Source organism: Mercenaria mercenaria, chromosome 12 (genome assembly GCF_021730395.1).
Source record: "Mercenaria mercenaria strain notata chromosome 12, MADL_Memer_1, whole genome shotgun sequence".
In the NCBI taxonomy this organism is placed as follows: Eukaryota; Metazoa; Mollusca; class Bivalvia; order Venerida; family Veneridae; genus Mercenaria; species Mercenaria mercenaria.
In genome coordinates, this window is record NC_069372.1 from 37,646,139 (window position 1) to 37,718,227 (window position 72,089).

The window sequence follows — 72,089 nt, forward strand, 5'->3', positions numbered from 1 at the left end:
ATATATAGAACCTGACTTAAAAACTTATTACAAGTGCCTAAGCCATAGTTATTATGTCCCCTTTCCAAGGAGTAGGTTATATTGCTAAAATTTGAACCTAGTGGTCTTATTCAAAATTGTTCATGATCTGTGTCCAGAACTTACGAAACCAAGGATGACATGTGAAACTTGAAATAATTTGACTAAAGGTTTTTAAATGTCATGCTAAGAATTTTTATTTTGGTTTTATAAGTAATGTTAAGCATAAGAGAGCCAACTGACTTGCATCTTGTTTTCTGTAGGATGTTGTCCATACAGGCCTCGGTTTATCAAAGTGATGAAATGTTTGTAAGTGCTGGAAAGCAGTGTACTGCAAATAGCATTGGCAGCTGAAAAACACCGTCTTGCTGGAAGGCAAGTGACCTTGATCAACTTGTACCAATTTATAGTAAATGACAAGTACTTGTACCGGATTGTTTGTTAACTTCCTAGTTCAAATGAAGCTGACACAGTCTTTCATTGGTACTGTAACTGATGTACCGTTTTGCACATTGCATGATTCTATACAAATCATGAATCAGTTCTGTTTTTTTTTACTATAGAGTGTTACACTATGGCTGTAATTAAAGCCAAAGATGAGCATAACTTTTTGTTTGATTCACACAGCCGAAATGACTGCGGGATGCTCTGTGGAAGTGGAAAAGCTGTTTTAACTGGGCATTCTTCTTTGAGATACCAGGCCACTTTTGTGAACATTAGACTTCACTTTTTAGTAGGAGAGAAATATGCTTTGAGATTTACCATGTATTGTTGGTAGAAAACAATGATAGCTTTATAGCTGCACCGTTTTTTCATGATTTAAGCACTGATTTTTCAGGCTTTTCAACTATGAGTGAAGGTGATTATACGTGTAAGCTTAAATTGATAGAAAGAAAGAAAAAGCAAGCTTTATCTCAGATAAATTTGTCAGATATTTAAGAATTTGATGAACATTTGTCAGAGAGAGTGTTCTGGGAAAGAAAATGTAGTACTGGAGAGCAGCAAATGTCGGGGTTGCCAGACATGTACTCTTACTAGTATAAGTAGAACTTCAAGTGGTGAGACTTGAATGGGTAAAAGCATGAACAGTTGGACTGTGTCAGGTGAGGAAGTATGTAACTCAGAAAGTGATGGTGTAGTAAGTGATAATGTGGATGCTTGTGGGGATGATGATATGGGCAATTAGATTAGTTATGGAAGTGTAGGGCCAGAACAGAAAGAATGATGATGTCACTGTACCCACAATTGCTGCCATTTGAGTACAAAGATGGTATTAAAATGGCTATATCGTTTTTGTTTGTAGTCCGATTTTGATATCTTTTCGTTAGTGTTAATGTTTCACCTAGTTCTTTCTAATAAGAAATGTTGCCAAATATTGCATATTCCCCTCTAAAAAGAAACATTAGCACCACTAACATGATTAAAATCAATTCTAATAAAATTAAAATTTTGATGGGCAAAATATATTTTTGTGTAGCATATATATGCACCATATATATATATGCTTCATGCGTCTTTCCCAACATTTCTTTTGTCATATAAATGTGTTTACTTGTAGCAGTGAGCACAATGCTCAACTTTATAGGGCAATATCGGCAGGTTTCCTCCACCATTAAACCGGAAAGCCGCCATATGACCTATGATTGTGTCGGTGCGTTAAACCCAACATAAATACTGTCTTTTGAATTCAATCTGCGTGTTGCTGGAGCTGTTCAAATGACAATGAGGGTCATATATATTACAAGTTTAGTATGAGTATCAAGAAGACTGTGTTGGCACCAATTTCTTTGAGGAAAACGTGACTCATACCGAAAGAATGTGGAAAAGTCTGTGTTTACACGACAACTCCAGTTTAAACTAGTCAGTTGGTTTCATCATTTTATAGAATTTAATCGTTAAAAGTTTTTTCTTTTGACAAGAAATATATATCCAGTGTCAACGCTTCGAGTAAGTGGGCACGGTAAACATCCCCACGGATTGACATATTCTCATGTCAGTGTAAAGTACCTGTTTCAAAAAAAGTTTACTGACTTCAAATGGTTACTGACTTCAAATCACCTGCCACTGACTGGTGTGAGTTCGAGCCTCACTTAGGACAAGGCGTAGAATTCTTCATGTGAGGAAGCCATCTAACTGGCTTATTAAAGGATGGTTGCTCTAGCCATGTACCGCACCCGTGGCGAAATAATGCTGGACATATACATATACTTGTGTCGGCATGACGTCAATCTCAACAAAAACAAAACCTAAAATCTGATTCAGATGCGCTCCCAGCTCACAAACCTGTAAAATTGCAAGCATACACTTTTGAAGACCTAGCATTCAGACCTCAGGCCTGCGCTCTCGAATCTGTTATCAATAGTATCATTTATGCGGAAGTCCAGAAGAGACCAGACACCACTCATGCTAAACAATGCGGACAAGATGTTGGCGTTCTCTCATTTAAACATTTAACATGTCTGAAACTAGGCGAATTGTTGCTGTTTTACCTAAGTTGTCACTTACACTGCACTCGGACAATTTCATAAATTCCCAATTTAAAGTCTCACATTTTGAAATAAAACCAAATTTTTAATCAATATGATATTTGATTAAAACTATATACCGTATAAGTACTTATTTCTGCGGGCTTAATATTCTGCGATTTTTTCTAAAATGAGGTGGTATTAATTCCTGCGTACCTTATTTCTGCGGTGTCTTCCCTCTCACGTTGATGGGATTTATTTCTGCGGTTCTGTATTCACCGGATGTTTAATTAATTTCCAATAGACAGATAATTATTTTGTTGTTATTTTGACAGTTATGTCGGCTTCCGGTTTGAAAGTAATAAAAGTTGACGGATACTTATGTAACATTGTCATTATCACATAATGTTGAGTGTTAAACGCAAGGAGAAAGTCATTTTATAACTACGGTCATGCCAAACAGACACGAAAAATGCCCGAATCTATATTTTGCAAACATTTTCATATGTGCATTTTAGCGGTATGATACTTTTTGTTAATCATGTCCTTTTCAAGTCCCGTACAAATAATATAAACGCCAGACGGATCGGTTAACAATCGGCACAAAGGATATGGATTGTGTTTGTCACATAATTTAAGAAAATTGAAAATAACAGCTGACTGCTCAATAGTGAACGAAAATCAAAACAAATTCGATGTTTCTAGTATGTTTTATTCAACAGCAAAACAATAATAAAACGGTTCTATTATATTACCGTTACCATCTTCGCCTACATGTGGGACAAAAGCCGATAACGTTACCGAACATTGTCTTATGCTTAACCGGATTATAATGGTGGCTTGTATCGTCTTATAACGGCATGTCAGTACAAAATTTTCTGCGGATTTTAAATCTGCGGTCTTATTGTCTTCCGCAGAAAACGCAGAAATAAAGTTCCCGCAGAAAAAAGTACTTATACGGTAGTATTGTAACATCCTCCAGGATGTGTGGTTAGAAAAGTGAATCTAATGTCTTCATAACTGTGATATTTACTTCTGAAAGTGAAAATTCCTTATTTAACTTCAGTTGAAAATAGAAGGTACTTGAAAATGCAGTGCTCTGATTCCTGATGTCATATTAAGATATGAATTTCGCTTTGAAGACACAACAGCCATTGCAATATCATGATAAGCCGGTAAGTAAAGGTTTCACTTTAAATGCTGCCACGAAGGTGATTCATTAAACTCTGTCATTGGTTTTCGTATGCCTAAATTATCAATAAAATAAATACAATTTCCACATCATCAATTCAAAGCATTCTCCCTGCATAGAAACAGTCTTGCTATTCGTGACCAAAATGCTGCCAAGTAGTCTCCCTTTGGTATATACTGTTGAGACACTGAAAAAAAAAAGAATAACCAAAGGCACTTTTAGCGGCGCAGCCTGTTCTTGCAAACACTTCTAGGAAGGAAAATTGAAAAGAAAGCCAAAGGGACTTAGGTCAGGATAATAAGGTGTGTTTTCCACCGGAATAGCATTTTCTTGTTCTAAGGAAGTATTACAATTTGACTTTTGTTGGCGAACGCACGCATTGTCATGAATACGCTGTATGCCTTTTAAACCTTTACTTGGGCGTTTGTTTGACAGAATGTTTGTGACAGCTGTAAGTACTTAATTTTTCAGCACTCACCTGTAATGGTTTTACCTTCTTCACAAGGAATTTATAGATCCAGACCACTAGCATAAAATAAATGTACAATAGCATGTTATGCCTTTTGGTACATTTTGTTCTTTCTGCGGTGACTGGCCTTGCTTGACCTTTACTCCATCATTGTTTTATTTTAACACGTCTCTGGGCTCAAAACAATAAAAAGATCATCCTCAGAAAGCAACTCAGCAGTTGTTTAGGGATTACAATTTTAATATTTTTCAGCAGATTCTTGGACTTTGAGTCTGGTGTCAACATATGGACGATCCATCTAGCACGAACATTTAATTTCAAACAGTCAGTCAGAATATGACGGTTGCTCTCTTCTGAAATGCCTATGGTGAGCTATTTGAGAAAAAGAATTTCGACCATTTTCTTCTACCATACTCCTTACGGCAGCAATGTTGTTTTTCTTTGCTGTTGCAACAACAGATCTGCCTGAAAGGTTACTGTCTTGAAGACTTTCTTAACCCGTTGTAATTGTTTATCCAAACAAAAAACTGTTCTCGTTGTAAATTGTATAAAATAACCAGGTGTGTGTAGGGAACGATTGTTGTACATTATAGAGACTGTAAGGTATATGCAGTAAACTATTTTAAAACAAGCATTGGTCAGATTCTACACTGTATAACAATTGTTCCCTTATTATAATGTACAACAAGCATTCCATACACACAGTCAGTTTCTACAATGGAAACCAATAATCCCTTACACAAACCTGGTCAGTTTCTGTAATGGAAAACAATCACTCCCTACATATACCTGGTCAGTTTCTAAAATACCAATAAAACTGGCTGGTGTATGATATGTTTGCTTTATACCATTACGAGTTAAGATTTTGAATTTAATGAATACATCTTTAATTTTGATATTCGATATTCTTATCAGGGACGATAATTTAATCACTGTAAATATCCAAATAAAGCTTACCCGAATATGAGTTTCATGTGCGATAGTCACGAATCGCTTAGTACAGGCAAAATACCACCTTAATGCCCACATTTATTATTCACACTCACAAAAATATACATTACGAAAATCTTCTTGTGTCAGATTTTGATTTTTTTTAGATGAGGCTTATGTTTAGTGATTTTATATAGTTACCCGTAGTGTTAATATGCGCTTTTGGAGAAGATAAGTTTTCATTGTTTGTTGGGTCAAAACAAACGGCGTTTGAAAAATCTTGGACATGTTGAACATATTTAAAACATTTTTAAAGACTTGAGACTTTTTTTTATTTAATTCAACAATATTTTCTTTCTTCAGCATATTTATCTATAAATCAAATGAAAAGATATTACATTAAAACGCACGTCTTAACTAAAAGCTGGAATATTGTCTGTACTAAAATGAATATTAACTGATACGACATTATAAATTATAAAGGATATTGATAGAGTTATATTCTTTTAGAAATGTTAAATGTAAACGTGACCATGTATGAGTGTAAAATATATTTCAGAATCGACTACCAAGACTTTGAAAGAAGGGATCAAATATACTCGCGAGGCGAAACCTATTTTCTGAACAGACGTTAAATGAATATGTTAAAAGGCGAATACTGACCACTCCTTCAACATTTCGAGTAGTGTGTTAACAGTATCCTTGTAAGCTCTTGTGTACGGTGAGCAAGGTTGTTTTAATAAGAATGGTGTAACTCCAGAGCTTTAAGTCATGTAAAATTGAGGTAAACAAAGTCCATGCAGCAGGTGCGCGTTACATATGTACCTACTCATTTAAATGTGAAGGATCAATTCGTTAGAATATACACGAGATTGAGAATTAATAGACACACATACACGATAATGCTCGCGACTACTATAGAAAGTAATCTGTCGAGTACTGAAATAAAATATTCCGACGATTCCTTATCGACCTTACCACATTGCTTCTTCAAAACTCTTCAATAAGTAAAACATTAACATAACAAAGCCTTTATACATAGGTGTGTCTGTATTCTACACTTTACACAAGAGGCTTTTGAAAATGTACAAAGCAGAGCAAAATGTAAATATCTTCACAAAGTCGTCTGTTTAACATAATACATCTGTTAACATGTTAATCACATTCTCAGGATGAAGTAAGTCAAGTCTAAATATAAATTCAAGTTTGTCATATATTGTGCTCACTTGTGGACCTTTCAAATTTTCAATTTTACCCCGTCAGCTTATATATGATGTTCCAGTGAATCAGTTTATTGTGACTTCTTAACTTAGTTCATCTATAAGGTTTCTCAGTTTGTCCCAATCAACGTGCACATGCGTATATCGTTGCAGGGTTTGAACAAGTACACTTAGTGTTGCTTTATCTACATCTTCCTGACACCACCTTTGAAGCATGGCATATATCCTCATGACAGCGCTTCGTGGATGGTCTTCAATAATATGATCTATCTGAACTTGCGTCAACCCAAGTTCGAGCCCAAGCAATTGCCAGTTTTCACCAATGCACTGCGACAAGCGACTAAGTAATTTGTCTGTCAACTGAATGTCTGGAATGACTGTCATTTTTTTGTTCTCTTGAAACCACTCTTCCTTTGCCATTTCCATGTCGATGTCATGGGGCATCAAGTCTGGACATGGTACTACATTTCCTCTCCTCATGTCATCCAAGGAAATTAGGTTTTCGCTTCCACTTGAACCATGACTGTCATGATTGCATCGGAACATAATGGTGTATGGTTTGTCACTGGTCTCTTCTGTACTCCGTAGCTTCTGAAATTCATGTACTGTTACAGATTCCAAAAATCGTCGAAAACTGTCAGCTTGCTCACTGTTAACATTTGTCGCGTGACACAGACTAACAACTGTCATCTCAATGCTGTCATGCCTAATCTCTAATATTCCGGCGTGGTCGACGTTCAGTCTGACTATACACATATCTTTAAATAGTAATGTTTTCTTACCAGCTTTTGCTACTGGCCACTTTCCTATTGCAGCTGATACTAAACGATGGTAGACTGTAGGTACTATTGGCGAGGTATTGAAAACTAACACATAGTGAAGTTTCGTCAATTTCTTTCCGTTAAGAAATTCTGTCTTTTCTGTTTGCGATGAATGGTTGCTCAACAGACTTGGGACCACAAACCAACCTAGTCCTGACGATAGTTTGGAGTTTTCATCGAATGCCTTTGCTTCTGATATAATGTGATGCTTCACAAGAAATGAAAGAAGGATTTCTTTGTTTTGCATAAACATGTCGAGTTCATTATCAGGTTTTCCCCACTGACGGTCAATCAGCTGTTTCTCAAGTCTTCCCTCTGACAGTAACATCTTCCAAAGTGGACGGATTTCTGGTTCATTTGTGCAGAATCTTTCGGCTGTGATTATACACTTGAATGCATCGATGAGATATTGAGGATCAAGCACAACATATTCGGATATTGGTTCTTCATCAAAATAAATAAGTGTGCCTTTGGCATGATGATAACGAAGGAATAGTTTGATCTGTTCCATATCACCTAAAGGAAACTCATTTTCTGAATCTATCGCCATGACGAACTTAACTGAAATAAGTTTGAGGTGTTTTCTTTCCAGCAGAGACTTCTCCAATTGAATCCACTTCAGGGGTATTTCAACTGTTTCTGATAGTTTATCTCCAGTTCTAATGATCGCTTCACGCAGTGAATTTAGTGAGGGATCTTTAGAATCAGTATTGTCAACTGCAAAGTCATCAGAATGAATATGGTTAGACAAATTCGTTCCATCAAATATCTGTCTTATTTCTTCAAAGTATGTTTTGATATATCTTTCTTTTTCGTCTTTCTTTCCCCTCAGTTTGTCTTTGTGAGTTCCAACAAGAATAACCTTTGGAACTGATCCATCTGCTGACCCAACAAACGAATGGATAGAACTCATCCAAAACTGTATAAAGTATTTCATGTTTCTATGTTCTGAATCAGTTGGATGTTTTTCATCAGAAATACATTGGTTCAGATCTAAAGTCAAGTCAAACACCAACAGATAAATTGCCCTTTTGCTGTGAAAGATTGTATGAGTTGCATAGAAAATATACTGACCACCAAAATCCCAAATATCAAATACGGTTTGCCTTTCTTGCTGCGGAGATGCCGGATTGGTTTTCAGAGCTTCTGCAAACACCCCCTTTTCCTCTTGAGATAAAATCGAAATTTTATTCAAAACATCAGCAGTTTTGTTTCCATCTGATGACACATTCTTTGTTTCTGCATTCAAGTCCCTTCGTAAATCTCTGTTATCTTCATTAACAGAAGATTCTAAGACCTTTGGTTTTGTATCGTGCAAAACGTTTGATTCTGTCAATGATTGTACTTGCATCTCTGTGTTTTTTTTCTTTTCACTTACAGCGACAAAGACCAAGCGTTTGACATATTCCGATTTATCAATGTCGTCTGCTTTGGTATAGCGTAATTTCCCATTTCTGTCTTTTTCACATTTGTAATGTTCTACAACTATTCCATCAGTACTTTTAATAACCTTGATCTTTTGTCCCAACAATCTCCTCATTAGTGTCGTTTTACCTTGTCTAAAGTTTCCAACTATATTTACACGAATTGACTTATCTTTCTCTTTTCCTGATTGCAACGCTTTTTCATACAAGAGTAATGCAAATGGATCCTGTCCGATTTCTTCAGGAACTATATCCTAAATAAAAAGTGAATGATAGATTGATTGCAAATGTAACGAAAATGAATTAATTCCAAAACAACCATAAAATTTTAGACTGTTCTAAAATGTAATTAAAATGCTTATGTTTCAATTATTAGTTTTGAAGTGCTGTGGAGTTGAACCACTTTATATAACATGGTTGCTTGGTAATCAGAAAATACCGTTCGTTTTTATGCGATTGTTATTTATATGAACTGAACATGACTGCAAATTTTATGCCATTACTTATGACACTATTGATTGCCAAGGGGCTAACTTGATTTCTCTTTCAATATAGGACAGCATCATTAAATCATACTTATTCTAAAGAGCGCCGAATCTGATATTTGCACTTGTTTTGTAATTATCATCAGAGGGTATTTTTCACTGTAAATTTCTGCCTTTTTTTGTAAACAAAAGTACTTTTAAATTTTAATTTTTTCTATTATTCATTCACTTGTACAGTAGTGCGTAAGAACAATATGTGACTTATAATGAATAAATGAATGATTAAAACAACCCAAGAGATCAAATGCAAACTGTACGTTTAGAAAGCAAACAGAAAAGGTACGATTAATACCGTTTTTGCTCTTCTTACAACATGAGTTATTACCTTCTTTCTATCTTTCCTTGCTAATGCAGATCTTAGTAGTGTGCTCAATGCATGCTGGACATTAACGTTGGTTTTGGCACTTACTTCAAAGAATTTTGCACTATATTCGTTGGCAAGCTAAATCATGTAAAAGAAATAAAAAGACAAAATGTTCATTGGCAACAATGTTTCATAGATGTTACCTTTCATAAATAGTGATATCGATTTGTTTTTTATTCCGGTTTATTTGCTGTAACTTTAATACGTTATAGGAAAAACCTAATGGCTGTTTTATTTTCATACTAAATCGTTGTCACTGCGCTCCTTTGATGGATGAATACATCATTAGTTACAGCTGTGTGGTAAGATTTTGTGTCACATTTGATAAATAAATGGATCATGGCTCCTGAAAGGTAAATAGTTATTATCTCTAGCATCAGACTGGTTACTAGCTGCGCAGTCTTTAAAACTCCTTTAGAAGGTTATTGTAACATCACAAAGTTTTATGTAATAGGTGCCTCATTACAGAGAGAAAACGAACGCAAAATGAATCTCATGCCTTGCCAAATTATCCCTGTAGATGAAAAATGAAATCAAATGGAGTTGAAAATTTTGTTTATTTGGTCATAAAATCTGTTGAGTTATCAAGCTTGCTAGTTTAAATAAATACCTCATAGCCCTTGAACGTGCTTACTTCTCTTCTATGTTCTAAGTCACACTTATTCCCTACCACAATCACTTCACATTCAGCTAGTATCTAAAATAAACTAGTACATGTCGGTCACAGGTGAAATAATAGTGTTTCTTGTTTGACAATGAAATATTTAAACAAGACTACCTTCTACCCTGAATGTCAAATATTAGTAACTGGCTTTTATTATAGTATCAAGAAAGTGCCTACATATAACAGTCTGGCGAATAATTTGCAAAGTAAATCTGTATCGGTCTTTCTTTCAAAAATCAGTCAAATTAAGAAATAATCCAAATGAGAAAGAAATGTAAAACAAAAGACAAGTTTCTTAGACAATTATCCAAAATGTATACACACGAAAAACGTCTATATTGACTAAAATTCCAAAGAAACATGTCATTTCTGACCATAAGTGTAGACATCTCATTTTAGAAAAGAACCACAAAAAAATAAAATAAAAATAAAGACAGTACCCATCCTGAAATATTGATATGCATCATGAAAACATACAAGAAAAATGAAGACAAAATAAAGATTTAAGAGACATGTCTTTTTTGACTTAACGCTAAAAAACTAAACTTTTAGAATTATTTGAATGTGAAATATACATAAGAGAAACGTTATATTTGACCTCAACACCTTTTTGTACATTTAAGATATTTCGCTCGAAAAAAGCCGGTAAAAATTGAGACAACAGTTTTTAAAATTGTGTTTTATGAACTTATCTCATTTGTATATTTCTGATGAGTTGTTGCGATTTCACCTGCAGCCTCAAATGCTAAATATATATAGTAACACACAAGACAGGTAATTCTCTTTTCTGAAGATATTATCTGTCAGACAGAACAAGGGAAATCACAGACACATGGGCCCAAACGTGGTAAAAGGTATGCTCAGTATGGTGAACAAAAGGCAAGCAATGTAGATCCGTTTCTTGTAATAAGCAATTTTATTATAATTGTTGCTTAGTTAACATTATCATACCCATTTCTGCTTTTCCATCAATTCCTTTGCTTGAACAAAATTCTTTTCGACTGTTATGTCATACACAAACACAATACCCTAAAATATAAATTTTCTACTTTGATTAACTAATCGACTTAATAGCTGATAACAGTTTAATTATTCTCATATACAATCCATTTTCGTTTCGTGTTTGTACGACTAATCAAGTCAAGTTTTATTGCGCGTTCTATTTAACACAAAGATTCATACAACTGCTAAAGCATTTTCTTTGCCTTTTATAATAATATGATAATTGGTAAAATATATATGTGTTAAGGTATTAGGCCCCTAATAGCAATGTTTAAGAAATTGCATTTTCTTGATATATTCCTACAGTTGACCGTGCTTTACATTGTGTTGCAAATTTTTAAAAACTTTTACCGTGCCGTTTTTTATTAATTTTGTATAATTAATGGTATTTCCTCAAGCTCAAGTGGGGACACATTTCAATGTGATGGCCTTTATCTAAAACGTTTACAGATAATTCATTTTACCATTATTTTTATGAAAGAAACATCAAACTATTGGTAAACATATATAAAACTTAAAATAAAACTGTCAATATCTTTTAAGGTGCCTCAAGTAAACGGGTTTGATGTGACAGAATTCTAACTCCAACATTGAAAAATTAAGTTCGAATGCTGTGGGTCTGTTTTGAATTTTGCTCGCTTCATTTAAAAATAATCTTGGGGCAGAAGTAAAACATATCTACATTTCTTCAACAATATGTAACCTAAAGAATGAAGGCAAAATAAAGAACTTTTACTGTATGTACAACATGTAACTCAGTATTTTTAAAGATGTCTAACTCTACCCCTTCTGTTTCAGAGGTAAATTCACTTTGAACAGCAAGAAATCGCTTATCAAATGATATTTCCCATTTTTATGCAATCAATCGTTAAACAAGTCTTGAAAAGAGTGAAAACTTACTAGAAAAACATGGAAAATAAGGGAAAAAACTTTGGTCACAGTGGGGTTTGAACCAATGCTCCCCCCACCCGCCTGAAAATTGCAGTCAAAGTAGGTTTATGGTAGGAATAGAATACTCTTCAAAAAGAAGGTACTCTATTATGGGCCTAATACCTTAAAACCAAGACAACTAAACAGCAATATCCAGCAAAGCATGTAGACAGAGGGATGCTAAAATATGCAAGGTTTCCAATTTAAAACAAGAAATGTAGGTAAAAGCAAAGGATACTCCCTGAAATTTGTTCATCTAAAGTGGAACTAACTAGGTGCATATATTAACTGGTGTTGAATAATCAAAGGGCAATATCTCATTGAAAACTTAGATCAACGATTTAAGAAGAAAATATGCCCCCACCCCTACTTTTGAGAGTTAATTATATAAGCGTCCTATAATTTTTTGCTGAATTTCAGGAAAATTGAGAAATACTCTTGCCTAGTACGATGGCGCTATAGTTCACAAATGTTGACTAATCAAAGAGCTATAAAATCAGTGAGACAATCATGAAACCGGAACAAGATGATAATATGCGTATTTTCTCTTAATAGTTAAACTTTCCATTTAGTATGACTAAATTCCAACACGTGGTTGTTGATAAATACAAAAATTGTATTAAAATACACTATTGTTAAACATGAACTGTTTGAAAAACACGTATACCACACTGAAAGTCTTCGATATAAAATGACATTGACCTTTGACCCAGGTTCAAGGGTGATAGGGGCCATCTACTAAAGGCTACCAACCATTCTATAAAATTTGAGGTATGTTGGTCAAACAGACCTTAAAGTGTTAAATTAAAATGGATATCACCCTAAGTGACCTTGACATTTGACTCCATGACACTGATATTATTAAGGGTCATCTCCTTAATGAGACTAGGTAAATAAGTTTTGCTGATATTGATTTATAAAGGATTTGATGCTAAGTGACCTTATCCTATGACCCAACGATCCGGAATTGATAAAGTTCATCTAATAAAAGAGACCAATCAACATATGAAATTTGAAATATGTTTTCCAAACAGATCGAAACATATTGAATTGCTTTGACCCTAACTGACATTGACCTCCGACATCATGACCCGGAAATTATCAGGAAACTAAATATCTAACAAAATATGGAGGCAAGGCTCAAGGTCAAATAGTTCTCAAAATAATAATCAGAAATGGATTTAACCAAATTGAATCTTTGACCTTTGACTCAGTGACCCTGAAAATCAATCAGGGGTCATCTACATATGAAAACCTATCACACTGTAAACTAGACCGAAGCGTTCTCAAGTTATCGTCTAGAAACAGTTTAATTGTTCCTTGTCACTGTGACCTTGACCTTGACCCTGGGTTTATTTGCTGGTCATGACCACCTCTCTATTAAGTTTCGTGATCCTAGGGTCAAGAGTTCGGAAATTGTTTAACTATTCCTGGTTGTGACCTTTACTTTTGGCTTACTGACCTCAAAATCAATATTAGTCATCTGTTGATCATGAACAATCCCCCTTTTAGTTTCGTGATCCTAAGCCTAAACATTCTCACGCGATCGTCCGGAAACTGTTTATATGTTTCGGGTCACTGTGACCTTAATATTTGACTTGCTGATCTCAAAATCAACAGTCATCATTTGCCTGTCCTAATCAACTTCCCTGTGAAGTTTTGTGAATCTCAAGCTCAAGCATTCTCAAGATACCGTTAGGAAACCGTTTAAATGTTCTAAGTCACTGTGACCTTGACAGTTGCGTAATCAATCTCAAAATCAATAGGAATAATCTACTGGTCATATTTAATTTCCCTATTAAGTTTCTTATCCTAGGCCCAAGAGATTTTTTAGTTATGAAACTGTTTAACTGTTCCGGATCACTGTGACCTTGACCTTTGGCTAACTGATATCAAAATCAACCAGGGTCATCTGTTGGTCATATCCAACCTTCCTATAAAATTTCACGGGAAACCGACTGGTCTACGGACCGACTGATCGACCGAAATCTACAAAACAATATACCCCTCCTTTTTCGAAGATGGAGCATAATAATCGAAGGAATATTCTTGGATGAAAATTCTTTCAACCAGAACATAAAGGTATATGCGCATCTCATTTTAAAAGTGAAGCTTCGAATGATTTTTCACTAAATTCTGAAGCTGTGGCTGCTTAGAAGTACTCCGGAGAAGAATTGGACTCTAGTATACTTCTGTTGAATAATAAAAGGGCAACAACTAGGTGAAAAAGCATCCAACCAGAGCACAATATTCGCATCTTTCATTGATTGTGATGCTTTGTATGAAATTACTCAATAAAAACTCATCCGGTCAAAAATTATGCGCATCTCCTTTGAATAGTGAAGCTTTCTTTGAAGTTTCCCACAATCTAAATTTCAACCAGATCTTGCCGCCGAGAAATACTCCGGACAGGTTGAATAATCAAAGGGCAATAACTAGGTGAATAATCATCCGATAGGAACATAAAGGTAATAAGCGCATCTCCTCTTGATACTAAAGCTTCTTACGATGTTTGGCTAAATTCCAACCAATTTTTGCTGAGAAATGAAGCCTACAAAAAGTGTACAACAGTATATACTATTGTTGAATAATTAAGTGGCAATAACTCTGTAAAACCATCAGAGAAAAATTCGAAGACAATAATATGCACGTCTCCTTTTGATAGTGAAGCTTCCTGTAAAGTTTCGCTAAATTCGAAACTGTGGTTGCTGAGAAATACTTCAAACAAGAAATGCGGGACGGACGGACGAAGCGTTGACTATATGCTTCCCCTTCGGAAAGCATAAAAATTCTGTCTTGGTGGACACATATATCTGAAATAATGCTCACAGGTGCTATTGTGGTTTTCTTAGGTAGCTTAAAGCTGAAACGTCGCACACAATGTGACACTGTGTCCGTATGACTCGCAACCAAAGCTGCCAACCAATCAATGATACTCATATGAGACATTGCATTACATTATCAGTTGAGCATTCCTTTACTTGCCTTCTATATAAAGCAGCAGCCATTCACTGAACTTCAGAAATTGCCATTTTGTTCCTATTTCAACTTTTGCAAGCAGGTAACTGCCTAACGCAGGCTCCCTTGAATGGCATTTTATACAGGATTGACTCTAAACAAGAATCAGTTCTGAATGATTTAATGAAAAGTCATCCCACTTTTACATCGTTTTCTTTCTTAAAAATGTACTTCAAATATCACTTACATGTACATGTGTTCGTCTCAGAAACATTTCGTTTACCCCGAAATATCTTTCGTGACCGGGTGTATCCCTGAAAAATAATTTTAAAAAATAAACATTACATTAATTAACAAAGAAATATTCTGTACCATTTAAGTTATACTAGACCAAAACTCCATATTTGAAAATATGAGCTATTTCTATGTATAGGTTGTGTAATCATAAGTGTAACATGTTTATGTGTATTAACAATATGCTTATGCATATGTTTACACATTATAATTGTGTACTGCGTCTATAACCTGGATTATTTTCAAATAATCGACCGTTACTGCATGACATTTATCACAATTGCAGCTCAAGATACACGATAAAATTTTATATTTTAAATAGCAAAATTGATTTTCTTTAAAGTGGAATTTCTACATGTTAAGTAACTGTCTCATGATAGAATGTATTTGTGAAAGATGGGTAATTGAATATCATTAAAAAGTACAGATATTTATCTTGTCAGCTAAAATGTGAACAGTATTTACTTTGTAATTTTCTCTGATGTCTTTAAAGGTTTCTTTCCTAAGTCAGTTAAAAGTACAATTAATCTCTTATAGTCTATTATTTTATTCAGATGATTTTTCTAAAATAAACTGACAATTATTGTTTGGCCATATAAAGGTATTAGATCACTAATAGAGAACCTCCTTTTTGAAGAGTATTCCTACCATAAACCTACTTTTACTGCCATTCTTAGGGGTGCGTAGGTTCAAGCCCTACTGGGACGAAATTTTTTTCCCTTATTTTCCTTTTTTTTCTAGTAAGTTTTTACTTCTTTCAAGACTTATTATTGATTTCTTGTACAAAAATGGAAAATCTTATAAGCGATTTCTTGGTGTTCAAAGTGAATTTACTACTTAAACAGAAGGGGTAGAGTTACACATCTTTAAAAATATTGAGTTACACGCGGTGAAAGTTCTCTATTTTGCTTTCACTCTTAGATTATATATTGTGGAAGAAATTTAGGTAGGTTTTACGTCTGCCGTAAGGCTATTTTTAAATGGAGTAAGCAAAATTCAAAACAGAAACACAGCATCCGACCTTATTTTTTCAATGTTGAAGTACGAATTCTGTCTCATTAAATCCATTTACTTGAGGCACCATAGAAAAAATGATATTGGCATTTTTATTTTGTGTTTTATAATTGTTTACCAATAGTTTTATGTTTCTTTTATTAAAATTAATGGTTAAATGAGTTCTCTGCAAACATTTTGGATAGTGGCTATCACTTTGAAATTTGTCTCTATTTGAGCTTGAGGAGATACCATAAGTTATACAAAATTTATAAAAAAACGGTACGGTAAAAGTTGTTTAAAAATTGCAATATAGTGCAAAATACGGTTACCTTTCAGAATATACCAAGCAAAGGCCGTTTTGTAAACATTACTATTAGTGATCTAATACCTTAAAATAAGGACAAAATACCAGTAGGAATAGCCACAATCTTAGAAGGCTGTCGTGTCAGACAAAAATAATACAGCAGTGTATTTCACAACAGTATATAGACACAGTTAAACGCAAAGACAACGGGGATAAAGCAATAAATAAAGAACAACATGGGGACACCGCCGCGGAACACTCAGTTGTAAGAAACATAGCACTGGGGAGCTCAATGATGCGCACCAAACCTCTAACTTAACCTCCATCTTGTTCCAAATATACATGACAGCTTTAGAATATCCCTGCCAGATGCATCCTATTACACGTAATGGTAACAAATAGTGCGAAATGTAATCCATAGACATCCTCGTGTAAATAAATATAAAATTAAGCTAAAGAAATGTATTCAATGAGATTGCAGAATGAAGAACAGAAAGAAATAAACCATTAAGAACCCGGCAAAACTTGACAGACATGAAAACAGTTCAGCCCTAGTGGATTCTACGTCGGAACATAACATTACATGTCAGCTTCAACTGGAACTTCTTTAGATCTAGTTAGATAGTATCGACAATACACTGCAAAGAATACGGCTTGATAATTTAGATTATATTAAACAAGAGATCACAGAGTGATCTTGGCGCCCACCAATGTGCCATTTTTAAGTGTTCCAAATTTTAAAACTTACTGACTAGCTCAAGGTCAAATTTCATTTCCGTACACAATACTGTGTATGTGGTTCAAATTCGAAGGCTGTACCTTGAGAAATGTGAAAGTAGGTCACTAGTCAATCTTAATGTCAAAGTGTAATTCGATACAAAAAATTATGCAAGTGGTCCATATTTGTGTAAGTAGGTCACTAGGTCAAAATCAAGGTCAAATTTTACTTCAGAACACAAATCTATGCATGTGGTCTAAATTTGAAGCCTGTACCTTCAAAGATGTAAATGTAGGTCACTAGGTCAATGTCAAGGTCAAAGTTTGTTTTGGTACACAATCCTATGCATGTGGTCTAAATTTGAAGCCTGTAGCTACAGAAATGTGAAAGTAGATCACTAGGTCAATCTTAAGGTCAAAGTTCATTTCGGGACACACAACTATGCAGGTGGTCCAAAATTTGAAGGCTGTAGCTTAAGAAATGTAACAATAGGTCACTAGGTCAAAATCAAGGTCAAATTTTATTTCGGAATATAACATTTTGGATGTGGTCCAATTTTGAAGCCTGTACCTTCAAAAATGTGAAAGTAGGTCAATGTAAAGGTCAAAGTTTCGGTACACAAAACTATGCATTTGGTCCAAATTTGAACTCTGTATCTTGAGAAATGTGAAAGGATGTCACAAGGTCAAATTCAAGGTCAAATTTTATTTTGGAATACAGAATTATGAATGTGGTCCAAATTTGAAGCTTGTACATTCAAAATGTGAAAGTAGGTCACTAGGTTAATGTAAAGGTCAAAGTTTGTTTCGGTACATAAAACCATGCATGTGGTCCATATTTGAAGGCTGTAGCTTGAGAAATGTGAAACTAAGTCACTGGGACAAAATCAAGGTCAAATTTCATTTCGGAACACAAAACTATGCATGTGGTCCAAATATGAAGCCTGTACCTTCAAAAATGGGAAAGTAGGTAACTATGTTAATGTCAAAGTCAAAGTTTTCTCGATACACAAAACTATGCATGTGGTCACAATTTGAGGGCTGTAGCTTGAGAAATGTGAAAGTAGGTCACTAGGTCAAATTCAAGGTCAAATTTTTTTCTGGTGCACAAAACTATGCATATGGTCAAAATTTGTAGAATGTACCTTCAAAAATGCGAAAGTAAGTCACTAGGTCAATGTCAAGGTCAAAGATGTTTTGGTACAAAACTTTATGCATGTGGTCCAAAATTTGAAGGCTGTAGCTTAAGAAATGTAACAATAGGTCACTAGGTCAAAATCAAGGTCAAATTTTATTTCGGAATATAACATTTTGGATGTGGTCTAATTTTGAAGCCTGTACCTTCAAAAATGTGAAAGTAGGTCAATGTAAAGGTCAAAGTTTCGGTACACAAAAAACTGTGCATGTGGTCCAAATTTGAACTCTGTATCTTGAGAAATGCTAAAGGATGTCACAAGGTCAAATTCAAGGTCAAATTTTATTTTGGAATACAGAATTATGAAAGTGGTCCAAATTTGAAGCTTGTACATTCAAAATGTGAAAGTAGGTCACTAGGTTAATGTAAAGGTCAAAGTTTGTTTCGGTACATAAAACCATGCATGTGGTCCATATTTGAAGGCTGTAGCTTGAGAAATGTGAAACTAAGTCACTGGGTCAAAATCAAGGTCAAATTTCATTTCGGAACACAAAACTATGCATGTGGTCCAAATATGAAGCCTGTACTTTCAAAAATGGGAAAGTAGGTAACTATGTTAATGTCAAAGTCAAAGTTTTCTCGATACACAAAACTATGCATGTGGTCACAATTTGAGGGCTGTAGCTTGAGAAATGTGAAAGTAGGTCACTAGGTCAAATTCAAGGTCAAATTTTTTTCTGGTGCACAAAACTATGCATATGGTCAAAATTTGTAGAATGTACCTTCAAAAATGTGAAAGTAAGTCACTAGGTCAATGTCAAGGTCAAAGATGTTTTGGTACAAAAATTTATGCATGTGGTCCAAAATTTGAAGGCTGTAGCTTAAAAAATGTAACAATAGGTCACTAGGTCAAAATCAAGGTCAAATTTTATTTCGGAATATAACATTTTGGATGTGGTCTAATTTTGAAGCCTGTACCTTCAAAAATGTGAAAGTAGGTCAATGTAAAGGTCAATGTTTCGGTACACAAAAAACTGTGCATGTGGTCCAAATTTGAACTCTGTATCTTGAGAAATGCTAAAGGATGTCACAAGGTCAAATTCAAGGTCAAATTTTATTTTGGAATACAGAATTATGAATGTGGTCCAAATTTGAAGCTTGTACATTCAAAATGTGAAAGTAGGTCACTAGGTTAATGTAAAGGTCAAAGTTTGTTTCGGTACATAAAACCATGCATGTGGTCCATATTTGAAGGCTGTAGCTTGAGAAATTTGAAAGTAGGTCACAAGGTCAAAATCAATGTCAAATTCCATTTCGAGACACGGAACTATGCATTTGGTCCAAATTTGACGCCTGTACCTTCAAAAATGTGAAAGTAGGTCACTAGGTCAAAATCAAGGTCAAAGCTTTTCTCCGGTGCACAAAACTATGCATGTGGTCAAAATTCAAAGGCTGTAGCTACAGAAATGTGAAAGTAGGTCACTGTGTCAAAATCAAGGTCAAATTTCATTTCGGAACACAAAACTATGCATGTGGTCTAAATTTGAAACCTGTACCTTCAAAAATGGGAATGTCAGTCACTATGTTAATGTCAAAGTCAAAGATTTTTCGATACACAAAACTATGCATGTGGTCACAATTTGAAGGCTGTAGCTTGATAAATGTGGAAGTAGGTCACTAGGTCAAAGTCAAGATCAAATTTCATTTCCGAACAAAAAACTATGCATGTTGTCCAAATTTGAAGCATGTACCTTTAAAAAATGTGAAAGTAGGTCACTATGTTAAATTCAAGTCAAAGTATTTTTTGGTGCACAAAACTATGCATATGGTCAAAATTTGTAGAATGTACCTTCAAAAATGTGAAAGTAGGTCACTAGGTCAATGTCAAGGTCAAAGAAAAACTATGCACGTGGTCTAAATTTGAAGGATGTAGCTTGAGAAATTTGAAAGTAGTTCACTAGGTCAAAATCAATGTCAAATTCCATTTCGAAACACGCAACTATGCATATGGTCCAAATTTGACGCCTGTACCTTCAAAAATGTGAAAGTAGGTCACTAGGTCAAAATCAAGGCCAAAGTTTTTTCCGGTGGTGCACAAAACTATGCATGTGGTCCAAATTTGAAGGCTGTAGCTACAGAAATGTGAAAGTAGGTCACTATGTCAAACTCAATGTCAACTCATGTCAAGTTTCATCTTGCCACTCAAAAATATACATGTGGTCTAAATTTGAATGCTGTAGTTATTGACAAGAAGATTTTAAAAGCTTTTCCCTATATAAGTCTATATGAACCATGTGACCCCCGGGGCGGGGCCATATTTGACCCTAGGCGGATAATTTGAACAAACTTGGTAGAGAACCACTAGATGATGCTACATTACAAATATCAAAGCCCTAGGCTTTGTGGTTTAGGACAAGAAGATTTCCAAAGCTTTTCCCTATATAAACCATATGACCCCCAGGGCGGGGCCATATTTGACCCTAAGGGGATAATTTGAACAATCTTAGTTGAAGACGACTAGATGATGTCACATACAAAATATCGAAGCCCTAGGCCGTGTGGTTTTGGACATGAGGTTTTTCAAAGTGTTCCCGTTATAAGTGTATATAAACCATGTGATCCCCGGGGCGGGGCCATTTTTGACTCCAGGGAAATAATTTATATCATCTTGGTTGAGGATCACTAGATGATGCTTCATAAAAAATATCAAAGCCCTAGACTCTGTGGTTTTGAACAAGAAGGTTTTCAAAGTTTTTCCCTATATAAATCTATGTAAATTATATAAATAAACAAAGGGCCATAACTCACTCAGGTGGGGGGGGGCACAACTAGGGTACCAATAGGTACCAATACATAATTCTGACAAAGTTTGGTCAAAATCCCCCGAGTAGTTTCTGGGAAGATGCGAAAACCAGAAATTGTTAACGGACGGACGGACCACGGGTGATGATGGTGGGCTAATAAAGCTCAGTGTTTTTAAAGGCAGAGCAAAAAGAGTAATATCATTATTGACCGGGGAAACAGGACAACAAGAAACTGCAAAGCAATAAAAAATTGATATCATTTTTTCTAAATTTCAAGTAGGAAGAACATAAAGGTCCTATTGGCTAAAAAACAATGGATCCCAGACATGTTTTTATAACTGGTGTATACCAGAACCGCAACACTGGTTATACGTATTAAAAGTACAATGCACCAAAATGTTTCACACAAACCTTTCACAACTACAAATTTAACTATTATCTGTCATATGGTAATTTCCAAAATTGTGACATATCTGCCTATGACTGTAGGTAACCACAAGTTTGAAGTTGATTTTGTGACAGTCTTAGAGTCATTTTCCATCTCAAACATTTTTGATACAAAAAATTATATCTAGGATGATAGTAATGTTGCTAGTTTTGCAATTAAATTTATTCTTGGTATGGTTTACGTTTCCATAAGAAGAACACAGATTTTATTCTAAGTTATCAGGAAAATGTCGTCAGGCAATGACTTCCGGTAAAGCAAACTAAAAGAACCAACCTCTGCCGCAAATAATGTCAAATAATTACCCTTACCTCTGAGCCTATGACTCGATGATGGTAAGACCATGTGATCCTTAAATGGCAAAGCAATTGGCAGTGTCTTTTAAATCAAATGCTTGCCATAATCTACTGGCAAATTTACATTAATGTCACAACTTTTAAGACCGTAATGAAAGTATTTAATGTATCTGTATTTTGCAATATGCAATTTGTCAAAGTCTCTGATTGCGTTAAATAATTTTATTGTTTACATATAGGCATGTGCTCGTCTCTACACTAGAAAAAAGGTATTATAGTTTCACTGCATTATTTTTTTTTTTTTTTGCTTTTTTTAAGCAAAATGTATAATATTTAACTTTTTTGATACAACTAAATTAAAAACAAGAAATTTATAACTCGGCTTAAATTCAGCCCAATTTATCCGTTATGGGAGTGTCTACTGTAACGATAATGAGAAGTAACACTGTTTGTTTCTGGTAAAGAACTACCTTTTAAGATGCGCGGCCTTTACTGGAATGGTCACTTTAAATGCAACTATAAACTGTTTATGTATTTTAACTGATTTATTAATTAAACAATCGCTATGTCATTAAATTTGTAAAATAACGACAAATTAATATTTTAACAACCCTACTTTGGATTTTAAATTCAGTTCCTTTTACGCCGACATACTTACCAAAGTCCTACAAATACTTTTTTCCGACCATGTCCAAATAACCTTGAATGAAATACTGGGCCTGCAAAATAGTTCTATAAATACAATAATGATTATTGAATTATAACGAAATATGTTTTAGGGAATTCTTTGTCTCCATTTGTGACTTAGATCAGGCCTGTTCAGTTCCAAAATGTAAAATTAAATGTTAAAGCGAATTTCGCCATAGGAAAATGACGGAAAAACTAGGTATGCTACTTGATTTCAATGGCGAATGTAATCTAATTTAATACATGCATACCAAAAGATATCACCATCTACAATGTAGGTAAAAAGATGTCTTTCCAAATCATTAGTATAGATATTTCAAAGACCTGCTATCAACAGAAATGATATCTCTAAATACGACATTTTTCTTATCTTTAGTTCCATTAATTTATATCTTAAATGCATTTTTGATATCTGACAAAAATGACTATACAAATAATTAAATTTAATATATCTCAGAATGTGTGTAATTCAATGATATCCTTTGTTCCAGTTGTAGATAGATCTAGCTATCTTTTATACACAAAAGTATACCATACGATAACTGACATTGACATCACAAACTCGATTTAAGGACATCTAAAAATGGTATGTCTTTTGGATATCAATCATTCTTTTGATGTTATAAAAAACTCGAACTTACTTAGATATTCGAAATTCATTTAATGATGTCATGGCATGGATTTTATGAACTAAACAGTTTTGTGATATCCTTTTTTATTTTGGTTGTGCTGGAAATTGTTTTATTGAATCCACTGGAGTCGCGTAAAAATTTCTATTGTTTTTGCTTATTCTTGGTAATGAGGGTATCATGCTTTTATCTGAAAATTGATTCAGCAGATTTTGATCAATTAATAGATTTGTTCGAAGGATTAACAAAACATTTGTGTTCACCGTGAGGTTAATACATGTACCATTTCGACCTGACCAATTTTTTAAAATTTGATTCTCCTATCTTGGCTCTCAAACAATCAACGTTTGTAGTAAAAGTAAAATTGCATATTGCGCAGTATTTCCGCTGCCGAAAATAACCCTTTAAAGTATAGAACGCAAACAAGCAAAATAATAGCAGACTCGGTTCGACTGAGTCTGTACATTTGAGAAAATTCAAACACGTCTCTAGTATTAGAAATTGTGTATAGATCACGTTTCAAAACTAATAAACTATTATTGACCAGATTATCCATGGCATCGTATCTAAAGAATGAGCATCTCGACTGAAATACTGGTATAATAAGACGGTGGTTCAATAGGACTCATATTATGACAAAACTTACCATAAGGTGCTGGGGTATCTCCCTTAAAATCATTTCCTGCAAACCTATTGCATAACTCGGTTTTGCCAGAGAAATCTGGACCGAGGAGAACAATTGTGAGGCTATCATCCATATTTCCTGTAATCCCTTTCCAGTCAATCCTGCACTTGGTACATCTTAGGGACAGTTACGACTAAAAAGATTAGATACACAACACCGAAAATTAACAGATTAAACAACAGTATCAAAGATTCTTTATTTCGAAATTAAATTCAATACAATATTTTCTTGGTGGAAAAAGGTCGCATTATATGAATCATACTTAGGTTCTCAGAATTCATTAATAGATTAAACATGATCTAAAGATAAATCAGATATACCTTTTCATATTCAAAATCTTTGACTTTAACATGCAATTTGCGTAGAAAGTGTAGAACGCTTAACAAAAACAGAAGTTAAGTATAGTTTAGTTTTTCATAATTTCCGCACTCTTTTTCTGAGTTTGTACATGTGACAATTCGTTCCGATCAAAAAGATATTGCAAAAGGTTATTTGTTTAGGCTTTAACTCCCTGAGGCCAATATCGTAATATATCTGCTGCGGCGAGATAAGAATTACCACCTAACGTCGAACATTTTCTGATCTTATCACAATCTCACGCGCATGCAGTCAATTGAAATCATGCAGGGAATCATTGGTGATTAAAATAAATTAAAATAAACTTACAAAACCTTCGAAGTTTCAAAAAATATTCTTATATCCTATTTCATCCGTAACCTATATCCAAATAGAAAAAGTTTTCACTTCGAAGTATTCACAATTTTAACAAACCTACTGCGTTGAAAATATTTGAACGTTTCTGGTTCACTTACTTTTTCACATGTAAAGACATTGAACTCCATTGAATAGAAATACAATATTAACAAAGACTTTGTACAAACGCATACTTAAAATTGACACCCGTTTTTGTGTGAATATCGATCATGCCTTTATTTAATTTTGATGTATACATGTACACAAACGTTTTGTGGCACGCGATGAGACAGTTAAATTGTAATATATACATTTACCTTTGAAAGATTATTAAATTTACAATCATATGTTTATGTAGTCACGTTGTTTTTGTATTTTATAAAATATGTTTTGTTGTGTTCATGTTTTTCAGTTTGTATCGTATTCGATGTAAGTGTACGAATATTTCAGCCTTCTAAAACTTAACATTTTCCGACCATTCATTTACCTGATAATGGAATTTCATCGTCTGAATCAACATCGAACGGAACTGATATGGCAGAAGCTGCATGATAATGAATATTTTCTTTATTTTAAGAAATATTTTGGCAGACGACATTATTTTACTCCTTTGAAATACAGTATCAACGAAACACAGTGGATTTCGTCTTTACATGGCCGCATAATGGCAAACACTTATTTTAACAAGGGAACTAATTAGCACTAATTATAAAAAATAATACCCAGTATGCAAAATAATTTTGCTTTTGCCAAGATTATCAAAAATTAACAAGTACATGTCACAATCAGCATGATCTCGGTGCCGCGACTACACTCGTCAATCGCCGTCCTGGGGAGTTCTGATAACGCGCGTATAGTCGGATATCGACGCTACGGGGGTAGAAAATATAACGCCTATAGTCGCATTTCGGCCCCAGGGAGTAAACATGCTTCAGTTAGGGTTGTTACGAAAGAGTTGAAAAAAAAAAATCAAAAGTGGCGCCAGCTAAAATTTTAGTTCTCCACTAGGTCATTTTTGCCCAAAGACTCGTTCTATATATAAATGTCTGGTCTGTTATGAGTTAGGTCCATGTTTTTAGAAAAAATGACATTGCCAAATCATCGCAAGAAAATGTTGTTTTACATGGAAATTGAACAACATATAAAACATACCGGTAGGCTGTTGTGTAAATGATACTTACTCCCACCTGTAAAGTAACTGACCAATCAGAAACTAGACCCGGGAAATATGTAAAACTGTTTTTCCCTGCACACTGTGAGCTGTGATAAAAAGCCAGGAACTCTGTGTCGAGTTTGAGGAGTTCAGCTCTTCAACAGGGAAGGTACAGTTGGTGCACTAACTTTACCGTTCAAGAGGGTTATCGAATATAAAGTCGGTCTCTACTCAATCGTGAACTTAGCCTGAAAAAATGAAGACAATTCCGCTAAAACTTTCTTGTAGGCTTAGGTGACTATGTACATAATATCTCATGCAAACCATGCACTTTTTTACCTCAGGACACGGAAAAAATTGCCAGCAAACAGCCGATTGTTTTTAAATGTAAGAACTCAAAGAATTTCACAAGGTAACATATCACTGTATGGAAATATCGCTCTTCTTGAGCCAGGTAACCTGAAGAACAAGCATTATTAATAAATAATTAAAATTATGCGAATCTCACGCCGATGTAGGGCCGACGTCGGGCCGTTGTAGTGCCGCAAAATATTGAAATCGGTAGATCGACATCAATCAGTGTAACTATTTCGAATGTCGGATTGACATATGGCCGCTATTGAATTCTCTAATATAACTGTATTTTTTTTAAATGTAATTGTTAAACGTGAAAAAATAATCTAATTGTTTATATGTGCTAATTTATTAAGCAAATATGATGTATGCCAGAATTAATCAAAGAAGGTCACATACAATATTTGTAGACGGTATTTATCAAATTGTATAATTATGTAATAAATGGGGGTAATAAATAAGATGCATTTTATTTGTATGTAAAATGGCGCCATAGATGTATTTATATTTACAAAAAACAATGAAAATATAAATATGTTTAAAATTCTAATTGAGCAATTTTGATAGTGGTAAGAATATACATAAAGCTTACGTAACTGTATAAAACATGCAGTATATAGTTGTGAAAAAAATATATCAATAAAATCAAATGTGCATCATACACATGATGTGATTCACATCAAGTGCTCAACTTACTCTGAGAATATATACTGAACAGTAAAAGAAACTATCCAGTTTTATAACTGGGGTATTTTTTTTATCAAAATACTTTGATTAATGAATATCTTGTATTTTTCATATCAATTATTGTACAATTTATTTCACCTGTCAAAATTTGTTCCCGGCTTTCATAATATTCTGTTTTCGCATAAATAAGATTAACGTGAAAGCCAGAAACATGTTTTGACAGGTCAATAAAATAGTAAAATACACTTGAAGAACTTCACGTGTAAAACTTTAAAAAATCAATCAACCGTAAAGTCAGTAGTCCCACAAAAGCCATTATGCACGAAACTTACCTGCGGCTATAATTAACAATTTTCTTTGTGAAATTTTATTGATATTGGAAATATTGATAATTGACGACTCCGAAAAAAAAAACAGCATAAAGTTTAAAAAATATTGTTAATTGTACCGCACTACTGCATCAAATTGAGCGCGAGCGCTGAATTTGGATGCTACATTGCAAATGACGCGCAGAAGATATAACCTTTCAAACGGTATTGTGGGACTACTGACTTCACGGCTGATTGATTTTTTTATAATTTATCACGTGAAGATCTTCTAGTGTAATTTTGGTGTGAAGAAACAATTCAAATTTGAAAAGTTATTTTTTTTATTTCAAAATATACAATTTATACATCTGGATAATTTTTTTGCTGTTCAGTATATAAAGTGTATATTTAAAGAAAACACTGATAAATCACTGCATGTCACACTATTTCGCGACTATGACATGATCTGCCAATATAGGGCCGATATCAATATGAAGTTGGCAAAATATCGTTTGCAAATATCGGACCGATGTCATTATGATGTTGGCCCGATACCGTCTGCCAACGTCGGGCCGACATCATTCCTATTTGCAGCCGAAATCGAAGCCGACATCGGGGCGTTATAGACAACGACATCGGTGCGATATCGGGCTGATATAGAATGCTGGCTGGGATCTTCCTTACACGTTATAACATTTTGTATAATTTCTTGATACCTTGTTAATTGTACTTTGCTGCTATGATATTTGATCAAACTACACAAATTCTATTTATCATCCTAGATAATCAAATTAAAGGCACCTTGACTGCATAACCAAAAAAAGTGTGAAGAAAGTAGGTATCAGGAAATTTATGCTATGTTCACTATGAATGATTTGAATCTTAAATACTGACAGACTAAATGTTTCTGAAACATATGAGAATTAGTTGTTTTTATTGAGTTTTACAATGAAAATCGAAAAGCGTTTGAAACGCTTTACTCTTGAAAAACTGCCTTAATAATAAATCTCTATGTTTAAGAGTTGTTAAATAAATAATCCTTCATGTTGGTAGTGGTAACAATAGTGGCTGTTTTATTGCTGCAGCAGTCCTGGTTCGATTCACGATGTGGTATCTTTTTGCTTTCTCCGTTTGGCATTTTTGAGATAGTTTAGAAACATAAACTCATATTCTAATCCCATTGTATGACCAAGAAAGATCATGCCAAAATCCACAGGTCAGAGCCTTTAAAATGATAATTTTGTGGGATGAAAAACTAAGATGACTTTGGTAAAAAATCTATCTTGTCAATTTCCTATTATGCTTTCAAGGTCAAAACTATTGATATAAAAAAGTTTTAGTCATGTTTTAATATTAATTCTAATCTTTTTTTATTTGGCTGATTGGGGTTGTTGATACATACACAGAATGGAAGGCACAAAGCGGTCATGTATCTTTACAAACAATATGTCATTGATAAGATAAGATTAATTAGTATAGTTGCCGTGGTGCTGACTTTATAATCAAGCTAATTGCTAGCAATCAGCCCTCAGTAAGAACCTAAGTTGTTAACACCTTGGTGTGAGAAGGAAAGTTTTGTTGTAGTATTTTTGCTTTCCCTGGGCATATTCCATGGACTGATTTGTTGAGAAAGCTATTGTTGGAAATAGAATGATATCTGCTACCCGTATATGCTTCAAAGTACTGGCAAAATATCTATAAATATGAGAAAAAAAAAAAGAAAACAATTTCATGACTGTTCGATGCATGACTTGTAATCTTGTATTGCAAGTGACATAGATAGCTTTTCTGTTGCACTTGTATAACATGGACAGGATTATGATTGTCAAACGCTGTTCACTCAACGATTTCACACCATAAACAGATTGCTTCCCTTGTGTAAAGAGGGCTTAGGGTAAGTCTCTACATTACAAATGACATTCTTCTTTAAAGGGGACAACTTTTGGGAATATTTTAAATATCCGCTGGTACGGGACAGTGTGGTGTGAGATGTATAGTTTGTAAAGATGTTGTTCGTTTACGAAGAATTTCTGTGATTTTGCGATATACTGCTTAAACTTAAACACATTCCCCAGATGTCCGATATAGATCACAGATCACTGTAGGTCCGATAGAGTGTGTCTGTCTATATAGGTCTCATGTCTTTAAAATATTTCTAAAATATTTATAAAAGTTCTAATCGTACAAATGAAAACTTAAAATGTAGATCTACTACCTTATTTGTCACTGAAACAAGTAAGCTCTTATTTACCTTAAACGAAGTAAGCGGACCGAAACAAAATGACCTTAAATTTTAAGTTAATATTTGATTTAACGTGTTTATCGAACAATTTAATACTACTGCCTTTAAGATATACAATATACTAGTTTTAGGTAAAACAACATACCTGTGGATGTACCGAACATCTATAATCCTTTACTCGACTCATATTTGTGAAGGAAGAGTCCCATTTTAGTCCGCATATCCTTGTTTACATCTAAATCTATAAATAGTAAAGTTAAGTATTTTCAAATGCACACGTCGTTTTCAACATATGATGTTTATTTTGTACAATTTATTTGACCTGTCAAAACATGGGCCCGGCTTTCATTATATTCTGTTCGAGCATATATAAGATTAACATGAAAGCCGGGAACATGTTTTGACAGGTCAATTTAATAATACAATATAAATAGAGAACGATAACGAAAACATTATCGGAAAAGTCGATTATGTCTTTATTGGTAAGTCATGGTTTATCAGGGTTTTCTTTATAGTCAATACGATTCAAAAGTAGCACAACTATTTTGTCACGGATAATGGTTTCACTACCCGATTCCCTTTTCTCAGTAGTAACATTTAACATGACTTTCTATATTGTTACAAATACCGTGCGAGAGTAGTACTTAAGTTTAACTGTTCAATTTACGGTTCGTTTTTGTAAACATCATGTTTGTAAACATTAAAGATATTCGTTTTGTAACCTAAACTCCGGGGTCCATATTTTACTGATTGCAGTGTAAGAAAAACGTGAGCTCGAGCTAAAACAAAACAAAATAAAAATTAGAAAGGTCATTTTGTAAGTATAGAAATTTTGGTTTGAAAACGTGTAAACACGTATGACCTAGTAATCAACTGTATAGACTCGTCTGTCAAGTAGGGAAATCAGCATGATTTGCTTTACTTTATTTAGGTTAGAACAAATATCTATTTTAACTAACCAGAATGGCGCACTTATTGCGCATCGACCTGACACACAGGCGAATTGGGGTTCAATATTCAGATATTACATACGATTTTTTACTTTTTACTAAAAATGAGGAATATTCCTGTTATGATTTTCATGTTATATTCCAATTGTGATTTTTCGTTATTATTTTCGTGGTACATTATCAAGTAGATTTCATGTCTAAGCAAATACCATTCATAATGCTTCATCAGCGATACCAGCAGATTCCTTGAGACAAAGCCCCAAGTTACAATGACAAGCGTAAATTTTTGAAGTCAAGCAGTAGAGTCGATTATCACTTATTTTATTTTCACGAGTTAACAACAATTGTTTGTGTACTGTATTAATTATTTCACAGCAAGCTTACAAATCGTAAGTTTTAACCACTAGACCACGCCGCTACTTACATCGTTATTGCGATATAAGATATTTGTCGTATAATGTGTCCACCTGATTCCCTATTTCATTGTTGTGGGTCGATCAGGTATTAGTAAATAAAGGCCACAGTTATTGCGTTTTGTCAGTAAATGGAATACGGTTTCATTATCAAAAGTAAAGAAAAACGTCACTGACCTCGACAATGAACTATCCAGTCGAACTTCGTTCGCTCTAATTCGATTGGACAGACAAAACAAAAAGCTGGCATGTTGGAAAATGATTCGATAGCTCAGTTTTTAAACACTCGTGATTCGGGTCTATGTAAAGTAGGTTCGAATCCCTATGGTGTTGAAGGAAATGCCCTAAAAAGATCATGTTTGCACTGTGCTGTCTGTTATGTTGCTTTTAAGGTAACTAGAAGGTTGGCACACTACAAAACACTGGTTTATGCATAGCTATTTTTTGTCTGGATAGATCTTGGTTGGCTTATTAATGCCTCTTTTAGTTACATTCAATCATTTCTTTTCACTCGGAAATAAGCATAGCCTATGTATACCTTTTGCACTATATTTAGCGTACTACTGCTCCCCTATTCAATGTGTAATTTCAAAAGTCTTAGTATCAGTGCAAAGTTTGTCTGCCCTGCTACAGTTTGATACCTTTCTATCATATTTCTGCCGATCACAAGGCACAGGAGAAGCCGATGTGTGTAAAGCTTTATACAAGCACGGATTGAATTTCACAAGAAAAACATAGGAGCCGATGGCTTCATATTGTCATGTCGTATTTTAATACCCAGGAGATCAAATTAGGTCGAATGTCGTTCTCTCAGTGTTTGTGAAACGGTGTTATTCAAAGGATGTGTGGTTAGATGCTTGTATGACAGCGGTCGGATGCTACGTATGACAGCGGTCAGATGTTAAGTATGACAGCGGCCTAACGCTACGTATAACAGCGGTCAGATGTTATGTATGACAGCGGCATAATTCTTCGTATGATAGTGGCCTGATGTTATGTAAGAGAGCGGCCTAATGCTACGTATCGGAGAGACCTGACGCAAAGTATGATAGCAGTCAGATGCTTAATATCACAGGACCTAAGGTTAAGTATCACATGGGGCTACGTATCAGAGTGGCCAAATGCTACGTACCAGAAGGGAATGATGCTGTTTATCACTGCGGCAAATGCTATTTACAGCAGCGGCCCAATTCAATGAATCATAGCAGACTAATGCTACGTACCGCAGAGGCCTGATGCTAAGTATGACAGCGGTCAGAAGGTACCTATGGCAGTGCCAAGGCAAAATGTAAATATTAATGTTGACCTTTAACCTGACTTTCAACACATGTGCAGTCCGAGGGTGCGAATTGACCTGGCACTCATTAATTTTCGCAACATTTTCGGGCGTTTTCGTTAATTTACGCAATATTTGTATCCTGAAAATATCTATATTACTAAAGTAACATATACAGTTAACCGATGACACGGTGGCGTAGAGATAAGCTGTCTGACTACCACGGGTTCGAAATCACTTATATCATTATGTTAAATTTAATGTATTGTAATGTTTTAGATACCTGTTTTTTTTACATTATTTTATATACTATCATATTTCATAAATTTTAATTGGTTTCTCTGGTAGTATTTGTTTTCTGAAACGGTGGTGACAGGTAATTTGTTGTTTTATCTCAGATACTTTTAAAACAATTCTATTCCACCGTTTTACAACGGGTAAACATGAATGCTGTTAATAAATGAACAATAAATATCACGATACGTTTGCTCAAATAAGTAGTAAGTCTGTATATAAAATTTGGGGACAAAAAAAAAAGATATGGTGAGACGTAGGACTCAAACCCACAACCCTGATATTGGAAGATAAACGCTTTGTCCGTACGGAAATATACGGAATATTCATGAGTGCCAGGTCAATACTTACGGACAATACCACTGAGAAAACTGGCTGTTTTTAACGTCAGCTGTTACGGTGTGACATTTAGATGTTTTAAACCTAATACAGTTGATGAGGATTTTATACATTTGGAGTAAATGTATATTTGAAATAAAATATTTTAGTGAAAGTTCTCCACTTTAGACCAGCACTGTAAATTTAGTAATTATACCGGTCGAAGAAACACAAATGACAGACATGGACGAATTGCGTTTAACTGTGAAATGTTCAATGTGAAATGTTTAATTTGATCTGCCTACCTTGTACCCTTCCTGCTTTGGGCTAATCAGTTTGAAATAATATTTTATCAGTTCAGCTGAGAATGGTATATATTCCGATCAGTAAATGTTTACTATTTTCGGTATTTGTCCTGTGTAGTTTTTAGATCCGACATTTTTCCAGCATTTTAATATACCTTGTACTCGGAATGATTATAACAAACACGGACTGCAATTCACACGTGAAAGTAAATTCAGCCATCTTGCTTTCCCTCTGAAAGCCCCTATGACTTCTACAGAGAAAGAATAGTCATGTCCGCATCAACAACTTTATTCGACTTTTTGAATATATCTTATTATAAACTAATCTCAATTTTCACTTGTTGAAAATTCTTCAGCAAACACTATATAAACTATCCATAGCATGCAATATATGTCACAGTATATGATCACTATTTCTGTTTTATCCTCTTTAACCGATGTTCCGCATTTTAGGGTTATTTACATGTCTCTAGGCCTATACACAATTTGTTACTTAAATTTGACTAAATAAAATTTTCACAGTATCTGGCTTTATTCACCCAATAATTTACCCTTGATTTAATAATCCAGTCCGCCAAACATAAATCGATTTCCGTGTAAACTTACATTTAGGTTTACCTTATATTGTACTGGATTATCATTATGTTCCTTTACCTCTAACTTGCATGGATACGTAGTCCAGAGGATAACGTCACTGTCGTAGTAACCGAAAGGTATCGAGTTCGAATCCAGTCGGCGGAACCCGCACTGCATTAAATAGTTATCTTGATTTTCTATTGCTTCACGGATTATGCGTACAGAATAAATTATGTAGAAAACGTTCGTCATTTCACTCCACATACAATGGCTAAAATGGCTACGAACACGTTTTTAATTGTAACCAGCCTTTGGAGAAAAACGAGAAAGCAATATCTATTCTAAAACACCATGGACTGAGGGTGAGACAGGCATATGTTGCATTAACACTTGTATACTTGATAATAAAAAAATGATTGATATTAAAAAAAAAACTAACAAGAAAAACATATAAAAACAACATTTTTCCAAATCAAGGAAAGCAAGTGTAACTGGTCTTTCAAACAAATTTATATATATATTTTTTTGCTACAAAAAATACATACAATATACCTCGGCTACCACTGGTTTCGAACTTACATCGCCTGCGTGACAAGTAGCCAACACATCCACCGGGCCATACCTTACTTAGAGTTTCTCATATGATAAGGACATATTTCTATCTATTATAAGTATACATGTGTTTGGGGATATACCGTGGTTATTTATAGTTTGTTGACAAAATGATGTCACTGTCAAAAATTGTCGGTGGATTAGTAGCCGTATAATTGGATACAAATTACAAGTCCTTTCTATATACTATACAAAATCAACAACAGACACTGTTGTGCGATTTGCGAGACACATTTATTTTGCGATGACATATTTAAACATACAAGCCGTAGATACATGTGAATTAATCAAACACAAAATGTATACGTTTAAACAAACGATCTTCGAATATGTTTTACATGATATTCATAAAAGATTTCCAAAACGTGGTCGACTCGCCCAGGAAAAACCAGTGTCTGGAAACCTGTGCCCTTTTATCACATGTCTTTTACCACTGAATGTTGGGCTTCATCCTTGAAAGATCTTTTATGAACAATATGTCAGATAACTATTAACTCTAGATAAGTTACGTTTCCTCATCATTGAGGTTACAAATTATTGTGTAAATAAAGTAAGTATTACAATAATGTTCCTCTGATCTTTAACATTGAATTTAAATTTAACGATGTCACCGCACAGAGTGAATTGCTAGAACTAATTTCTTACCGACAAAAATCTTATTTATATCTGATCTCGAATCACTCGAGCATTCAAAACAGGTTTTGAAAGATAATAACGCTAGGACAAAGGTACTCCGCTATACGATGTAACGCGGAGTACAAAAAGTCCTTTCTATATACTATACAAAATCAACAACAGACACTGTTGTGCGATTTGCGAGACACATTTATAGAAAATTACAAAGTATAGAGAAGCTGAAAAATTTAAATTCAATGTTCTTTATATGCAACTCTTGCAAGTCTTAAATAATCTTAAGTTCTTTACAATTTTAACATTTTTGTGACAGATAACCTTTTTACAAGAGAGTCTTTTACATAACCATCCTTTGCTACATCGGTCTTCCAACGACCGTGTCTCTTTAAACACCTGTCTGATACACCGGTGTTAGCTACAGACGTAGCGCCACTTGCCCTTAAAGAATGCGTACCAAGTTTAAGGCCCGGCGCAACACTTTTCAATTTATCAACAATACATTCTTTTGAGCTTGTGTAACTTAACTTTTTATTCTTTCCTATAAGAGACGCGACATGTTTTGATCTAAATGCAGGTTTAAACAAATATTCATCAGAGTTAATCGACAAATGTGCTGCAGACATATATCTTTGTAACATAGAATACGGACATGCAGAAGAACAACCTTTAGCAATAACTATTTCTGAAACATCTCTATAAACGTCTGTTTTGCTTTGCCTTATTTTCAAAACTAAATGGTCGGAATTGAATTGTACATCATTGCAATGCAAATTACTGACTTCGTTCATACGCAGAAAACCTACATAGGCTAACATAATCATTGACAAATCCCTCAAATCAATAATATCAACACTATCTTGATATGTTAAGCAAAGTGCTTGTAACATTTCTGAGCTTACAACGTCTTTCTTCTGTACTGGTCTGGAACTTATACGTTTCGCAGTTTCTAACAATTGTTTGACGATACTGTTTTCCGTCGGGTCCTGAAGATCGTTGATATTATGTACCCATTTTATTCCATAGTAAGCTGCAGACACGACATTGTCTGACTTGCCTTGATCAAGTAAACTGGTAAAGTACATTGCTACGCTGATAGGTAACGCCGGTTTAGATACTAGGCTGTTTATATCACAATAAGATTTAAACTGATCAAAAGAACTCTGATACTTTTTTACTGTATTGTCTGCCCTTGATTGTAAAAGATAACTCGCCATATTGTCCGTTACTGATCGTTGTAATTCTCCATGTATCCCTGCCTCGTCTAGTTTATGTTTGATTGTGGCCTTCAGACCAACACCTGTCAAAGAATTAATACTATTAAAATAGTGTCATATACAACGTAAGTTTCTAATTTCATGAAACAGTTGTTAACAAATATAATTTTACACTGAACATTTTAGTGCTAGCATATCAAACGGTAATGGATTTTTAGCAAAATAACCATTGTTCCCCGATCCTGATAAAACGACATTTGTCCGTTTCAAATTTTTTGTTTCCTTCACAAAATCTCTAAAATTTCCATCATTATTTGTCAAACATGGCCAAAACGGCGCACTCTTCCAAAATGGAACAATTAATGTACATGTAGCTTTTTCTACTACTAACTTGTTAATGCAAGCTGTAACCAGCCTTGGTGGTGGAACCAACCAGTTTATATCTTGCCCCCATGGCTGAACTAAGGCATCAATGGTTTCTGTGCCTGGAACCCACCAACGTGAATTAAACCTTGCACATTTTTTATTTAAATGTGACGCAAATCTATCTACATTATGTGGATCCCATTTATTTTCTAAATAAGTAAATACATTCTGACTAATGTACCAGTCATCACAGTCAAAACATCTACTCAGATAATCTGCTTTTTCATTATTTTCCCGGGGAATCCATTCCGGACACAACATAATGTTTTCTTTTTCGCAGAATTTATGTATACCTAAAGCGATACTATGAATTTGTGTTTTTCGACTACCGTTTAATAACACGGTTTTAACATTTTTGTTATCGGAATAAACCTTAACATAGGAATTTCGCAAAACATTTGCTTGCGAATGGAGTACTCTATTAACGGCCTCGGTTTCTCGCCATGTTGAACTTTGACTTTGTTCTAGAGTATCCCACTGCCCTATGACTTCCGTGTCGGTAACTTTTTGTTTTGATTTCAAAAAACAATTTTCATTTGCATTTAAACATGACACATGTTTACCTGTATTGTCCACTTCCGGGGACGTGTCTTTCACGTAACGGACTACGTTTTGAAAAGTTTTACTTACTGTTCTGTCTGCTTCCGGAGACATGCTACAAGTAATAATGCCCTCTTCCTGGGACATACGATTTAACATACTATCTGCTTTAGGAAACATTACACTTGCAATACTGTCCGCTTCCGGGGACAAACTACTGAACTCAACTCGCGCATCATGTGACCTATCACAAATCGAACTGTCCACTTCCGGGGACCTACTACTGGTCTCATCACCTGCCTCAGATGACAAAGTATTAATTAAGCTGTTGGTTCCTCTGAATGAATCAGACACTGAATTGTCCACTTCCGGGGACGCTTTGTAAACTAGTAAGTCCACCTCCGGGAACTCTTTGTTAGCTAAGAAGTCCACTTCCGGGGACGACATACATTCTATTGTTTTTTCCTTCTTTGAGAAATTTTCGTACTCTATTCTGCTCACTTCCGGGAGCTTCTGGGACTCTAATTTTACTATTCCCTGACTAACTGAACTACTTACTCTTACGTTATTCTCTACATACCCGCCGTAGCCAAATGCGCTGGCATCGACAAATATTCTATACAGACACACATGATTTTCGTTTAATTGTCTCCCTTTTCTGTTCAGTGTACTTACATTGCTTCTCAAGAACTGTAATTCATTCATGGCTAAATCTGTAACTTTAACAGGAGCATTCCAACTGGCTCTTGCATTGATACAATTGAATAATTCTCTTGTCATTAAACGAACTTTGTTGCCTATTACGCTTTGTAATGATATTATCTGTCCGACGACTCTGGCCAACACTTTTACTGGAACTATATTTCCTCTATCTCGACATACCTGATATATCACGGAATTTAATGTCATTTCTAATCTTTGTATTCTTTCATATGATATAAAAATCATATTCTGTGCCATATCTAGAACATGCCCAAGCCAAACTAATCTCAGTGTCGGTACCCAATTACACTTTTCGTCAGCAAGTAAAAAGCCAAAAGCAACCAACGTTTGCATGGTAAACTCGCTTGAGCGCAAAGCTTTTTCATAATCTGAATGACCACCGATCCCATCAAACCCCAAATTTGTTCTGTGCTCTGGAAAGATGTCTATATGGTGATATGCTCCTTTCAGATCGAAAGTAAATAGAAAAGAGTTTTTGTCAAATAATGTTTCTGCAACTTTTATGTCTTCAAACTTCACATTGAACTGGTGTAAAAAAGGATTAATGTATCTGCAATCTAAGACTAACCTTGGTTTTCCATTTCTATTGTAGGCTACGGTTAAAGGATTGACTACATAAGGAATACTATCAATTTCACTTACTATGCCTTTAAGCAGGAGATTTTCAATTTCTTGCTCAACATAACATGAATTTTCTCGAGCAGTTTTGTTGTTTTTTAAAACAACACTGTCTGGAACACTCATAAAAGGCAACTTTTAGCCTTTTTCTACTACATTTAATATAAATGTACTGTCTGAAGCCTCTCTCCATTTGGACAACTTTTGCTTCAGTCTACCTACCGGAGACGATTGCTCTGTACTACTTTTTACAGTAATGACGTCACTCTCTTTCACCACATTATCACTTTGTGAAAATGAGATATCTGGATCTTTAATCCGAAATAAATTTTCGTTTTGAAAATTATTGCTAATAAAACTACTTATCTTATTATTGGAACTGTTCGCAGAACATTCCGACGATCCTTTCCAGTGGCCTGGCTTCCCGCAGGCGAAGCACAATCCTGGTCTACGAGGCGCTTGTTGTGTAGCATTAGAAACTTGTACATTGCCGGCCGATGCTGTAGTTGGCTTCCGGTATGGCCATGATCTACTGCCACGAGATCTCTTAGCTTTCTCCGCCTTTAACTTTTTGTTCGCCCTCGTCTCAGCCTTGTAAATCCTTTTTTCATCATCGGAATTGCTGGCCAATGGGTTGGATTCATACTCGTTTACTACCCTCCACCCCAGTTCTGACGAGTCCGCTAAGCGTATGAGCTTTTGTCTATGAGATATCATTTCTTTCGCTTCAGCGATCTTTTGTCTGGACTCCTGCAATTTGTTTGATTGTATCAAATGATCTGCCTCATCTAGAGCGATGCTAACCTTGGAGTTGTATTTAAACTGCTCTTCATTTGACTTCCGTTTAAAAGTTTGTGTGCCTTTCAATATGCTTGAAATCTTATTCATTTGCTCAAAATTAGAATTTCCACTTATCTTTTCTAGCATTTTCTCCATATCTGTAAGCATTGAAGTTTTGTGTTCCTCTAAAGACGCCTTCATCCTGTCGTCTATCATAGCCTGGATTCTAGAATTTTCCATTCTCCACCGATCATCAAAACTGCTGCGGTCCGAGGTGTCCATTGTTCCGGCTTGTAACGATGTCACCGCACAGAGTGAATCGCTAGAACTAATTTCTTACCGACAAAAATCTTATTTATATCTGATCTCGAATCACTCGAGCATTCAAAACAGGTTTTGAAAGATAATAACGCTAGGACAAAGGTACTCCGCTATACGATGTAACGCGGAGTACAAAAAATATGTCGGTTTTTATTCAGCGAAGCGCAGCGTACTAGTTTACTACGGAAATGTAGCCTGGCCTTCTGTATATAACGATATCTTTTTTACACGTTAATGACCTTAAACTCTAATCAAAGTTATAAGTTAAATGAGGCTTAAATCAGGGTTTCGATAAGTTCTTGGTCCCTTATGCGAAGAAATAAAAACGTTGCATAGCAAATTAATTTTACATTTCTCTGTTTATATTTGAAAACTGATTTGAACTTGTTTACAGAAAAGGCCAAGTACAATACTATCTAGGTAATCAGGTATTTCTGAAGTTGTAATAAAATGGACACAAATACATGTGGTACAAAAACGTATTTCTAAATCTGTCATCTTCAATAGCTTACTTTATGCGAGGAACATCGAAACCTTTCTAGTGTTATATACGATGTTCCATATACGTACAAAAACTAGGTATTTTTATTGAGTTTTATTTTTTTCAAATACATATTAAGACTTTTCAAATTATTAAGGTCAAGTTATCCTTTGTTCGAAAGCAAACATCACTATGTGATAAACGAACCTGAAGTCTGACATTGTATTTATTTCTCTGACTTTTTTTAAATACCAGTAACAAAAGATTTTGATACGAGGTTATACAACCAAGTACAGCATAACTAAACAATAGAATAGAGATGTTCCGTAGGCTTGATTCGAGTCACTTCAAAATTCAGATGTCCTATCATCAACAGATTATAGAGAGATTGTAATGTAACGTTTATTGCGGTTGAAAATACTAATTATCATGAATCAATAATATCATTAGTAATAATGATATTAAAATGACAAACTGTCATGGAACAATTAGTAGGACTATTATCAAAAAGACAGGCTATATTGGATAATTTATTAGGAAAAGTATTAAAAAATACAATACAATACAATACAATGCAATGCAAAGCAAAACAATGCAATGCAATGCAATGCAAGACAAGACAAGACAATGCAATGCAATGCAATGCAATATGCAGTACAATACAATACAATACAATACAATAAAATACAATTATTTCAAATAGTCCCAAATAACTGACATCTATAGGAATGAAGTTTAGCATAATATAGAAAATAGTTTATTAGGAATCATATCAAAAAGGCAATCTTGTACACCAATTAGGAATAATATCAAAATGACAAACTGTCACGAATCAATTATTAGGAGTAATGTAAAAACGACAAACTGTCAAGGATCAATATTAAGAATAATATCAAAAAGAAAATACAATGAACAATTGTCATGAATATATCAAAAGACAAACTACCGTTGTTCATGTTTATAATTCATGGGGAAAAATATCAAAATGGATCAATTATTACGAATAATATCAAAAAGACAAACTGTCCTTGGATTAATATTTGGAATAATATCAAAAAGACAAAAAGACAAACTGTCATGGGTTAATATAAGGAATACTATAAAAATGTATACAACTCAGTATGTTATCTGACATTCTAACACGATCCGAGTCATTTTCCTATTAAACAAAGAAGGCAGAAAACAGTGAATTATTATACAACAAATCACTGTTCTGATGTCACAATTATTACGTCATGGCGTCAAACGGCATAGCGGCGCGCTAGAAAAGAAACCGATTGCAAACGGGCAAATATTTAATGAATGTCGTCAAGGATGTACTTAAAAATCCTTGGTAACGTGTTAGAATCGAAATAATATATCTCATTTAGTGATTTGCTCTTGAATAAATCATTGTTTGTCGTTCAGATGCGTATTATTATATCACTCGGGCTGCGCCCTCGTGATATAATTCCTTCGCATCTGATCTCCAAACAATGATTTATTCAACGACAAATCACTGGATGAGATACATTATTTCTTAAACATTCAATAAATTAGTTAATCGATAGCGTTTTAGACAAGGGATGCAAATACATAATTTAGTATCGTTTACTACGACTTTCACAAACTTATCATATGTTGATTATCTAACCAGTGAAGTTCATTTTTTTAATTTTTTTTTTATTGATTTGGTGCGCAGCAACATCTATCTCTACCAGGACAATTAAAAAAATTTAATGAATGGCCGTAAAACATCAAACAATATACTTTTAAACATAAAGTTGTGGTTTTTTCTGGTGATGAAACGTATATTAACATGCAACAAATTAACTTCAGGTACTTCTGAAATATATGTCACGGTGACATCGTTATTCTGGCCCGTTTCGATAAGAGTTTTTTCTAAAACAAGGAAAAATACCAAATCTTTCGAATACCATTGGTGCTTTTTTACCTTGCTGTCTGCGAAAGCGAATGCAAATGCATTTGCTACGGAACAGCTTGCAGCATATAAGCCAAATGTATGGTGTTCCGTTAGGGCCAGCGCCTGCTCCCTATGAATGCAAAACGCGAAGGTACTACGGTACAATGGACATAACACGACAGTACGATGGCGAAGCGCGACAGTACAATGGCGAGGCATGACAGTACGATGGTGACAGTCCGTCGTACTGTCGCGCTTCGGCATCGTACCGTCGCGCTTTACCATCGAAGTGTCCTACTTCACCATCGCACTGCCGCGCTTCATCATCGTAGTGTCACAAACGTATATACTGTCGCGCTTCGCCATCGCACTGTCGTGCATCACAATCGTAACGTTACCATCGTACTATCACGCTTTACCATCGTACTGTCGCGCTTCGCCATTGTTGTGTCACCATCGTAGGTTAGAGACCACCAATTGTTTTCCCATAGACTTACATTGTAACATTATGGCGTGTACGGCCTTCCATACATCGAAACATGTATATCTAATTACAAGTTTTTCAAGAACTATCCTAGTTCTACCAAAATATCGGACGAAAAACATATGAATAGTGATACTTTATTTAAGTAATTTTCGTGTGAATGAGATGACCCCCTGTTTACATCATTGACATGGCGGGAGAAATTCGTTTGATAAAACTTTTTTTCAATACACATAAAATGTAGCAAATTTTGTCAAAATGTATAATAAAATACTGTAAATGCAGTGAAAAACTATCAATTTTGAAAAAATAATCACTTCCTGGGTTTGTTTACATGACTGACCAATCAGAACGCACAGACGTTACCTTATTCCCAGGTATACACTTACCTCATTCCCAGTAAGTTCCCTGTACTTTTTTGAATTGGTGGTCTCTGACCTATAGATGAATGTTTCGTATCACATTTTCCAATTTTACAGTGATATTGTGAAACATGATCCTATACCAGATGTCTTACAAAGTTTCATCAAGAAATGTTCAGTTTTAAGAAAGATATGGACAGTTTAGTGAGGTCACCCCCTGTCGATTTATATGCCCAGACTCGGTCCCTGTCGTCGTCAAATTGCAATTTTTCGTAAAAATTTCACTTATCTGCATTTGATTCGACTTGGAAGCTGAAATACGATTCATTCCGTAAAAAATAGAAATAAGGTCTAATAATTTTGATAATTCTCTAACATTACAGAGACAAAAAATGATCCTTTTTCGCCCAAAAGCTCAGATAAAAATGGGCACACCTGTTAAAAAAAAGAGGCCAAAATTTTACAAAAATCAAATTTCACGCTTATTTTTGCACGAAAACGTCTTTCTACATCATTTACAACAGATTTGTGGCCATTTACATTACCTGTGATGGCTTCCGACGAAAGTCATGTTTTAGCTCTATTATAGGTTAGAGACCACCAATTGTTTTCCCATAGACTTACATTGTAACATTATGGCGTGTACGGCCTTCCATACATCGAAACATGTATATCTAATTACAAGTTTTTCAAGAACTATCCTAGTTCTACCAAAATATCGGACGAAAAACATATGAATAGTGATACTTTATTTAAGTAATTTTCGTGTGAATGAGATGACCCCCTGTTTACATCATTGACATGGCGGGAGAAATTCGTTTGATAAAACTTTTTTTCAATACACATAAAATGTAGCAAATTTTGTCAAAATGTATAATAAAATACTGTAAATGCAGTGAAAAACTATCAATTTTGAAAAAATAATCACTTCCTGGGTTTGTTTACATGACTGACCAATCAGAACGCACAGACGTTACCTTATTCCCAGGTATACACTTACCTCATTCCCAGTAAGTTCCCTGTACTTTTTTGAATTGGTGGTCTCTGACCCGTACTGTCGCGCATCACCAACTTAGCGTCACCATCGTACTGTCGCGCTTCGCCATCGTACTGTCGCGCTTAACCATCGTACTGTCATGCCTCGCCATCGCACTGTAGCGCTTCATCATTGTTATATCACCATCGTACTGTCGCGCTTCACCATCGAAGTGTCGTGCTTCGCCATCGCACTGTCGCGCTTCATCATCGCACTGTCGCGCTTCACCATTGCTTTGTCACCGTCGTACTGTCGCGCTTCACCATCGAAGTATCAAGCTTCGCCGTCGCACTGTTGCGCTTCATGATCGTAGTGTTACCATCGTACTGTGGCGCTTCACCATCGAAGTGTCACGCTTCACCATCAGAGTGTCGTGCTTCGCCATCGTACTGTCGCGCTTCGCCATCGTACTGTCGCGCTTTACCATCGTACTGTCACGCTTCGCCATCGCACTGTAGCGCTTCACCATTGTTATATCACCATCGTACTGTCGCGCTTCACCATCGAAGTATCATGCTTCACCGTCGTACTGTTGCGCTTCATCATCGTAGTGTTACCATCGTACTGTTGCGCTTCACCATCGAAGTGTCGCGCTTCACCATCAGAGTGTCGTGCTTCGCCATCGCACTGTTGCGCTTCATCATCGTAGTGTTTCTATTGTCACAGGGACAATATGCATGTGTCCGAGTCTTTGTTTTTGTGTATCCTGTATCTGTATATCATGTGTTATCTGTATGTCATGTGTTCCTTCAATCAGTCCATTTCGTCTCCTTTTTACATCTATTCACTTTTAATTTTCATGTCAACATCCCCTAACTAAGGTGACGGGACTCATTCATACTTTTTTGATTACCATTTGGCACGATATTCACGCTTTTGTATGCGCCTGGGTATTATAGAAGTTATGGCGAGAGCCGTGTTTTTGTCAATTCATTAGTGCCTGGGTAAATATTGTTGTCAAGATTTCAGTTAATCATTATATTTGTATGCGTATACAAATGTATTTTTGTGTTGAGTGTTAACGTATTATTTTGATTGCACTGATATTATAAAAGTTATGGCGAGAGCCGTGTTTTTGTCATCTCTCTAACAATTTATTAGTGCCTTGGTATATTTAGCAGGCTCAAGACCCTATTCTCCCTATCCCTAAATGCTGAACTCACGAGTATCCGTGACACTATCGTACTGTCGCGCTTCGCCATTGCATTGTCGCGCATCATCATCGTAGCGTCACCATCGTACTGTCGAGCTTCACCATCGTACTATCGCGCTTCGCCATCACACTGTCGCGCTTCACCGTTGTAGTGTCACCATCGTACTGTCCCGCTTCGCCATCTTGCTGTCGCGCTTCACTATCGAAGTGTCGTGCTTCGCCATCGCACCGTCGCGCTTCATCATCGTAGTGTCACTATCGTACTCTCGCGCTTCACCATCGTACTGTCGCACTTCACCATCGTACTGTCTCGCTCCGCCATCGCACTGTCGCGCTTCACCATTGTTGTGTCACAGTCGTACTGTCGCGCTTCACCATCGAAGTGTCGTGCTTCGCCATCGCACTGTTGCGCTTCATCATCGTAGTGTTACTATCGTACTGTCGCGCTTCGCCATTGCATTGACACGCATCACCATCATAGTGTCGCGCTTCATCATCGTACTGTTGCGTATCGCCACTGCATTATCGTTTCACCATTAGTGTCACCATCGTACTGTCGAGCTTCGCCATCCCGCTGTCGCGCAACACCATTGTACTGTCGCGCTTCGTCATTGTACTGTCGCGCAACACCATCGTAGCGTCACCATTGTACTGTCGCGCTTCGCCATAGCACTGTCGCGCTTCATCATCGCACTGTTGCGCTTCGCATTCGCACTGTCGCGCTTCACTATTAATTTGTCGCCATCTACTGTCGCGTTTCACAATTGAAGTGTCGTGCTTTGCCATCGCACTGTCGTGCTTCATCATCGTAGTGTCACTATCGTACTGTCGCGCTTCACCAGCATAGCATCACCATCGCATCACCATCGTATTGTCGCGCTTCGCCATCGTACTGTCGCGCTCAACCATCGAAGTGTCGAGCTTCGCCATCGCACTGTCGAGCTTCACCACTGTAGTGTCACCATCGTTCTGTCGAGCTTCGCCATCGCACTGTCGCGCTTCATCATCATAGTGTACCATCGTACTGTCCCGCTTCGCCATCGAACTGTCACGCATCTCCATCATAGCGTCACCATCGTACTGTCGCAATTCGCCATCGTACTGTCGCGATTCGCCATCGCACTGTCACGCTTCACCATTGTAGTGTCACAATGATACTGTCGCGCTTCGCAATATTCTTACTGTTGTACTTCACCATCGAAGTGCCGTGCTTTGCCATCGTACTGTCACGCATCATTATCGTAGTGTCACCATCGTACTGTCGCGCATCACCATCGTAGCGTCACCATCGCACTGTCGCGCTTCGCATTCGTACTGTCTCGCTTCACCGCGGTACCGTCGCGCGTCACCATTGTAGTGTCACCATCGTACTGTCGAGCTTCTCCATCGTACTGTCGCGCTTCACCATCTTTTCTTTGTTTTAAATTACATAAAGACGGACTTTAAAGCGACATGCCTCCAGATCGTTCGACAAAAAAAAAATGTTTCAGATATCTTGATATAAATGCTGTATTTTTTAAGGCTTTCAAACTTAATTACTGACAAACTTTATGTTACGGAACACATATGAGAATTTGCTGTTTTTACTACTGTTAACGATGAAACTCGAAAAGCGTTTGTTATGCTTTTACTCCAGGTAAACTGCCTTGATTACAAATATCTATATTTTAAAGTCATCATTCACTACTTCAGCTATAGCACTATTGGCTACGACGACGGGAAAATGTCTTTATTGCCGCGGCGGTCCGGGGTTCGATTCCCGACGCGGTCATCTTTTTTTTCTTGATTTGGAATTTTTAAAATATTTTAGAAACAAAAGTTCATATTCTAATGTTCAAAATATGACCAAACGTCAATTTGAAAGAATTTTTTTAGCCAAATCTGTGGGTCAGTGCCTTTAAACTATATTGTATAGTATTGGGAACTCTGTCATGGTTGCCACTTACCTCGAAAAGTCAGGAAAATGTGTTTTTCTTTTGTTTCAAGGTCAGTGAATAGTCAGGGAAATGTTTTTTTCAAGGTCAGTGAATAGTCAGGGAAAAATGAAATTCTAGAAAAGTCAGGGAAAAGTCAGAGAAAAATAAAATTTTGGGTCGATGTTTAAAATATTCAATGGCTATGGCAGTCTTCAAGCAGTAATTATCAATATTTCCAATCACATTTTGGATGTAATCGTGTATAAATGTAATTTAAATGTGTTTAAATCAATTTCGTTTTTATGCTAACTTTGGAATTTTGAAGACTGAAAGGCGTTGCAACTCTTGCCTCCAGAGCATGAATATTAAAGGGTGGATTGAACGACTGTAGCGAAGCCGAAGGCCAAAAAAATAGGGCGTTATTGGTCACTGAAAAGTATGGTTTAGTCAGTGAAAAGTCAGGGAATTTCATTTTCTCAACAAAGTGGTAACCCTGTCTGTCCAATGATCAAATAACTGGAACGCTTTTCGGCACGGGTATTATTGAAATGAATATCACCAGACCTGATGTTATTTAAATGAATATCATCCAGGAGCTCTTATTCAAACGAATATCACCCGGGTGCTATTCAAATGAAAATCCCCCGGCAGAGTGCCACTCAAATGAATATCTTCTGCCATAAAAATATCATACCTTAATATTGTTTGAAATGTACTATTCAAAATTCGTCTCCATTGGTCTATGGCTATTTTACTTTGTTTACTTGAGGTATAATAAAAATGATTATTATACCTCACTTTTGTCTACAATCATGGTAAAATCCCATTACCCGAAAAAGAGATATTTGACTATCAAAAACATTTTCAACCTTTTTGACACGTGACCAAGTGAAAGTGACTGTCAGGTCATGTGACTGCGCCGATATTTTGAATGTCATATAAGGGCAAATAACTCCTTCATTTTTTGCCAAATGATTGCCTCCCTTGTACACAATGTGATATTGTAATGACGTCACTTTTCAATGTGTACAGAGGTGATTACCGCGCTAAAGATGAAACTTTTTTATGTGCTTAATTTTGTTCGGTGTAATAATGTAAATATCATATGACAGCGTGTGTGACATTGATATTGTCAACCCTCGAAACAGAATGTAACCACTCGGCTTTCGCCTCTGGTGACATTCTGCCCTCGGGTTGACAATATCGATGTCAAACATGCTGCCATATGATATTTATATAATATCAATCAGAAGGGTGTTAACGAATATCACCCGAACGAGTGTTATTTCGAACAAAATATCGTTGTATTCAAAATTAACCTCTATGTGGAATAAAATGTATTTACGTGTAATTAATTGTTTTGTGAGGAAATGTTGTTAAATCAACTCGTATGTTTCAAGCCGTGAAACGTTAAAAGTACATATTGTCAGCTTAAAATAATAAAAAAAGAAATACATACTTGTTTAAATTTTGCTTAAAAAGATTTAGGGTAAATTTTATATAAATGTGTTATTTAGAACTGGGCTAGAATACAATTGTTTGTTTCCGCTTACCCGACCGACCCTATTGTTTTACCACTGACCCTAAAGTTTTAATTGAAAATAATATTTTAAAAAAATGAAGATCTATGATTAACAAGCTTATTTGTAAGTTGATCAAAAGCACGTCCCTCCGATTGTGAAGCGCAAATGTGCAATAGCGAAGCACGACAGTACGATGGCGAAGTTGCGACAGTACGAACAAATGTGAAGCGCGACAGTACGACGGCGAAGCGCAACATTACGATGGTGAAGCGCGTCAGTATGATGGCGAAGCGCCCTAGAGTCAACCACGTCAAGAATAGTTTCTGATGTATCGGATGCCAGTTAAGATGGAATCGGTCCTCCAGCAGTATAGATTAAGCTCATATTTGCGGAAAAAATACATAAAAAGTAACGGGACACTTTTCTAAACACCATTGCTTAAGATGGCATCTAATGCAGTCATATTATGCATACGTTATATTTCAGTTAATTGCATTAGAGACAGGTCTTATTAGGCGCATTGTTAATGCCATTAGTGTCCAGAAAACCATGTACATTATTTGCCGTCAATTCATTCATAAGGCTGTCATTGGATTTATATTTTCCTTGGCGCCAAATCAAATGTATCTACGTATAGCTGATTCTATGCGCTTTCCATAGCAACCATTTACCTTTAAATCCAACACTACAATCAACAGCCATAGCACATTAAATGCCCTGGTACGCCTTCTGAATAACAGAGATGACGGTATTTCATACAGTATGAGTAATAAGTAACTTTGTTTAGCTGGCAGTTTGGATTATTTTCTCCTGAAAATTTAGTGTCCTGAAACCGATTTTTCATCCGACGTTTATAGTTCGATTACAACGGAAGTTGCATCCGATGTTGCCATGTGTTATTATTTTTAATTTTTCAAAATTGTTTCCTTTCATGATTTTTCCTTCAAAGATATAAGCGCATTATAGCGGACATTTCACATTTTCAACGCTTTAACCATAAAAGAGTTCAATCTTAAATATTTTACAGTGTCTCCTTAAATACTGACATTCTGCTCACAATACTGGCCTGTATCTGTGAGAAAGGCCTATTATAATTTGTGTTCAATAATATACAAATCCATTATTTACAGGACGATTACAATCGACAATTTACAGCCATGATTATGAGAGCTTCATACTCATACCACTGTCCTGCGCTTTCTGTTTTGCTTACAATACAATAAAAGGTATCTACTTATAGCTGATTCTATGCGCTTTAAATAGATACTTTTTATATTTAAACAGCAGCTATACTATTATAAACATAGCATATTTAGGCCCTGGAATGCTGTCTGAATAACAGAGATGGGACTATTTTATATATTCAACTGCCAATTTAATATGTAAATGGTACTCAGAATTGCAATAAAACGAATAATGTTGACGTGTAAAATCAATAAATGTTTGAATGAATGTCCCGAAAGCCTTAGCTTCGGACAATTCTAAAGTATTTCTTAATGTATCGGAAGCCAGTCTAGACGGAATCGTCCTCCATCCATATAGATTAAACTCATATTGGCAAAAATATAACATAAAAAGTAGCGAGACACTCTGCTAAACACTATCATGCTAACGTCGAAGACTCAGGCCATTAATTATGCATGACGTTATAAATCAGTCACATGCACATGATACATGTCTTACTAGGCGTCCAGTTTCGGTAATTTTCGCCTTAAAATTTAGTGTCCTGAAAACCATATTTTACTTGACTTTATCGTACAAAACAACTGCATATACCATTCAATGTTTTGATAAGAATTTTTCAAATGGTTTCATTTCATGACTTTTCCTTTCCTGGTAACCCTAAACCTAACCCACTTTACATTTAACACTCCAAACTCTCATAGTGTTCAATCTTACTTTTCCGACATGTTTCATGAACAGTATCTCCTCCTTGCATTCTAACATTCTGTTATTCATACTGGCCTGTCCATGGCCCTTTCTGTGCATAAGGCATTATAATAATTCATTTTCAGTAAGATAAAATTTAATTATTTACAAGAAGATTACAGCCGTTAAATTACAGCCATGATTATGTTAGCTTTCTATTCGTTAGGCAACCTTGGGCTTTCTCTTTTTTAGCATCAAATTAAATGTAACAACGAAGAGCTGATTCTTTGCGATTTGCATTGAAATATCTGGCAGTTAAATTCAACATTGCAATCACCAGCCATACCACTTTAAACACAGCATATATAGGACCATTTACGTTTTCTGAATAACAAAGATTGGACATGACATAGACATGTATATTCATCTGGTAATTTGATATTTATGAGGAACTGTTGATTTCCAAAATTAAGTAATATTTGCGTAAAATAAGAAAATGTTTTAAACGATTTCCATATCGCCATAAAGTCGGGCACGCCTAACTAGTTTTCTGGTTGATCAGGAGGCAGTCAAGACGGAGTCTGCTTTAACTTCAATGATCGCCAGTAATCAAATGCCAGAAGCATTTAAACTTAAACGCCGAAACCTGGGTGAGTAGTATAGTTCTACATAGACTTTTTAATGTCGATAAAATCAATGAAAAACTAACAAAACACTAACCGCTGCACATAAATAAATCATAAATAACTAAACACAAGGCAGTCTGAAAGACAGCTAAATCCCCCGCCACTGGTATGGATAGTGAAAGGGTAAACCTTTGACCTTGAGCTGTGACCTTAACCTTGAACTGACATGGCCGACCCATGAATTCTGCATATCGTCTTGATGAGGTGATCATTTGACCCAAGTTTCATAAAATTCCTAAAAGGGGTTTAGGAGATACAGAGCTCAAACCTTTGACCTTGAGTTGTGACCTTGACCTTGAGTTGACATGACTGACTCATGAGTTCTTGATGAGGTGATCATTTGATCCAAGTTTAATGTTAATACTTCAAGGGGTTTAGGAAGGGGTTTAGGAGATACAGAATGGGCACAAAATGGAAGGCTCAAACCTTTGACTCAAAGTTGTGACCTTGACCTTGAGCCGGTGTAATGAAGTATTTCGACCCCCATAGAATAATGACCCCCCGGTCATTATTCTATAGAAAAAGTGACCCCCCGGTCATAGTATTATGACCTCCAAATCATAGTACTATGACTCCCCCACGTGAAGTAAACTGAACCTCACAAAGAATATTGACTCCCATAAAAAAAACGACCCCCGGACATTTGGTCAAATTTAGTGATAACTCATGTATCTAAGGCCTAATTGCTGCATTTTATGCCCCCACTCGGGGGAGGGGGCATATAGATTTGCCCTTGTCCGTCCGTCCGTACTTACGTTTGACCACTAGCCCCAGATACCATCACTTGACACAGAAATCAGAGCATTCCGCAACGGGAAAAGGGATTCTATTTCTAGACGCTGTATCTTGGTGTATACATTTTTTTTTCAGGAAAATAACAATTCACAATACGTTCACAAAACACACCAGTGTCAATAATCCCTGCAAACTTCGGTATGAAGTAATTCTTCAGAAAAAAACTGCACAAGAAATTGCTAGCATAGAACTTAGTATTAATTGAAGATAGTAGTTGCAATACTTAGCAGTGGCAGTAAAGTACGGTAGCGGCAACAATAGAAAGTAGTAGTAGTAGTAGTAGTAGTAGTAGTGGTAGTGGCAGTTGCAGTAGCAGCAGCAGCGGAGGAATAAGTGACAGCAATAACAGCAGCAGGAGAAGAAGAGGTAGATGTACAAGACGTATTAGTGGAAGCAGGTATAGTAGTATCAGTAGTAGCAGTTGTAGTAGTAGTAGTAGTAGAATTAGTAGTAGTAGTAGTAGTAGAAGAAGAAGAAGTACATGTAGTAATAGCAATAGAAGTAGCGGCACCAGTAGTAGTAGTACAAACAAAATGTTAACTATTGGCAATGGAGTGTATTAGAGTTGTAGATCTAGTAAAATTGTCCGTTAGGTTTGGTGGGGGATCACTTTTTAATAGATATTAGAAAGTCTTTTTAGGAGCCGGTGTTTTTACGGAAAGAGTAACTTTTTTAAATAGAATAATGTCCGGGAATCGATATTGTATGACAGATTCGAATGTAGTAATTGCGGCAGTGAGTATTTTACATGGGAGGAGTCACTTTTTCTACAGAATAATAACCGGGGTCGTTATTCTATGAGATTCGAAAGGAGTCATCTTTAGGGAGTCAGATTTTTACTTGGAGGGGTCAGTTTTTCTATAGAATAATGACCGGGGGTCGTTATTTTATAGAGTTTTCAAAGGGAGTCAGTTTTTTATAAGGGGAGTCAATATTTTACAGGAAAGGAGTCACATTTTCTATAGAATAATGACCAGGGGGTCGTTATTCTATGGGGGTCGAAATACTTCATTACACCGGCATGGTTGACTCATCAGTTCTGCACATCGTCTCGATGAGGTCATTATTTGACCCAAGTTTGATGAAAATCCTTCAAGGGGATTAGGAGATACAAAGCGGACACAAAATGGAAGGCTCAAACATTTGACCTTGAGTTGTGACCTTGACCTTTAACCGACATAGCTGACTCATGAGTTCTGCACATCGTCTTGATGAGGTGATCATTTAGTCCAAGTTTCATAATTTTCCTTCAAGAGGTTTAAGAGATACAGAGCGGACACGAAATGGTAGGCTCAAATCTTTGACCTTGAGTTGTGACCTTCATCTTGAGCCGACATGGCTGACTCATGGAATCTGCACATCGTCTTGATGAGGTGATCATTTGATTCAAGTTTCATGATTATCCTTCAAGGGGTTTAAGAGATACAGAGCGGACACGAAATGGAAGGCCCAAACCTTGAGTTGTGAACTTGACCTTGAGCCGACATGGCTGACTCATCGCCTTGATGAGGTGATTATTTGACCCAAGTTTCATGAAAATCCTTGATACAGAACGGACACAAAATGTTACGGAAGGACGGAAGATGGAAGGACAGAAGGACGGACGGACGGACGGAAACCATTCCTATAACCCCCCACCACTTGTGGTGGGGGATTAATAACTTCTAGCAAAAACAGAAGTAACGCCTAATAAAGGACCCGTACAACTTGCAGTAAATATACATATATATCAAAGATGGCAATTAAATAACTAAAACTCCTCAAGTTGTGTTTTAAGTTTTCCCGGTATAAAGACAATTGAAACTTCTATCAGGCTTCCAACGGATGTATATATAACACTCTCTTTCAGATGATCATATCGTTTGTAGTCAAAAATTAAATAATGGACATCTCATGTTTTACTGTCAGTAAATATCATATAGCGGACTACAGGAATACTAACTATAAATAAATTTAACAGCAATCGTATTTTTGTAAATATAATAATCTTTATTTCAAATGTTTTCCCAATATACAAAATGAATGTATGACACACTATTTCCAAGAGGTTGATTTGCATCAACCAACGTATCGCATGTAGGATGGATGAACAGACGGACTGCATTCCTTCAAGGTCTTCGACACCCTAAGCATAAAATAGAAAGAAACAACCACTTTCCAACATCAGGAAGCAAAGGTAATCCTTCCTTTAGTACATGTTTTCATTAATTTGTCACATTTATAGTGTAAATTCAGTTTATTCAGTTTATGAGGGCTATAGTACGGACTTAACTCAGTCTGTTTATTGGATGTTTAAATTTTTCCAACCCAACTGAAACGTAAGAACATATTAACTACGATTATTTTTGACAGCTTTTAGTTTGTTTTACTCAGTGCTCACCTAAGGTATTATTAATGCAATTTATCTAAGACATTTCTCAATATGCCCTAATCATGCTAATCAAAGCTCTTGTGAGGATATCTTAATGTAATCTGTCTAGGATGTTTCTCAATTTGTCCCAGTCAACGCTCACTTGCGGACATCTTTGCGCTGTCTCAACTAGAGCTCTCAGCGTTGCCTTATCTTCATCTTCCCGACACCAGGTTTGAAGCATTGTGTATATTCTCATGACTGCACTATGTGGATGGTCTTCGACAATGTGTTCTATCTGAACATGTGATAGCCCTAGTTCAAGACCAAGTAGTTGCCAGTTGTTACCGATGCACTGTAATATGTTGCCTAGCAATATGTCAGTCAACTGGCTGTCTGGAATAACTACTATTTTCCTGTTATCTTGAAACCACTCTTCCTTCGCCTTGTCAACGTTGACATCATGAGTCATTAAGTCTGGACATGGAACAAATTTTCTATTCTCCATTTCCTTCATTGCATTTAGATTTTCACTACCGTTTAAGCCATGACTCTGATGATTACATCTAAACCAAATAGTGTATGGTTTTGTGTGGATGTCCTCGGCACTCCGCAATTTCTGAAATTCATTTGTAATTACGGCTTCAGAAAATCGCCGGAAATTGTCTGCTTGTTCACCGTTTATACCTGTTGAAGGACAAAGACTTACTACTGTCATCTCGATCATGTTATTTTTCATCTCAGCTATTCCAGCATGATCAATGTTCAACCGAACTACACAGGTGTCTTTGTAAATTAACGTTTTCTTGCCAGCTTTTGCTATAGGCCACTTACCTATTGCTGCTGATACCAAGCGATGGTAAATTGTAGGAGCAATTGACGAACAGTCGAACGATATCACATAACGAACGTTTGTCTGTTGCTTTCCACTGAGAAATTTGTGAAATTCTGTTCTCGATGACTGATCTGCCAAGAGACTGGGGACAACAAACCACCCTAGTCCTGTTGACTTGTGTGTGTTTTCATCAAAAGCTGCAGCTTCTGATATAATGTGATGTTTCACAAGAAATGACAATAGAATTTCTTTGTTTTCTCTGTACATTTTGAATTTGTCTTCAGGTTTTCCCCACTGCCGGTCAATCAGTTGTCTTTCAAGTCTTCCCTCCGTGAGTAGCATTCTCCAAAGTGGGCGGAGTTCTGGTTCATTTGTGCAGAAACGTTCACTTGTGAGTATACATTTAAATGTATCTATGAGATATTGTGGATCGAGCACAACATATTCTGATATTGGCTCTTCATCAAAATAAACAAATGTCCCTTTTGCATGATGGTAACGAAGGAATAATTTGACTTCTTCCTTATCACTCAAAGGAAATTCATTCTCAAAATCGATTGCCAAGACAAACTTTATTGAGATAAGCTTTAGGTGTTTCCTTTCCAGTAATGACTTCTCCAGCTGAATCCATTTCAGTGGTATTTCAAAAGTTTCTGACTGTTCATCTCCAATTCTTATGATTGAAGTATCTTTCGCATTAGTATTATCAACAGCAAAATCGTCAAAATGAATATGGTTTGACAAACTTGTTCCATCAAACATTTCTCTGATCTCTTCAAAGTACTTCCTGATATATATTTCTTTTTCGTGTTTCGTTCCTTTCAGCTTGTCTTTGTGAGTACCTACAAGGATAACCTTTGGTAATAAGCCATCTTCGGATCCAACAAACGAATGAATGGAATTCATCCAGAAATTGATGAAATATTTCATATCTCTACTTTCCGACTCTGTTGGAAACTTGTCCTCAGTGACAATTTGGTTCAAGCCAACTGACAAGTCAAACACCAAAATATAAATTGCCCTTTTGCTGTGAAAGATTGTATGAGTTGCATAGAAAATGTACTGTCCACCAAAATCCCAAATATCAAACACAGTCTCTTTTTCTTTTTGTAAGGATGGCTGACTAGTCTTCAGAGCTTTTGCAAACACACCCTTTTCTTCTATGGATAACAATGAAGATGTCTTCTGATTACCTTCTTTTGTTTCACTTTTGCTTAATGAATTATTTATTACATCTTTAGTATCTGTACTTTGGGCTAAATCTTCACTAGTCGTTTGCATAGGTTCTTTTGAGGTTTCTGCGCCTGTTATAGTTTGTTGCAACAAACACTTAACTTGCACTTCTTCTTCTATAAGCCCATCACTTACAGCAACCGAAACTAAACGCTGGACATATTCCGAAGTATCAATGTCGTCTGCTTTGGTGTAATGCAATGTTCCATCGTTAGTTTCCTTGCATCTATACTGTTCCACAACTATTCCATTTGTACTTGTAATGTCTCTGATTTCTTGCCCCAACAACCTTCTCATTAATGTCGTTTTACCTTGTCTGAAGTTACCGACTATGTTTACCCGAATGGATTTATCCTTTTCTTTACCGGCTTGCAAAGCTTTCTCATAGATAGCTAGCGCATAAGGGTCGTGTAATATTTCTTCTGGGACCTGGATATAGATTTAACAACATGATTAATCGTTACTTGTTTTCTGATAATATGTGATTAATGTTTAAAACAATACAATGACTTAAGATATTTGCCTTTTTGACAAACACCAGTACATTACGGTATTAAATGGTTAAAGAATAACTTTGGGACGCATTCAAAGTCTTATTATCAGACAGATTTTAATTTTCCAGGTAAAAAATGAGACCATTATTTAAACTTCATAGTTTAAACGTAACCGAAATAATCAAATGCTCTTGAGTTTTTGTTTTTGTTGTGTTAAATTCACACCGAATATGTATGTAAAATATCGGCTCTTGATAATTTTTATGGCTCAAGAAGACGTAAGGTGCCCTCCGGGCAGTATTTCATCACAAGCAGCACCTGGGTAGAACCACCACCCTTCCGTAAGCCAGCTGGAAAGCTTCTTCACATAAAGAATTCTACATCCCAAACGCGGTTTGGAACCCACTGGTGATGGGTTTAAGATTCGAAGGTCAGAGTACTTAACCACTTGGTCACAGAGGCCCCTTTAATGCTCTTGAGGAGTATTCAATTAATGATTTCCAAAATGAATCAGTAGACCTATTCAGTAGTCAAATTTGTCAAAATGAGATATTCATATGCAAAAATGCATTTTTCTTTAGTCATGAAATACCATGTATAATTAAAGTTGTTTCAAAACTCTGTACTGACACCTTTAACAATTATATGACCTTCATTTAAAAAGATATTATTAAATATTTACTTTATGCTTTTAAATGTGTAACTGGAATGCAAAAGGTTTTATTTTTATAATCTTCCTTTTCTATAGAAAAGGTTAACAGCATATTTTAAAAAAATGTCCACCCGCTTAGCTATGGACCATGTGGTCGTATGTAAGATCCCGGGGCGAAGCGCATTTTGTTCGTTCTCAAGCTGGTTGTTATTTCCCCGGAACAGGCAAGTGCTTGTACAGAATCAAATCAAGTGTTGCGTGTACCTTTTCTCATGCAAGGGTGTAAAAGGCAGGACCTTTTTTACAAAATTGTTTGAATACCATCTCAATACTTTTCAACATATTAAATAATTTGATTTCATGTGGTTTTGCTTAGCGTTCTATAGGAAAATGGGGTGAAATTGGCTATGACGTTAGACAAAAAACATTGTTAAAACATATTTTAAGCTTTGCAAAAGTCAGAGTCAAATCGTTTGTTGTTTTTATTCGTTCGCATAATATATTTGCTGTTATTAAACATTTGAGAAATGTTATTAAACTTTATAGAAACTATTACCTTTTTTCCAAGCATCCTTGCTGCTGCAGTTCTTAGTAATGTATCTTTTGCTTCCTGGACACGGGGCAATATTTAAGCACTACTTCTAAAAATTTGGCACCATTTTTCGAAGCAAGCTAAAATAAAAACAAAATAATTTGCAAAAAACGAAAAAAAAACTTTTAAAACTAAGAATCTTTACAAACAAACGCGTTTTTCCTTTTTTTTCGTTACCGATTGATACGCTGTGCGTTTTCGCTTTAAATTTTCATCGCAGATTTTCTTTTAGAAAATATCTCTTAAAAAATGGGGAGCTTTCAGACCCATTTTTCCCCAATATTGTTGGGAAAAAGGAAATATGCGGGTAATACGAATGAAAAAAATGCCCAAAACTAAACCGGAAGAGGAAACAAGATAAACGGGTTATTATTGTATAATGATGTATCACCTAGAAATATTATATGAAAAAGTTTTATTTTTTTCCAGTTTTTATGAAAAACAACAAAAAAAGGGGGGAAAAAAGGGGTATGCTTTCCCAAACATGTGTTTTATGAAATTTTGTTTACGCTTTTAATAAATATACATTCAAATATTTTTGTATTTGTTTTCGATTTCAAAATGGGTTTTTAATCATCCATCTTGTTGTGCAAATGAAAGGGGGGTATTAAAAATTTTAAAAAATGTTTTTTTTTCTTTTTTTTTTAAAAAAGTTTGGTTTCTCCGTAAAACAGCGCCTAAAAATCTTAAGTCAATTATGGGTTTTTAAAATTAGAAAAAATCTTTGGGGAAAAAAGAATGTCTGTCCCTTGGAATTGGTTCCCCCTTTCGTACACTGACACGGTTTCATCGTAAGTGAAATTATTCAAAGGGCCGAACCAAATTTTTGGGTTAAAAAAATTGAAATTTTCATAGTATGAACACCAGAACATGGTTTTTTTTTTTTTAACTGTCCTAAAAGTGGGAAAACAAGAAAAATGACACACCCGAGTTCGGAATCGAACCCGGGCCACCTTGTCAATAAAATATTTCCAACTGTCTTTACCAATACACCATGGGATTCATGAATTCATACGTAATGACCATTAAATGACCATTAAAAAGCCGTATAACTACCTCCGGTATCCCGTTGTTAATGCTTTACATTTTTGAATGGCAAAAATAGTAAAAACAGCTCATTTTTATGTGTTTCCATAACATATAATCTGTTTGTAACTAAGTTTCAAAGCCTTCTCAAGAAATATAACAATAGATTAATGATCCATGATGATATGTATAAATCTTTCTTTTTATTGCCATACAATCTTGAGCTCAGTGCCTTTAAGTGCCTTTGATATAGTGTACAAATTCCTGACTGCTAAACTTAATGCTGTATTCTCATTTATATTGGTACAAATTAGTGTTAATTTTTTTTTTAAATACGCACCTTGTAACCTCTCAGGGTGCTCACTTCTCTTTTTTCTCCCAAATCACTTTTATTTCCAACAATTATCATATCGCCGTCAAATATCTATAATCAAAATTTATAATTGTAAGTCAAAACTGATACTAGAGCAAGTTACAGATCGTTTATAAACTAGAAGGTCATAACAGTTACGTATGTTGAACAAAAAGTATAGTTACTGTAACAATGTTAAACTACTGATGCTATAAATGTATATTATACCAAAACTGACACTGTTGAAATACGATATAGAGAGATTAGAGTACTAGGCGGCATCAGTGAATGTTTAGTTCTGTTTGAATTTGATAACGTAGTAATATGTCTATTAAGTATGTTACAACAGGTCAAAAACGTGTGTATACATGTTTATACAATTTTGGCTTCCTGGTTACCACCGTATTCAAAAAGTTGCTTGTCTGTCAACTCTATGTTTCCAGTTATATTACATTTTTATGTGAAGAAAAGTTGTTGTGGTTGTTGCTGCTGTTGTATCTATATGTTTGTGACATTTTAATTGTATTTTTTTCGCAATAACTTGGTTTTAAGGGCTGATTATTTGTACAAAAATGATATTGCAAATAACAACAACACCTTTATCTGATTTAAGCAACCAACCGAAATACGATATGAAAAACAACCCGCTTTATCATGGTTACGATGGCAGCCATGTTGGTATTTTATCAATAGAAAGGATCACCGAACGGAAATCATAAGATATTGTGTATGCTTCACTCAATGAATAACATAAAGTGATAGGACGTGAATAAACCCCACTATAAAGTTCCTCATTTTTTTCAAGGAAAACAAAATTGAAATTTGACAGCTATTTTGAATTGTCGTTAACAAATTCCCCAAAGATGACAGCCAGTGGATTCTCATTAAACTGAATTCTTGCAAAAATGCCTTGTTTATACCCTATAGACTGGCTCCTGTCCCTATGTTTGTTCTTATTTACATATATACAAGTTTATTCATTAAGAGGGAAGTAACTCCACTAAGTTGTTTCTACATTGACATTTTTATTGCCCCTGGCTCCGAACATAGGTGTATGGTTCAGCCATCAGATAAAATGTGCTATTTTAGAGGCTTAAGATGTTTTAATTTTGCTTGCAGTATTTATATAAAAATAACCATGCAGCCAGGGAGCCAGGCTATATACCCTATTGCAGGGCCCAGTTCATGTTCTACTGGACTAATATGTCCATCTACTTTTATCAGGGATTATAAACAATATGGCAAAAGTCTCTGATATGAAATAAAGCTAGACAGGTGCCCCCAATTTCTGTCATTGTATATGGTTTTATGACTCTGTGGGAAATATGTTTAAATATATGCAACACAAACGTTTAAGCACTATATGTGTAATCTTGACTAAGTCAAAGACCATAATCCTGGTCTAGCTGAGTGAAATCCAAAAGAGAAAATCAGGTTCAAAACTTCACACGATATATAACAATCCTCAAATATTTCATGACCGTACATAAAGTATATTTTGAGATACATGGGACAGTAACGGTTTTGCCCTTAATGCATATTTTCATGCATATTTGGACCAAGTAAAGGGCCATAACTGTGGTCTTGGAGAGTGAAATCCATAAAAAGAACTTAGGTGCACAATTGCACATGCTGGTTAATAATCCTAAATGGTGCAAAACTTAACATGCCGAATAACATTCGACTGAAGTTTAATAACACTGGGTCAAATACTTTCTGGGATGTGCAGGATACAAACTCGGACGGACAGGGGCAAATCTAGGTACCGTCCCCACAAAAATAGAATTTTGGAGGTACAAAACAAATTTTATAAAATACCCGATACCATACCTTTCTGTAGTGCTCTATCCAACGCACAGTTTCATCGAAATTCTTTTCATCTGTTACATCATATACAAAGACAACTCCCTAAAAGACCCGGAAAATTCTTTAAGCGAATTCTGATACATAGTCCGTAACAATAATGGTAATCTTTTTTTTTAATTCAATTAGGGTGAGCGCTTAATTTTAAAAACAATAACAGGAAATATGTCTAATTCTTATTTTAAAACTTAAAACAGCTGTTTGACCAAAGCCCTTTCAACGTAAAAAGGCTGAATAGAGCTTACGTTTACACGTCGAAAAAACATCTTGTCCATCGTTTGAAAACAAAAACGTTCTTGACCAGGATTGTCCCTGAAAATAAATACAAAAAACAATGAAAATTCGTAATATTTTAACTACATAATTGGTCAAAAATATACGCTATAAAACGTAAACATCGAGAAATCAGAATTTTGTTGTTTATGTACAAAGGCAATATCAATAAGGTCACTTACTGCTTCAGGGGCTTTTAATCATTTCGATAAAATTACTAACCTTTACCAGATGTTCAGCTCTATTGTTGTTGGTGCCAAATGTTTTAGTGTATAATTTCAAGCAATAGGGAAAGCCAAAGCTACCTTAAATAATTTCGAATTGTAATCAGTATTTGCACAAAAGTTTCAATTTCTCTTTATTTGAGACATTTCAGTCAAAATCTACAAGACGAGATTAAGTAACAATTGAACACTATTAATTTAAATCTCTGAGAGATATGTTTAATTGTTTTTTAATTTATACATTGCACTGTTTTATTTCATTTCAATATCTTATACATGTAGATGCTTCTACTTTTGTTATAGATGTGAAAATAGGCGACAAATTTGAGAGCATACTGCTTCGGCATTTGAGAATAGTGGTATCAGGAAAACGGTAATTGAGCTCAGAATTATACCAGTTAGCTAATTATCATATCAACATCATAAATATGAGCTAAAATGCGATAGAAATAGCTATTATAAAGAAACAATAGCCAGAAACAACCTATAGAGTCAGTCATTCTGATATAAAAAGGCTTCTGTCAGCAGACACTGTAATGCTACTGCGTTTAAAATACATATCTGAGAGAATGCTTAAAGCGCTATACAGTTTGCAAAAAGGGAAATTATTATGAAACTTGTCCTGCCCATAACATATTCTTGCACATCTTAAAAAATCAAAGGTTATGAAAATGCCATTTCAAACCGGACAAAATTTATATTAATCACTTGTTGACACTGCACCTTAATGGTGCCTTAATGTCATAATAACTTTGTCTAGATATTTTAAATCAAAACCTGTAAACAGGTTCTTGTTTTCCTGTTAACAGACGCATGAAACGCCACTAAACAAGTTTGATCATACAAGCGATCTGACTCTATGATGATGCAATGTCTACAATATAATGATAGGCAAATAAAGTACCATCGGCACTGATCGATAAAAATGAATTACCAAAATTGTACTGAAAATTCCTCTCCTCAAACCCAAATGTACCCATATAAAATTCTCTTCCTGAAAAAAAATAATAAAAAAAGTCAGTAAAATGAAATCTAACCTTTCTTGGTAACGAATTTGCATATACCGATGACATCTTGGGTAATTTAAAGATGCTTGTGATGATATACATAAAATTGTAAACAAACATTTAATTTTAAAAGACAAGCTGTAATATAAATTGTAGGCCTAATCTGTTGTAACTCTCCGCGCCCACAGGCGCTGAGTATTTGTAATGGCTTTTTATGAGTGCAGTGGGCAGTGTATGTCGTAAATGAGGAATTTTTACTTTCGATTTGCAAAATTTCAAATTTTCACTTGGAAAATTCCTTTCGTTTTCAGCTTGATGAATGCGCCAGAAAGAAGGTTACCTTTTTCGTATGTAATAATTTTATGTTCTACTTGATATTAAATACTGGTTTATTATATTGTAGGCATTGTTATTTGCCAAATTCATTTCATATGATAGGGGGTATAGGCCTTATATTCCAAAGAAATTCCGGATACTGCTTTGAAAAGTTAATTTATGACAATCTTTAAACCTTTCGATTTTGTTACTTTTATTGGTAATGTATATAAGTAAGTTTTATGGCTGTGACTAAATACAGAGTTGGTGCACCTGTGATATATTACAGACTCCGGTATATACCGGATTAACTAAATTTGAAAGAAAATATCTTAAATGTATATATTTTGTAACCATGGTGATACTAACCCTAACCTCTAGTCAGTATATTATGCATTTGATACTCTAAATGCGTGCGGACATGCAAAAAAAATGAGTAATTTTGCCGTACGCTCCAATGGATAATAATTCCGCGCAGGCGCAGAACGGCTGCACCAACTCTGCAATGAGAAACATTCAAGATTTATACGTTTATTCCTGCGTTATCCATAGATATTGTCTAATATTGCTTTTAATTATCACACTCTGCGACAACGTTTCGGCCCGGGGCCTTTATCAAGGCACATGCACAAGTCTTAGATTACATATTTTGTAACTATTCTGGCTAAAATACATACATGTAAGATAAGTAAATTTATATGGAATCACGGAAGAATACTTACAGAAAGTTATAGGTTTCCAAAAAAAAAATCTTATTTAGAAATTCAAAAATTTAATAAAGGGAGGTAATAAATCAATGATATATATGAATTGTTCATTTGAAAAAATTGTATCTATATAAGTAAATCTTGGATCTTTGTTAAGGTTGAGAATTAGGCCTTGAGAAACAAAATCAAACAACACCAAATCATAGAAAGAAAGAGTTGTTTTACATGAAAATTGAACAGCCTGCAAAACATTTATATAACTTTACGAAACAAGTGTCAGTATACTGATATAAACATTGAATTCCGGAAAAGGAGTGCTTTAAGGGGCCCCGCTTCCGGACAGTCAAACGCCTTTAAAAACTCACCATTTACAAAGAACTGTTACACATGTTCGTTTTGGTGCATTTGCAATGGCGTGCGAGTGGTGAAAATTCGCAAAACAAGGTGGAACACAGTTTTCAGCAATTGTTTATCTTTATTTCTTTTATTACAAATGGTATTCATTTTCAAAAGGAGACAATTTTCTCCAAATATTTTTAAAATACAAATGGCATTCATTTTCAAAGGGAGACAACTTTTTCTAAATATTTTAAGTATTCGTTGAGAAAATGTTGTTACAACTGCGTTATATTCTTTGATATTACATAAATAAATAATGTCATCGACAACAATATAAGGTTAGTACTGTGTTAAAACCATTATACACGTAGAATATTTAATCTCATAGTTATTACTAACATTGAAATCTGAGTAGAAAATGCACATATTAACCATAGAGATATTATTTTGTTTAAACATACTACATTCGTTCTAATGCGAAACAATATATCACTCAGACCTACGGCCTTCGTGATATATTCTTACGCATAAGAACTCAAAAACACGGGTTATTCTACGATAAACCACGTTTGCGAAAAAAGAGTTAATATACGGGAGTAATACGGGATCCCGTATATTAACCGTATACGGGAAAAATACGGAAAACAAAAATACGGCGTGTACGGGCTTGTATATTTAAAAGTCTGTATACTAATAAAATACGGATTTCCGTATACTATGAAATACGGAATTCTTAGTATACGATACCCCGTATATTATTGAAATACGGGAAATTCTAAAAAGGGTTATTCTGATCGTATACAACACTGTATATTCCCGTATATGTCTGGTGTACGGGAATACATAAATCCGTATATTACGAAAATACGGGACGTATATTTCCCGTATATGTTTCATATACAACCCCGTATATTCCCGTATATTCTGGATATACGGAATATGTATAGTTTTGTATATTTCGAAAATACAGGGATTAAATTTCCCGTATATTCTTCGTATACAACTCCGTATATTCCCGTATATGCCGGAAATACGGGATTTAAATAATTTGTATATTTCGAAAATACGGACGTATATGTCCCGTATATGCTTGGTATACAACTCCGTATTATTCCCGTATATGCCAGAAATACGGATTTAAATAATTTGTATATTTTGAAAATACGGACTTATATTTCCCGTATATTCTTTGTATACAACTCCATATATTTCCCGTATATTCTGGATAATTATACGGGATATGTATAGTTTGTATATTTCGAAAATACAGGGAATAAATTTCCGTATATTCTTCGTATACAACTCCGTATATTTCCCGTATATGCAGGAAATACGGATTTAAATAATTGTATATTTCGAAAATACGGGACGTATATTCCGTATATGCTTGGTAATACAACTCCGTATATTTCCCGTATAGCCGGAAATACGGGATTAAATAATTATATATTTCAAAAATACGGATGCAATCAATATGTGTAGTGAAAATTATATTCTCCGGCCATTTCAAAGGTCAAACGTTTTGCATGTTTTCGAACTTGTACGTGTCTGTAGAATGAATGCCAATATTGAAAGAAAGAAATGTTTAATACTAATATGACATGAACTAAAAAAAGAATTCACGGACCAAAACAGCTATAAAATCAAACATGAATGAATCCATCATTTCATCTAGCGCGTTGCCGATTTATTTTAACATTTAATCTAAATAGCCGATTGAGAAAAGAAAAAGATTAATCAATTCATCCCTATTTATTTGTAGTGATAAATACATCCGTGGATCATCGCCATTGTAAAAATCAAATGCAAGCATAAATTAACTCTTTCCCTGCACATTTCCAACGCGTGTGCATACAATGCAAATATTTATAGAAAAAAAAAAGAGGAACTAATCCATTTATATTATGTACTGAAAATGTATATAAGACATGTATTGATACTTTACTTATGAAATCAGTTCTAATATTTTACAGACGCAAAATAATCGATATAATGTGTCTGCGTCTAAAGATTCGAACAAACGCCTTTCGTTCGATTTAATACAGTATCGTCTGTTACCGACCGAGTAGGTCGGTTTTTTGTGTGTGTGTTTTTTTTTTTTTTTTTTTTTTTCTTTTTTTTGTTGGGATTAACGTTGCGCTGACACTCTTATAGGTCCTTTAGCGACTTTCCAGTTTTCTTGGTGGAGGAATACCCCAGGTGCCCTAACGTGCATTATTTCATCACGAGCGAGCACCTGCTTATTGTCTTCCTCACATGGAGAATTCAAGACTCTGAGTGAGGCTTGAACCCGCATCGGTGATGGGCAACTGGTTTGAAGTCATCGATCTAAACCACTCGGCCACGGAGACCCACTCCGGGTAGGTCGGACCTTTAAACCAACATGTAGATAACATAGCATTTTGGTAATAAAGAAAGCACATAATTAACCGAAGTCATTCAGTTTAATATAATTCAAAGAGCTATAAAATATGTATTTTATACCTTTTTGTTCAATGTTCACTTTCAGCTGTTACTTAATTATAAATTATTAAGCGAAAAATATTTTCATATCCGTTGACCTTTGTTTCGAAGTAATTCTGCAAATGTTTTATGTATAGTACGGTGGCATAGCGAGGACATAGGAAATATTTTATTTTTTCTGTGCGCACGTGTTAGCTACCACGTGCGTATGTGGTAATTCACACGTGCGCGGGTGATAACTATCACGTGCGCAAGTGACAGCTATCACGTTCACACGTTATACTACCATGTACGCATGTGATAACTAACACGTGCGCACGTGTTAGCTGATAAATGAAAAAGCGTGAAAGATCTGCAATTTTACTAAATGGCTGTCTTTCATAAGTAAGTGTTATTTATAATTAGCTGTAATTTACGTAGTAAGTGTTTCTTGTTTTTGACAAAAAGGCTGATATCTCGATTAGTTTCGTTGGTAATTTTTCACGTTCGCACGTGTCAGCTAACAACTGCGAACGTGATAGCTATCACATGCGAACGTGTTAGCTAAGATAGTTATTACGTGCGCACGTGTTAATCAACACATTCGTACGTAGTATCTAACATGTGCGAATGTGTTGCTAACACGTGCGCACGTGATAAATAAAATGTTTCCTATGTCCCCTCTATTCCACCGTAGTATACACTGTTCCAAGACTATTTTGTTTCTCGTGGATGTAGTGTCCTTTAGTATTGACCTAGCACATGTGAATATTTCATATATTTCCGTAAATTCATTTTCAATGTCCAAACATAAATAGCGATACAAATATTACATATATAATTCTTAGTTGATATTATACTGTCACATGTGCAGGTAGCTGAGCGGCAAAGCGTTTAGCTGCCAATATCAGGGTAGTGGGTTCGAGTTTTAGCCATACCTTTTCCCCTTAATTTTATTTGCAAACTTTCCACTTATTTGTCAAACGCACCGTGATATTTATGGTCCATTTATTAAAAGTTATCAATATTCACCCGTTGTAAAAAAGTCGATTATTTAAAATATTCTAGACAAAAAGACACATTACCTGTCACAAGCGTACTAGAAAATAAATACTTTAGTTTAAGAGAAAATAATTAAAATTCATAAATATAAAACAGGTAGCGATAACATCACATTACTTTAGTTTAAAGAAATGATAACCGTGGTAACGTGGATGGCGTGACACTGATTAACAGTAAAAAATACATATATTGCTTAAAATTAACGAAAACGCTCGAAAAATATTGGCAAAGATTAATGAGTGTCTTTTTCATTAAATCAAATGATATAAGCATTTACACTGATTTACCCATCTCCACGAAAGTAAACAGTATACATATAATTTCTGCCGAACAGTTTTACTGCAATTAATTGATATTAAAACATTGTCATGACGTCAATCCTTTGTACTCGCAGTACTGTATTTTTAATATTGGACTGCTTTCAATGGAACGCAGTACAATATTTCCCACGTGGAGTCCAATATTTTAATATTGGACTGTTCAGTTTAATATTGGACTGCACGAGAAAAACGATTAATATACACAATCAATGTACTCGTTAGCAATTATCAAATCCGTATAAAGATAGTGAAACCAAATGAAAGCAGTCTAGTATTTTAACAAAGAACTGATAAAAAAAATGAAAATTAATATAAAAACAAAAGTTGTATGTAATATGCCAAATAAAATATGGAAAAATCGAAAAATTTTTAAAAAAAATAACTTTATACGTTTTTTTTGCATGCTTCGACGTAGTTTACTTCGTAACCGACAACTTGCTGGAGCGACAATTTCGACAATATGTTTACGTTTCCAGTTTTAAGAATTGAAACAAGAATTTATTCCTTCCTGCAAAAAAGCTGTTTTTTAAGACCAAGCATGATAGTTTCTTTGAGGCGTACTGCGGTAAATTCCTAGATTTCGAGACGAGTAGGCCTTCTATCATACAAACTCAAGTGCCCTACATGTAACAAACGATTGCATTAACTTAGAAACTTTAAAGACTAAATACAGACAAAACAACCATAATAATTCGGTAGTGCCTTTTTAAGTTTAACTACCTTTTTAATAGTTTTTCCCGTCGCAGCAAGGAATCGGTAAAACCGAATGATGCTCCCCAATGCATGTGCTTGAGGAAGATAATCCAAAAACCAGGGAAGGTACTGTAAGTTAAGGTTCTTTGAAACTGCAGTTCCCATCAAAAGCCTCTATCATTTTTGTCAAGTGCAATGAAATGCAGTTAATACTTTATGAAAATAAAGCTCCGAACAAGCCTTGTTTGTATAAAAATGAAGATGATTTTTAAAAAACCCAGGTAGAGTTATGGTTCTTTGACACTGATATTCCGTCAATGATCTCCATCATTTCGTGAAGTCCAATGAAATGGCATTAATAAGCCTTATTTTGTGTAGTAAAGGGAGATAATTCAAAAGCTAGTAAGGTAGAGTTATGGTTCTTTGACAATTTGCTCTTTATCTTAATGACCTCTACAATTATGTGAAATTTCAAAAAAATGCCGTTAAAAAATTTTCAAAATTATATTCCAGATAAGACGGACGGAAACCCACGAGCGGACTAAGTGACAACTATGCTCGCCCTTCGAGGAGCAAAAAAAAACAATACTAATAATTTAAAAATTTTCGAAAGTTAAGTTAATAAATTTCATCATCATTTCATACCCATCTTTTGTTACGTCACAATCCACATTTCCCCAATTTATCCCTGTATCTGTGCATAGAAAAAAACTAACTGAATGCTTACACGTTTCTAAATGTGCATTTAAACGCCAGCAAATGTTTTTGACAGTAATTTTTAGCATTAACCATAGGAAATTACAGTTTTATTTTATTTTAGCATAATGCTTATTAAGTTTAGTGACTATTCTAGATCCTGAAAACACATTTTTTTCCAATACCCTAAATTTTTTTCCGTTGAAAACCTTGGGCGTTTTCCGTTTTGAAAAAAAAAAGACTACAAAAAGAGTGTTCCTTTCAAAATATAAAACGTTTACAGCGCAACACGTATAAAATAATAGATTGCCTTATTTTTTTGTGTTCGAGCCAGTGTGAAGCATTTGCTCACATTGTTCAGTCTGTGAGACTGCCCCATTAAAAAAAAGCAAATAAGGGACATATGTGTACTTACATGAACCTTAGTTTTGACTCGTTATTTTTTTTCTTGTATATACAATTTCGTTTTATATTTTCGGATGAAAAACTGAGAAATTTTAAATGATTTAAATATCTAATAAATTCAAGGTGAATGATATCAAATGAGCCGTGCCATGTGAAAAACCAACTTAGTGGCTTTTCGATCAGGAAGAACCAGACCAGCTGCGTATCTGCGCATTCTCTGCGCCCTTCGCATGCTGTTCTCTAACAATTTATCTAATTCCAATAGGCTTTGAAAGCGACCAGCATGGATCCTGACCAGACAGCGCGGATGCGCAGGCTGGTCCCGGATCCATGCGGTCGCAAAAACACTAATTTTTTTTTTTTCTCATGGCGCGGCCAAATATTTTGTTCAGTACTCCAGTTGGGACTTAATTAAATATAAATTTTTACTTTGGGTCCTCGGGCACCGTCGTCTATTGTGATAATAACTTAAACACTGTTAAATAGGAGTAGTTTTGGGGGCACAAATAAAATTCATATCGAAAGCAAGTTTTTTCTTAATTTTCAGCTTCCGTCTTACCGGGTTTGCGCCGATATTAACCAATTAACAGGAACGAAAATAATATCACAAGTTTAAAAGGGTTTTTACTTTCCCTTAGATGTATCCGATAAAATATCAAAAGTGTGTGTTCTGTAAGTCTTCTGCACTACATTTGAAGATTTTGGGGCAAATTTATGTACAACCCAAAAAAACTGTCACTGAACTAATAAATCACAACAACAGTATATTGCCAGGCATGTAAACAAATTACCCAATTTCTCATACAGTGCACATGTTCTCCAGCTACGCTTTCAGTGAAATATTATCCTAATCCGCCATACCCTTGTAAATTTTAACACCTAGAAAGTTTCCTTGTACAGGCTTACATAAAAAGAACAGAAGCACTTTACTCTTGCCATAAATTAAAATAAATCCAGTTTTTGTTTCCAAAATGTCACAAAATTTCTTTTCACCACCGCCGCCATTCGTGAGAATACTACTGTTTATTCCGTGCATGTTAACACAATTAAAAGCATCAAGAGAATCCCGAGCTAACTAAAGTCCTGTATTACGAAAGCGAGAAACAAGAGAAACACGAGAAAAACGCAATCGTGCATTTTATGAGAAAAACGTGCTAAAATTTGTCATGAGGATCTACAGGGTATTTCATAATCATATAGCAATTGTTATCAAATGCGGTTAAGTGAATAAGAAAACGAATTTAATTTAAGAATATTTTACGTCAATGGTTCGAACATAATTCCTTATTGGTTAAGTCATAAAAACAATGTTTTAAGTAAGATATAAGCCTCAAACGATCCAATATGTAAAATACTGGACGGTCCTCAACGCTGACGCGCTTCGGACAGTCCAGTATTTTACATATTGGATCGTTTGAGGCTTATATCCTATACATAATTGTATGCATATTAACTAAATCAGATAGATAGCCCATGTACCCTAAGCCTGGTAATCCAGTCTGACAATTTCTAACATTTTTCTACCTGCAAATTGACAATATCAGAAACTCGATGAATGCCAATTAACACAAATTAGCGCAAATTAAGTGGGATCTTTAATGCATAGATATTAGGTATGATTTCTTCCGTCCAATCAGCGGAGAACACGCTTCGCGCGTTGATGTCCTGAGGCGATAACATCTGGCTCAAGTGACCGCACGCGATAATCTGTATATTGCATATTTCAGAGGGAAAGGAAGTCACGAGTAAGTACTTATTTGATTTAATATGTTTTAATTTTTAATAAACTGATTTTTTTTTGTGACAAACCAGACCATGAATTATATTTCAATTAATCGGAAACACGGGTTGCTTTTTATTGCTTTAACAAATTCAGAAGGGTCAAAAAGGTCAGTTTAATTTTGTAATCTTAATATAAAAAAGAAATTCAGAATAGCCGTTAAATAGCTCGTTCGTTCGTTCGTTCGTTCGTTCGTTCGTTCATTCATTCATTCATTCGTTCATTTTTTTCACAACTCATCATTTAACTATTATTTCATTCATTCTGTCATCCAATAGTCTACAAGGATGTCAGTCACCAAAAGTTCATGTTGCAAGTGTTTGAAATAAAAAAAATATCGTGCAAAAATCATTTGATGAATACCATTGGGGTTAAACGAGATTAAAGTTGCAAGGACAAAAACAACTCCTGATAGAAGTTTTATTTCTTAGAAGCTAGGTAGCCGAGGCTAGCTTCTTTAAGAATGAATAAGGCGGCACGCACATTCATTCATTCGATCAAAACTGGAATCTCTGAAAAGCATTAATGAAGTTAATAATTACAATCTTTTATATTTAGAAATACTTTTGAAAAAAATTACAACATCTCTTGCCTCTGTCTAGAGAGAAAATGTTTTTCTGCGAAAATATCAGTGTCAGTATAAAGAATTTAATACTACATTTGTATTACAGATTATTTGATCTCTACAGACTTTGTAAGTCTATGTAAGCGGTTGTGATGCGTATTATTTTTTCTAAGTATTATATCAAAACAAGGTTGGTAATTACAAAAATTCATATTATGTAGAATTT

The 72,089-nt window shown here is 35.2% G+C and overlaps 2 protein-coding genes across 6 annotated transcripts; both read right to left on the minus strand.

The window, feature by feature from the left end:
* Nucleotides 1–4,626: 4,626 nt before the first annotated feature.
* On the minus strand, nucleotides 4,627–33,555 carry LOC123533811 (uncharacterized). Of its 5 annotated transcripts, XM_045315689.2 has the most exons (10): nucleotides 32,988–33,555; nucleotides 29,577–29,672; nucleotides 25,869–26,088; nucleotides 23,956–24,127; nucleotides 22,652–22,712; nucleotides 15,250–15,316; nucleotides 11,064–11,141; nucleotides 10,059–10,145; nucleotides 9,410–9,526; nucleotides 4,628–8,793 (listed from the first exon to the last, which is right to left on the minus strand). In XM_045315689.2, exons 4-10 carry the CDS (start codon nucleotides 24,065–24,067, stop codon nucleotides 6,379–6,381), a joined length of 2,937 nt encoding a protein of 978 aa, XP_045171624.1. In that variant the 5' UTR covers nucleotides 24,068–24,127; nucleotides 25,869–26,088; nucleotides 29,577–29,672; nucleotides 32,988–33,555; the 3' UTR covers nucleotides 4,628–6,378. The 5 variants fall into 5 exon arrangements, with proteins under 5 accessions (XP_045171626.1, XP_053375697.1, XP_045171627.1 ...); XM_045315691.2 differs by lacking the exon at nucleotides 25,869–26,088 and having other exon boundaries at nucleotides 4,627–8,793; XM_045315688.2 differs by lacking the exon at nucleotides 32,988–33,555 and having other exon boundaries at nucleotides 29,577–29,822.
* A 20,080-nt stretch (nucleotides 33,556–53,635) lies between these two features.
* LOC123533245 (uncharacterized) lies at nucleotides 53,636–57,817 on the minus strand. The gene is made up of 2 exons (XM_053519723.1): nucleotides 57,759–57,817; nucleotides 53,636–56,485 (listed from the first exon to the last, which is right to left on the minus strand). Exons 1-2 carry the CDS (start codon nucleotides 57,771–57,773, stop codon nucleotides 54,101–54,103), a joined length of 2,400 nt encoding a protein of 799 aa, XP_053375698.1. The 5' UTR covers nucleotides 57,774–57,817; the 3' UTR covers nucleotides 53,636–54,100.
* Nucleotides 57,818–72,089: the final 14,272 nt, after the last annotated feature.

Bases quoted from the DNA above. Each gene is read 5' to 3' on its own strand.
- LOC123533811 (XM_045315691.2), bottom strand. From the start codon at position 24,067: ATGGATGATAGCCTCACAATTGTTCTCCTCGGTCCAGATTTCTCTGGC. The intron at 22,713-23,955 runs GTAAGTTTTGTC...ACTATTTTGCAG, and splicing joins AGATACCCCAGCACCTTATG to GCCCAGTATTTCATTCAAGG. The intron at 9,527-10,058 runs GTATTTATTTAA...TACATGATTTAG, and splicing joins GCACGTTCAAGGGCTATGAG to CTTGCCAACGAATATAGTGC.